Source organism: Prionailurus bengalensis, chromosome B1 (genome assembly GCF_016509475.1).
Source record: "Prionailurus bengalensis isolate Pbe53 chromosome B1, Fcat_Pben_1.1_paternal_pri, whole genome shotgun sequence".
Classification (NCBI taxonomy): Eukaryota; Metazoa; Chordata; class Mammalia; order Carnivora; family Felidae; genus Prionailurus; species Prionailurus bengalensis.
Genome location: NC_057344.1, coordinates 58,412,007 through 58,484,095, shown reverse-complemented (window position 1 = coordinate 58,484,095; position 72,089 = coordinate 58,412,007). Strand labels below are relative to the sequence as shown.

The 72,089-nt window shown below is 38.1% G+C and overlaps 1 long non-coding RNA gene and 1 other non-coding gene across 2 annotated transcripts; one reads left to right on the top strand and one right to left on the bottom strand.

The window, feature by feature from the left end:
* Positions 1-35,733: 35,733 nt before the first annotated feature.
* LOC122479217 lies at positions 35,734-35,838 on the bottom strand. Its single transcript, XR_006296283.1, has one exon. It is a non-coding gene; the product is annotated as a U6 spliceosomal RNA (small nuclear RNA).
* A 14,318-nt stretch (positions 35,839-50,156) lies between these two features.
* Positions 50,157-60,792, top strand: LOC122474649. The gene is made up of 5 exons (XR_006294970.1): positions 50,157-50,447; positions 50,798-50,981; positions 54,465-54,649; positions 54,751-54,877; positions 60,523-60,792. It is a non-coding gene; the product is annotated as an uncharacterized LOC122474649 (long non-coding RNA).
* Positions 60,793-72,089: the final 11,297 nt, after the last annotated feature.

Genomic DNA, 72,089 nt, shown 5'->3' with positions numbered 1-72,089 from the left:
GAATATTCATTTGTAGCTCCTTCCAATATTTTTCTTTCTAATTTTTAAAGAATGCTCTCTGTCTTGTCCAGCTCTGCTGCCATAGCAAAACACCGTGACTGGGTGGCTTAAACAATGGAAATTCGTTTTCTCACAGTTCTGGTGGCTCCAAGTGCAAAATCAAAGTACCGGGATGGCTGGTTCTGGTGAGAGCTTTCTTCCTGCCTTATAGATAGCTGCCTTCTTGTTTTGTCCTCTTAAGGTGGTGAAGGGGGTGGGGGAGAGAGAACTCTCTGGTGTCCCTTCTCACAAGGGCACTAATCTCATCATAAGGGCCCACCTTCATGACCTCATCCAACCCTAATTACCTTCCAAAGGCCCTGTTTCCAAATACTATCACACTGGGGATTAGGGTTTCAACTTAGGAATCTGGGGGGGAGGCACAATTCAGTCCATAGCCCTCACTTATCTCCAAAAAGAAAATATGAAAAAACATTCCTCACAGGTTGGGAGAACAATTGAACTTGCACTCATGTCCAAGCCTGAATGTACCTCTCTATTATATTATAGCCCTCTGCTCCTGGGATTGGGTTTGTGCCTCTTTCTCCCTCATAGACCGTGAACTCCTTGAAGGCAGAGAGTTTGGCTCACTTGTAGTTTCTATACAGTAACAGAGTAATCCATAAACATGGTTTAATCAAAGAATAGATAAGTCATCTCAGTCTTAAATATGCCCTCAATGGTTTGATCACCATGGTTTTGTCAGTGCCCATTTGGTTGAACTTCAGCTTCTTTTCACGTTCTTATCCCCATTTCCATATTGCTGGCTATCTTCTGTTCTTTATGTGACAGGCAACACAGAAAGCTGGACCTTTTACATTGTTTAGCACAATTCTTTCTGTAGCTGCTTTGCCGGATTAGCAGTGACAGGTTATTAGCATTTTTAGTATTCCTCTGTGCACTTCAGGGGATGGAGTAAAGGCCAAGTTCACTTTTGTCATGTATACTCACCTTACATTTGGTCACTTTTTCCCAAATATAAGGATAGCAAATTTTTTTTTTCATTTCAGAATTAACAGAATCTGTGATAATGAATCTGTGGTGTTTTTTCTTTTCTCATAAGCATAATTATATAGAGATCATTTCATTGAAAAACCCCACAAATAAATTCCAAAGTTGTCAAAACAGCCCCCACCAAAATTCAGATTTGAACCAAACCAAAACATATCACACACACACACACACACACACACACACACACACACACCACACTAATAGATGAAGTTGTCATTAATTATACACTTTGATATATTTGGCATTGTCATAATTGGTAAATTTTTGAGGTTAAAAAGATAGAAATCCTGGTCTCTGAGTGAAGACCGGAGGAAATAAAATAGAAAGCCAAGTAACGAATTACATTAAAAATGAAAGGGCTGTGAATCCAGACATCAAATATGACCAAGTGTGAGCTATTTTATTTCCTTGAGTGTTGCAGACGCATGAAGCATCTCTGATTTCTCGAGAGTCAATATGAAAAGTCAGTCAAGTAGCTGGAGTTCTATTTCTTTGATGGGAAATTAGGCCAGGCTAGAGAGCACATCAGAGCAACTTTCGCATTTTTTTGAGGTAACAATTGAAAGGGCATGTCTCTCATTAGTATTAGTCACGAACAGCTCAACAAGCCTAGAATATGACAGAAAAGATAGGGCATTGGAGCAGATTTAATACTCTAGCATTACAGGACCTTGACTGTGAGGGCACAAAGGGAGTTGCCGAGGCATAACCCCACTCTCTGCAGGTTGGCAAGCACTGCATGTTTTGTTTGGCTTTCTTTCTTTCTTTCTTTCTTTCTTTCTTTCTTTCTTTCTTTCGTTCTTTCTTTGAAGCAATGTAGCCTCTGAATTTCATTTTTTTTTTAATGCTGCAATGGTCTCAACCAGCCATCAAATAATAGCATTTTTTTTTTTAGTGATTCCATTGATTTTTCTTGGCTTTAGAAAAATTGAGAGAACAACCCCATTATTCTTACATTTTCATTTCATCAGTTTACATAACATTTATTAAAACATTAGTTATGACAATGTCTAGTGACACATACAATTTTGTGAATAGATGGAATCGGTAAGCAGTTGTGGGTGAAAGGAAAAGTCGAGGATGCAGGGGAGGGGCATTAATGTAGCATAGGTTGTCAGTATTGTTTACAAAAGAAAATTAATCCTCAGGTATTTAAGTATGTGGGTAGAATAGAAGATAGTTAAGAGGGATCTTTTTGTAAATGGAATTTTAAAAGCATTTAATTATTTACCTTTAATGTATATAATATCCACACAGGCTGTATATGTGCTCAACTGTGGGCTAAATTGTTACAGACATTATTGTAAAACAGTTTTCTCAAAAGTTTGGCTCTATTTTGTGTCAGGGTTTTGTCTGCCCTTAACTGAGCAGTCACGTCTTCTTGCACTTAACGCACGGCTGCTGTATTTAGCATTTTTGTACAGATGTCTCAGCCGACTTCCCAGTCTCCTTTTTGATTTGTCTAGGGCATGATTCAGAATCTTCCATCAAAGACAGCTCTAGCCAAGTTCATTTTTATGATCCTGTTTTGTGAAGCACACTTGATTTTTTCATACTTCAACAGATTTAAAACATGATAAAGAGTTCTAAGGGCAGTGATAATCTATGGACTCATGCAGATCTGTCAAGGTATCGAGGGGAAGCAATTGCTTCTTTGGTGAGAACGATGACATCGACTGTACCTTAAAGTCTATGAACAGCATTATAATGGCAACTTGACATTTATCAAAATATTTCAGCTTTGTTCTTGGCTTTGTTTGTGCTCAGCCATCTTAAAAGTTAGACATTTACAACAGAATTCAATAGTAGCACTTTTAACAAATGGTGATATTTACTATTTAACCTGGAAAATTCATGGCTACTGGCTGGATGACACTTTGAACTTTGTATAGGACAAATAGCAGATAGACTTCGTAGATGCAAAATGGGCAACATTCAGAATTTCTGCAGGAAGAAACACGAGAAACCCAGAGGTTATAATTTCAGAATTACCAGCTGGGTCTATACCATGTCAACATGCTCAGATGAAAAAGAAGAGAAGCATTTGTTCATCAGTGCACAGCAACAGATGCTTCTTCATGTTGCCTAATTTTTGTTTCTGGTTTTGAGAAAGAATTTCCAACGAAAAGCCACCAATTTATGCATTGCTACTGACTTTCACACATTCCTGCAGGCCTATAAAAACATAAAACATCCTTTAGGGAGAGGGTAGGGGATTATCTAGGCAATAAGCTAGATGTTTGAGTATACAAGAGAGATGAGATAAGAATAAAGTCTGGGGGGAACTTGCATTCTAGTGAGATAGACAAACATTCCCCCAAATACATGGAAAATATGTATGAGAGATGGAGGAGTACCTACCTGAACGAGGATGGAAAGGAATCTTTCACAGAGGAGGTAACCTCTGGACTTTAAAGATAATTAAGTTGCTGACAGGCAGACAGAGGTCCCAAGATGGTAAAGCATGCAGCCCAAATACCTATGCCTCTTGGAACTGTGTAATAATGTAATGTAATGTAGTGTAATGTAATATAATATAATATAATATAATATAATATAATATAAGCCACCTCTTGTAAAGTGGAAAAAGCTTAAAACTTTTTTTAAAATGTTTATTTTTCAGAGACAGAGAGAGACAGAGTGTTAGTGGGGCAAGGGCAGAGAGAGAGGGAGACACATAATCCGAAGTGGGCTCCAGGCTCTGAGCTATCAGCACAGAGCCTGACGTGGGGGTCAAATTCATGAACCGTGAGATCGTGACCTGAGCCGAAGTCAGACGCTTAACCAGCTGAGCCACCCAGGTGCTCCAATAACTTAGAACTTTTAAATCACTTCTCTTCAGTTACCTTTGCTAGTTATAAGATAAATACACAGAAAACTTGTTTTTAACTAGAAATCTATTAAGAACATTTTGATGAGAGACATTAGTAAGACAATACTAGCCATGAAGGCAAAATAAGTATTTATGAGAGCTGTAAAGAGGTTCCAGGTAATTGAAAGCCATTATGTGTTTTATTGCAAGACACTGAATGTGTGTGTGTGTGTGTGTGTGTGTGTGTGTGTGTGTGTGTGTGATTTGGAGAGAGAGCTAAGTAGCAATGTGAAGGATACTTTCACATTGGGCAGGAATTAGAAGAGTCTGGAAGCAGAGACATCTATGTAGAAACTCAAATAGTGTAGATAAAGAAGATAAGTGTGTGAACTACAGTACTGCCAAAGGAAAGAGAGAATAAAAAATTAAACTGAGTTATTTCACAGGTGGAATTGACCAAATATTTATTCATTTATTGACCAAACATTTAATATTAAAATAATATTTATTAAACACAGTATTTTTAAAGCATTGTTCCTTGAGGAATGGAAAGATGATTATTTTTTAGGGGCTTACATTCTAGTAGGGAAATCAGATATTATACTGTATTAATTAGAATTCTCCATAGAAACAGAACCAATAGGATATGTGTGTGTGTGTGTGTGTGTGTGTATAGTGTATGTATAGTGTGTGTATAGTGTATATATAGTGTATATATATATATATATATATAGTGTTTATGGTCTATTTCTTTTGGTGTATACACATAATCTATCAATAGAGGGAGATTTACAGAATTGGCTCACAAAACTACATGGACTGGCAAGTCTGAAATCTGCAGGGTAGGTCAGCAAGCTGGAGACCTGGGGACACTTGATGTTGTACTCTTGAGTTGGAAGGCCTCAGTCTTATAAGACCTCAACTGATGGATGAGGCCAACCTACATTATTATGGTGGGTAATCTTCTTTACTCAAAGTCTACTGATTTCTTTTTTCTCTTCTCTTCTCTTCTCTTCTCTTCTCTTCTCTTCTCTTTTTTCTTTTCTTTTCTCTTCCTTTCTTTTTCTTTCTAAGTAGGTGTCACATCTAGCACAGACCCCAACGTGGGGCTTGAAGTCACAACACTGAGATCAAAACCTGAGCTGAGATCAAGAGTCAGATGCTTAACCGACTGAGCCACTCAGGTGCCTCTCAAAGTCTACTGACAAGAGCTTAGACTCAACTGAAAAATACCATCACAGTAACATCTGGACTGATGTGTGAACCCAACATTGGGTACCAGGGCCTAGCCAAGTTGACACATAAAATTAACCGTCACATATACAAACAGCTGAAAGAAACGTGTGTAGATAAGAAATTGTATTGGAGTTGAGTTTCGAAGAGAGATTTGAGGGAGAATATTTGAAATGGAAGGCAAAGCATTAAAAGAAAGTCAGGAAGTAAGGAAAAGCAGGATGAGGGTAGAAAATTATGGTTTCCTTTGATTGGTGTGAAGGGCAACAAGAAGAGAGGGATGGGAATTAAAAGTGGAAGCGGAATCCTAGTGTTCTATGAAGACTGGCCTAAGTAGTTTGACTTCATTCTGCAGGCAGAAGGAACCCAGTTGAGTTTTGTGCTCAAAGGATTGATTTTCTTTATACTACTATTGAGTTTGATCTGATAGCAAACTCATATCAGGGCCATCATGGAGTTATTTGGTTTCTGTGGGGCAGTTGTTCTTCCTTCCTGGTCCCTGTGGGGCTGTCTTGTGTACTAATTGTAGACTTATTCACTTGGAAGATGTCTGTGAACAAGACTAAAACCATAATTTAGAGCTTCAAGATGATTCAAGATCATTATTGTTGGAAAATCACTTGCAATTATTTTATAAAAAGATATTACCTGTTACAAAAAGAGTGCATACATGAAGAAAGAACATATAGGTAAGATGTAGTTCTTCCAAAATGACTAGATTTGGAAATAAATTCCATTATCCTGCCTGAGTTCTTTCTTTAAACCCTTGGTGAACTCGTTGATAAAATTTTTATGTAACATTGATTAAATGCTTCGCTGAAAAGAGCAGATCATTTTCTTTTATGTCAATGATTCTTTATTTAAAAAAAATTACAGTTGCTGATTAAACAATTTGAGTTAAGGTCTTTAGTTATAATTCACTCAGTTAAAGTGTTTCTTGTATTGCTTAAGAAGTTGGCAGAGTTCTCCTCTTTTTTTTTAAAGGTTTATTTATTTATTTTTTGAGAGAGAGAGAGAGAGAGAGAGAGAGAGAGAGAGAGAGAGAGAGAGAAAGCAGGGAAGGGGCAGAGAGAATCCTAAGCAGGCTCTGTGCTCTCAGCACAGCGCTGGATACAGGGCTCAAACTCACAAATTGTGAGATCATAACCTGAGCTGAATTCAAGAGTCAGATGCTTAACTATGTCACCAGGCACCCCGAGTTTTCCTCTTTTTGTGTTTATAATTTATTTCATGTGTTTTCAGGACACTGAGTTGTGGTACATTTTCTATTATGCTGAATCATGGATTAACTTAAAGACAGAAGTTTGATTATATTTCTCTAGGGTAAAATACAGGCTTTAGAAAATATTGTGTATGTGTTATTGGGCTGTTAATGGTGAAGGCCTTGCCTCTTCCCACTTATTTGCAGTTCTTTCTTTTGGGGATCATATTAGAAAGACATTCCATCTAACTAATATGCTATTCTTTAGGAGGCTTCTTTAATCTTGTTTTTTTAAAGAGTAATGAGTAGCTTATACTAAACTGCTTTCTAAAAACCTAAAGTATTGCATACCCCTAGTAGTCTTCCTGGGAGCATGGTGTTAAAAGTGTGAACTCTGGAGTCAGACTGTCTGGGTTAAAATCTGGCCCTGTTACCAGTGGTGTGCCCCTGGGTAAGCTACTTAACCATTCTATCTATGTTACTACATCTGTAAAATGAGGAAATTAGTAACATATTTAATGAGGTTATTGTGAATATTGGCAGACTTAATTACAGGCAAAGTATTAAAACAGAGCCTGACACGTTGTACACACTCCATAAGTGTCAGCTCTTATCATTTTAGATGAAAACTGCTGAGGACACACATCAGAGTTGTTCTGAAGAATCTAGTGCCATTAATAAATATTGAATGGCTATCTTTGGCATATATGGAATTTTACTACTCTGGAAAAACCACTATACCTAGGCAAAGTTGTTGGTGGATGAAGCTATAATTTCCTCTTTCCTGGGCCCTCTCTTTCTTTTACATATCTAGTCTAAGCCTAGAAGGATTCATTCAAAAAAACAGTGTATGGTCAGTTTTAAAATGATGGAGAGGACAGAATTTCACAGTTGTTCAGATATAATCCATTCAATGACTTATAGATAGGTAGGAAGAGTTGTGAATAGTTAGAATTTTTGCCATGCTATGATGGAGATTATGTTTGTTTGTTTGTTTCTCTGTAGGCAAATATTCCTAAGAGCATACTGATCTTTAAAAACTGATTGACTGAGGAGCATCTGGGTGGCTCAGTCAGTTACATGTCTGATTCTTGGTTTCCACTCAAGTCATGATCTCATGATTTGTGAGAACGAGCCCTGGTTGGGTTCTATGATATGGGCTCCAAGTGTGGAGCCTGCTTGCCATTCTCTCTCTCTCTCTCTCTCTCTCTCTCTCTCTCTGTCTGTCTCTCTTTCTCTCTCTCTCTATCAAAATAAATAAATAAATTTAAACAAACTGATTGAAGGATATTTAATTATTGATAAGTAAAATCACTCTTGCAAACAGCTTTTGAGTTTTATGGCCAGACAGATAACTTATCAGGGATATTGTACATCATGGGCTATAAAAATTCTGTAAGTCTATTAACATTCACAACACTTGTGTGACAATTTGCTTTATTGTAATGCTGATATTCTAGAAAATCCTATATGCTATGATAGCCAGAATAGACAGCAGTTATGCTTCATGAGAAAAATTCAAGTTTTAAAAGTGACTAATAAAAATTTAACTGATTCAGCATAACTAGTTTTTTTTTTATGTCTTATAGAGCTAGAAAAGCAAAGAGAAGGAAACAAATTGGTAGCTCCTATCCCTTAGAGCCAGGATAGATACAGAAAAGCAAAGGAGAATATTCTATTTAATTGGTTTCCTTTTATATACTCTGTTGGTATTTCGCAAATCCCATTTTATTTTTATTGACATCTTAGCTCCTCTGTTCATGTGCCCCACAGCTAGTGGTTTTTTTAAGCATTCTCAATACTCTGGCTCTATTTCCTTTTCCTTTGTCTTTAAATAACTGCTGGGTTCTATTCTCTTTCCACTTGTATCCCCCACAGATGATTCTTTAATTTCCTCTCTGTTCAAAACTCCTTTGCCTGGATGACTCCAAATTTGTCACATATAATCTTGATGATTCCCCGAATGACATTTTCATAAACTTTTCAACCTGTAGTACTATGTATGACCATAAATAAGTAAGTAAATAAATGTATGTGAGGCCAGTTTTGACATGAAGGATAAACATAAAGATTCTTCCCTGAGCAGTTAAGTGGTGTATAAATTTGACCAGTGAGTCATGATGAGAATTACAGAAGTTAACAATAGGTAATAAAACCTTATGAGAAAGCACCTTGTTATTCCACAGCTTTGATAATATTGTGGGTCAAATCATCTCTCTCAATAACAGAAAAAAATGTCATGACTGTATCTCCTTAATGTAGTCCACATAATTATGTATCATCATTTTTCAGCAGATATTTGAATGTCTACTTTTTGTATAATATACCAATATTATGAGTGGGTTATTTTGTTATTGAATTTACAAAATTTGTTTCTTTTCATGACTCAGAGAATACTTTTTGGCTTATCTTTTTACAGCTTTTAAAATTTTATTTTATTTTATTATTTTTTTAATATGAAATTTATCATCACTTTGGTTTCCATTGAACCAATGTTCATCCCAACAGGTGCCCTCCTCAATGCCCATCACCAACCCTCCTCTCCCTCCCACCCCCCATCAACCCTCAGTTTGTTCTCAGATTTTAAAAGTCTCCTATGGTTTGGATCCCTCCCTCTCTAACCTCTTTTTTTTTTTTCCTTCCCCTCCCCAATGGTCTTCTGTTAAGTTTCTCAGGATCCACATAAGAATGAAAACATATGGTATCTGTCTTTCTCTGTATGGCTTATTTCACTTAGCATAACACTCTCCAGTTCTATCTTAAATTTTATTTTAGAGAAAAAGAGAGAGAGAAGGGGAGATGGGCAGAGAGAGAGAGAGAGATAGAGAGAGAGAGAGGGAGAGGGGAGAGAGATTGTAAGCAGGCTCCATTGTCAGCATGAAGCCCAACATGGGGTTTGATCCCACAACTCTGGGATCATAATATGAACTGAAATTAAGGGTTGGATGCCCAACGGACTGAGGCTCTCAGGTGCCCCTTTTTTGGCTTATCTTTATAGCAGTTTAAAATGGTAAGATATTCAATAATAAAGCAAAATATGAGAACCCACAGCTATTCAAGAAACATTTATAAAGCACCTACTGTGTGTCCAATTTAGCAGCAGGCATGTAAGGAGGCAGGATGTATAAATCAGTCCCAGACTTCAGCAATCTATGTCCTAGAGAAGGGACTGGGTGGGGAGGGGGAGAAGAGATAAACCAACATTGATTGAGCAATGTGCAAGATCCCTCACAAGTGTTCTTATTTAATCTTAATGACAATATTGCAATATACATGTTACCTTTATTAGTATGGACTATTAGTATTACCTTTATTTTAGAGAGAGAAAACTGACTCTCAGAGCAGTCCCATGGTCACAAGGCCAGTATACACCACAGCGAGGATTTGAATTCAGGTCTGTCCTCCTTAGAGTTTGTGCTCTGTCTCTGTACTCTGGCCATTAATAGGAAGAAAAAAGTACCATGGAAGTAATTGACTATGGGAGTTCATAGTAGTATGACTTCATGAAGCAGGAAGTGAAGCTGCTAATCTATTGGGTGAAGCTGGTAATTTATCAAATTGGAGATCAGACTTTCCCTTACCATCCTTGAAACAGTAAAACAGACCAAAAAACCCAGAAAAATTATCTACACTTGATTGAAGCAGAACTTTTCAGACTGTGCTTGATTTCTATTTTCTCTACAGCCTGACTCTTCAGATGTGTTCCATCTAATATCAACAGCTCTTACAAGTGCAAAGACAAGTGGTTGCCTTTTTATAGGCATGACTCATGGGAGAAGACCGATGGTGAGATAGAAGCTAAGTTTGAAATGAAAACGCGTCTCATAGCTCAATATAGAGCTCAATGTAGAGAGATAATAATAGTGACCTAAAACAGGCCTGGAGATACACATTAATATATATAAGTGTTTGTCTACTCTAAATTTACTTGTCTTTCACTTTCTGCTTCTATTACTAATCTGAGAAGAGTATTTGTGTGTGAGTGTGTGTGTGTGTGTGTGTGTGTGTGTGCGCGCGCATGCATGTGTGTGTGAGTTTGTGTGTTGAATTCTTCACTATCCAAGAAAAAATTATTTTCCCTGAGAGTATTTTAAGTTTGGTACAGTTAGAAGATGTACCAGATGCATGAAAAAAACGAACCGAACCGAGACTAATTTGCAGTAGGTTGGAGTTGGTATGAGCTGTGCTTGGTTGCCTACATTAAGTTTTGAGTCCTTGTGCACTTCAGTCACAGATAATTCCTAGGCTGCACAATCTGACAGTCATTTTACATTGGGCAAATTAAAGGTTTTTGTCTCAACACAGTGGTTGGCCAACCACAACTGCCTGTATTTGTAGGTGGAGTTTTGTTGGGACATAGCTATACCCATTTGTTGACATATTCTCTCTGGCTACTCTCATGCTACAATGGTAATTGATTAGTAAGACCTTATGGTTGGGAAAGTAAAAAAATTTTACTACCTGAACCTTCAAGAAAAAGTATGCTGACCCCTGTTGGGAGCACCCAACCTTCATTTATATTTGCTTGGACTCAGTACTGAAGTAAGTTGTGTTGCAGTAGAGCTTTCCAAAACCCATGTTGCATTAATGATCCTTTACTTTAATCATATATCTATATCTATATCTATATCTATATCTATATCTATATCTATATCTATATCTATATCTATATATGTCTATACATCTATATCTATCTCTATGTCTATATATATATTTAACGTTTATTTAATTTTGAGAAAGAGAGAGACAGAGCATGAACGGGAGAGAGGCAGAGAGAGAGGGAGACACAGAATCCGAAGCAGGATCCAGGCTCTGAGCTGTCAGCACAGAGCCCAACGCGGGGCTTGAATTCACAAACCGTGAGATCAGGACTGGAGCCAAAGTCGGATGCTCATCCAACAGAGCCACCCAGGTGCCCCGCCTTAATCATATTTTAAAATAAGTCAAAGTCCTTTGGATATAGAAAAATAGGAGTGGAATATTCATACTTTTTGGATTTTGTCTTGCCCCAAATTCTCATCCATAGACTTCCAAATATACATTCTCTTTCACAGAAGCTCAACTTAGTATTGAAATCTGAAATCTTTAAAGAAGATGCAAGACACAAAAAGTGTGATATCTGGCAACAAGGGATGGGGTCAGAATTTAGTCTGTGGTTTTTAAATTAATACTCTGTGAAGTCTTCATGTCCCTTTCTTATCTCAATGTACAGCTTGAAGATGTGCATCATTCACTATAATTCATCCTGCTATATTTCACTTTTCCAATTTCCTGAATTTAACACTCTCATCACCATTATTTGCAAAGTGCAGCGAATAAAAACCCTGTTGAAGATGGTTGGGAATTTCAATAAGCTCAAGTTTTGACTTCTTGGCATCTGAGTAATAGATAATTCCCACGGTGATGTAAAAGGCAATGAACACCACCAATGCTTTTAAATTTCTAGTGGTAGAAGCCTGCACAAAACCATGTATTTGCTGCATATAAACAGGGGACACTTTGGGGTGGTTTTCAGAGAAAAATCATTTCTAAATTCTCTGTGCCTTTAAGTTTTATTGATACTTCACAATACAATTGCTAAAAAACTTTTTACAAAACTGGAGAAATTTCTTGTCTGGTAATATTAGTATTATAATGACAAGAAGAGCATAGAAACGTTCTAAAATCTGTTTTAAGGTGAAAACTCATGCCAGCAGGAAATAAACCACAAACAATCTGGAGAATTTAATGAGAGCAAGCACCCAGTTTTAATTACAGCATTACAATTATGCAGATATAATAATTACATTACCTTGATGTATATTTTCACGAGGAATCCATAAAATAAATTCAAAGGCAAGCAGATTGCTATCACTAATAGTATCATTTCTCCTTAGAAATAATACAATTGCTGCATATTGTTTTGTAAAAAAGAGATTAATGGTACCATCCCAACTCATAATACAACATTTAAATATTTTCTGTTTCTTATTTAAGATGGTTTTCCTTACGGTTTTTTGCCACAGGGTTAGAGAAAAGTAAACCCATCAAGATACTAGATTAGCTTGGTTAATTTCAGTATCTCTAGTTTTCTCTAGATGGCAGTCAAGACACAGCATTTTTAAAACTGCTCTTGTTGAAAGCTGCATTAAGAATGCTCTAATGTTTTCACAGCAAGATTTTTGTTTGTTTGTTTGTCATAGTCCTCAGATAATGGTGTTCAGAGCATTAAACTCAGGAATTGGACAGACCTGAGATACAGTAGGTTGAATATGGAGAAGGATACACATCTTAAGGCTGTATATTGAGGCAAGAAGGAAAGGGGTATGATGAATCTATAGAGAATCAAGGGAAAACGCATGAGTTAAAATTTGATCCCATCCATGTTGCCAAGTATCACATTTTTTTTTGTGGATTGCATCCCCTTTGAAGATTTCAGATTTAAAAACTGAGGCCAGTTGAGAAACTGAGACCATTCTCTTCTGTGAAAGAGAATGCATATCCAGAAAGTGTGAATATTCTGTTCTTAGTCTTCTGTATCCAAAGGACTTTGTCTTATTTTAAAATATGATTAAAGCAAAGTATCATTGATGCATCACTGGTTTTGTAAAGCTCTAGTATAACCTAACTTATTTTAGGATTGAGTCCAGGTAAACGTAGATGAAGTTTGTACTGGTGCTCCTCAATGGCAAAAGTGATCAGTGTTAGGAGAAAGCATCTTTAACTTGCCCACTTTAGATGATTGCAAATCCTGAGGAAAACTGATCACGGAGGATAAATTCTGCTTACAACAAAATTTTTTTACTGCCTACTAGTGACAGGGACTTAGGTAGGCATTGGTCCCTATTTCAATGGCTTTCTGAATGTACACTCTAGTAAGACAGATAAACCCAGAGTCAAATGGGGGCACCTAGTTTTCGTTTCATGCTTCCAGTATAGGATGGAGAAGAATTGAGATGACATAATTAGATTTTCCACCAGGATCTTTGTTCAGGACTGGGATTTAATCAAAGAATAATGAAAACATCCACAAAATTATATTCACTAATTGTATATCCAATTGAACTGTATGCTTTAACTTTATATTCATTACATGAAGCCAGCAAGGTGGGCATTAACATCTTTATGGATAATTAAACTCAGAGAAGTAAAATGGCTTTCCCAGGGGCACATGCAGAAGAACCATTCTTCCACTTGGAATTTCTAGAACTCTGAGGCTTATGCTATTCCCACCACACCATGCTGCCCCTTCTTTGGAGCTGCCCTGTGTGTGCATTCAGATGGACTCATTCATGCAGGGATAATGTGTATAGGCTTTCCCAGGTTGATCTGTATTTGGGAAGGCTCTGGAGCGCTCAGTACTTAATTTAAAGGACTTTCTGTCTGATGACACAATATCATGGACTAATAAGGGAGATGTTTAAAATATTTCAAGAATATTTTAAATCAAGTGCTATCTTTTCTTGTCCTTTAAATCAAGTGCTACAGTGATTCCTATTCTTCTGGTCCTGATGTGACTTAAAATGTAGCACAAAGGAAAAAGAAAAAAATGCCTTTTGCACTTGTAGGCTTGTGAACTTTGGTGTCTGAAAGTGAGTGTGAGGTTATGGTGACAATAATTGGGGATATGGAGTAGTATTTCTGCACTTTCTGTGATCGTAAAGACAAGATCATTCTACTCAGAAGCAGCCCCATGGTAAATCTCTTGATCATCCCCAGGGCTCAGTTTGAGCGATGTGGTGGGAATAAACATTTTTCTGAGAATGTGTGGATTAGTTTCTCAGGGATGGGGTACCAAAGTATCACAAACTGAGTGGCCTAAAATAACAGAAATTTATTGTGTCACAGTTCTGGAGGCTAGAATCTGAAATCAAAGTGTTGGCAGGACCTTACTCCCTCTGCAACCCACAAGAGAGTCTTTTCTTGCCTCTTTCTAGCTTCTGGAAAAAGTTTCTGGTGTTTGCCAGCATTCTTTGACATTCCTTAGCTTGCAGCTGAGTAACTTCAGTCTCTGTCTCCATCTTCCCGTGGCATTCTTCCTTTGTATCCCTGTGTCTTCACGTGACTGTCTTCTTATAAGGACACTAAACTGGTTAGGGACCCACCCTATTCTAGTATAACCTCAACCAATTCTATCTGTAATCACCCTATTGCCAAATAAGGTCATATTCTGAGGTACCAGCAGGTTGAAACTTCAACATGTCTTTTTTGGGGAGACACAGTTCATGCCATAACTATGTGTTAAGTAAAAAGCACATTGTAGTACTAACTCTGTCACTAACTAGCTATGCAACTAGCATTGACATCTCCCTGGACTTTAGTTTCTCATCTTTAAAATGTAGGCATTAAAATATTTGACCTCTAAGGTCCTATTCTATTAGTTGATAATGGGAACATGGCCTCTGCTTGTGTACCTCTGGCCCATGGACATTTCTATTAAGACAGGATATGGCTCCCCAGGCTTGGCATGGTGAAATTCCCTTCCTATCTTTGATCCTGATCTCCTTCTTCAGTCAGTTGCTAGGCTTTGGGAATACTCAGGATCTGATATTCTATTAATTTTGCTTCTATGCAGAGCTTTCTGGCTCTGCAGCATGCCACGATGTAACAAAGAAAATGATGTAAGGAAGGATAGTCAGGTATATAACCAAGATCCAATAGAGATAAAGGGAAAAACAAAGAAAATGACCAATGCTCCAATAGGTTAACAGTGATAGACTGCAACTCAACTACTGGCTGAAGGAATCAAGTAAAGTTATTGTCTAGGTATTAAATCCAGACTATATCATGTGACCATGTTTTTCCAGTGGCTTATTTCAATACAGTGAAACAGATGTGTTTATGACCAATCATCTAAATAGCATGTTCAGAGCTAATTAAGGTCATACATGAAATTGCCAGTGGCCTTAGTTCAATATAGATCATTTCCTTTAGAAGTGTTATGATTTTTTTTTCTCAACATCTGGTATTCCCTGTCTGGATCAATGCATCCTACCTGCCCACAGTGCCCATCCAGTCCCTTCTATGGTCACAGTCACTTCTTCTGCTTATGAGCGGTCACTCAGAAGGGATGTTAGGGGCTCTCTTTCTGCTCTCTAGTTAATTACTGTGTTATGCATCTGAGCTTAAGAGTAATAACATGTGAGGTGTCACCACCAACACTGTCACTCAAGAGAGGGACCCAGTCTGAACAGGTTTCTGGTGGCCAGAGCGTCTCTGTTTCCCTGGGTCTCATGCCTGGGATTGAACCCAGCCCTATACCCTGGCCAGCTGAACTGTTAATAAAATACCTGAATACAAATGAACAATAAATAGTTAGTTGCTTTTTTTTTGCCAGCAATATCTTGTTAGAAGGCTTCCTGTAGAAGGAATGTTATAGTCATAGATGTGAGACAGGAGAATGGTGACATGCATATCACATATTTGCCAACTTGCTAATTTAGATGGAAAGAGGAGATAGTCTCATTGTATTCTGTGCTGGTCAGACCACATCTGGACGCTGTGTCTTCTAGTGTTATTGATAAAACAGAGATGGGGAATCAGAATATTGAATCACCAGAAAATTATTGCCTATCAAAAATGATTATGGGGGATATTTAAACTGAAGAAGGAAAGACTGAAGGGAAGCAAGGAAACAATGCTTGGAGTCACGAAGACAAAAGCAGATTTGTGCTATGTAGCTTTAGAAATGGAATGTTCTGATGCAGCCACTTTAATGCCATTACATTTTCTTCAGCTGTCACTTTTCATGAGTCCATTCTAATTTTGCATGAATTAAACTGTCTAACTGAGAAGGATTTTTAAGTGACCAATTTTCTGAGCCCATATTTTTATTGTCTTCAAATTTCCTTTAATTTGACACATTTATTTTCAAAACCTGGCTTAGGTTTCTCTTTTATACTTGTTTTCATGAATTTAAATTGTTAGGAAATTTCCTTGTTATCATGATACGATTAAAAAATCAATAGAATTCTAGTGTGTTAGTGACCAGTGTGCTTTTATTTCCACAAATAATTATGTATTTGAAATATATGATTCCACAAATTGTAAAGAGCATTCAACAGCAAGTATTCATCATTTTTTTAAAAAAAAGTTTTATTGATATATAGTACATACATTTAAATTGTAAATTTCAAGGGTTTTTAATATTTTCACAGCACAGCATCTTAGTATTCACAGTACATATCATACTATATCACATTAGTCAACTTTCATCACAATCTAAATTTTAGAGCATTTTATTTAACTCCAGAAGGAATCTTCTGACCACTAGCAGTCACTCCCAATTTCTCCCAAAGCCCCCAGCCCTTGACAACTGCTAATCTACTGCCTGTCTCTATAGATTTGCATACTCTAAATACTACATGTAAATGGAACATACACTATGTGGTCTTTTATGACTGGCTTCCTTCATTTAACAAAACGATTTAAAGATTTATCACGTTGTAGCATGTATCAATTATTTCATTCCTTCTTATTGCTGAATAATATTTCGTTACATGGATGCATTGTATTTTATTTACCCATCATCAGGTGATGGGAATTTGGGTTGTTTTCACATTTTTAAAAATTTACATCCAAATTAGGTATCATCTAGTGCAACAATGATTTCATGAGTAGATTCCTTAATGCCCCTTACCCATTTAGCCCATCCTCCCTCCCTCACCCCCTTCCAATAACCCTGTTTGTTCTCCATATTTATGAGTCTCTTATGCTTTGTCCCCCTCACTGTTTTTTATATTATTTTTCCCTCCCCTTATGTTCATCTGTTTTGTCTCTTAAAGTACTCATTTGAGTGAAGTCATATGATTTTTGTCTTTCTCTGACTCATTAATTTCGCTTAGCATAATACCCTCCAGTTCCATCCACGTAGTTGCAAATGGCAAGATTTCATTCTTTTGATTGCTGAGTAATACTCAATTGTGTATATATATATATATATATATATATATATATACACACACACACAAATTGTGTATATATATATATATATATACACACACACACACCACATTTTCTTTATCTATTCATCCATCGATGGACATTTTGGGCTTTTCCATACTTTGGCTATTGTTGATAGTGCTGCTATAAACATGGGGGTGCATGTGTCCCTTCGAAATAGCACACCTGTATCCCGTGGATAAATACCTAGTAGTGCAATTGCTGGGTCATAGGGTACTTCCATTTTTAGTTTTTTGAGAAACCTCCATACTGTTTTCCAGAGTGGCTGCACCAGCTTGCATTCCCACCAACAATGCAAAAGAGATCCTCTTTCTCCACATTCTCACCAACATCGGTTGTTGCCTGAGTTGTTAATGTTAGCCATTCTGACGGGTGTAAGGTGGTATCTCATGGTGGTGTTGATTTGTATTTCCCTGATGATGAGTGATGTTGAGCATTTTTTCATGTGTCGGTTAGCCATCTGGATGTCTTCTTTGAAGAATCGTCTATTCATGTCTTTTGCCCATTTCCTCACTGGATTATTTGTTTTGGGGGTTGATTTTGATAAGTTCTTACAGATTCAGGATACTAATCCTTTATCTGATATGTCATTTGCAAATATCTTCTCCCATTCTGTCGGTTGCCTTTTAGTTTTGCTGATTGTTTCCTTCGCTGTGCAGAAGCTTTTTATTTTGATGAGATCCCAGTAGTTCATTTTTGCTTTTGTTTCCCAGCCTCCGGAGATGTGTTGAGGAAGAAGTTTCTGCGGCCAAGATCAAAGAGGTTTTTGCCTGCTTTCTCCTCGAGGATTTTGATGGCTTTCTGTCTTACATTTAGGTCTTTCATCCATTTTGAGTTTATTTTTGTATATGGTGTAAGAAAATGGTCCAGGTTCATTCTTCTGCATGTCGCTGTCCAGTTTTTCCAGCACCACTTGCTGACGAGACTGTCTTTATTCCATTGGATATTCTTTCCTGCTTTGTCAAAGATTAGTTGGCCATATGTTTGTGGGTCCATTTCTGGGTTCTCTATTCTGTTCCATTGATCTGAGCATCTGTTCTTGTGCCAGTACCATATTGTCTTGATGACTACAGTTTTGAAGTATAACTTGAAGTCCAAGATTGTGATGGCTCGTGCTTTGGTTTTCTTTTTCAAGATTGCTTTGGCTATTCGGGGTTTTCCTGGTTCCATAAAAATTTTAGGATTGTCTGTTCTAGCTCTGTGAAGAATGCTGGTGTTATTTTCATTAGGGATTGCATTGAGTATGTAGATTGTTTTGGGTAGCAACGACATTTTAACAATATTTGTTCTTCCTATCCAGGAGCATGGATTCTTTTTCCATTTTTTTGTTTCTTCTTCAGTTTCTTTCATAAGTTTTCTATAGTTTTAAGTATATAGATTTTTCACCTCTTTGGTTAGATTTATTCCTAGGTATTTTATGGTTTTTGGTGCAATTGTAAATGGGATCGATTCCTTGATTTCTCTTTCTATCACTTCATTGTTGGTGTATATGAATGCAACCTATATCTGTGTGTTGATTTTATATCCTGCAACTTTGCTGAATTCATGAATCAGTTCTAGAAGTTTTTGGTAGAATCTTTTGGGTTTTCCACGTAGAGTATCATGTCATCTTCGAAGAGTGAAAGTTTGATCTCCTGCTGGCAAATTTGGATGCCTTTTATTTCTTTGTGTTGCCTGATTGCAGAGGCTAAGACTTCCAATACCATGTTGAATAACAGTGGTGGGAGTGGACATCCCTGTCTTGTTCCTGACCTTAGGGGGAAAGCTCTCAGTTTTTCCCCATTGAGGATATTAGGGTTGGGTCGTTCATATATGGCTTTTCTGATCTCGAGGTATGATCCTTCTATCCCTACTTTCTTGAGGGTTTTATCAAGAAAGAATACTGTATTTTGTCAAATGCTTTCTCTGCATCTATTGAGAGGATCATATGGTTCTTGTCCTTTCTTTTATTGATGTGATGAATCACATAGATTATTTTGCAGATATTGAACCAACCCTGCATCCTAGGCATAAATCCCACTTGGTTGTGGTGAATAATTTTTTTAATGTAATGTTGGAGCTGGTTGGCTAATATCTTGTTGAGGATTTTCACATCCATGTTCATCAGGGAAATTGGTCTATAGTTTTCCTTTTTAGTGGGGTCTCTGGTTTTGGAATCAAAGTAATGCTGGCTTCATAGAAAGAGTTTGGAAGTTTTACTTCCATTTCTATTTTTTGGAACAGCTTCAAGAGAATAGGTGTTCACTCTTCCTTAAATGTTTGGTAGAATTCCCCTGGAAAGCCATTTGGCCCTGGACTCTTGTTTTTTGGCAGATTTTTGATTACTAATTCGATTTCTTCATTGGTTATGGGTGTGTTCAAATTTTCTATTTCTTCCTGTTTCAGTTTTGGTAGTGTATATGTTTCTAGGAATTTGTCCATTTCTTCCAGATTGCCCATTTTATTGGCATATAATTGCTCACAATATTCTCTTATTATTGTTTTTATTTCTTCTGTGTTGGTTGTGATCTCTCCTCTTTCATTCTTGATTTTATTTATTTGGGTCCTTTCCTTTTTCTTTTTGATCAAACTGGCTAGTGGTCTATCAATTTTATTAATCCTTCCAAAGAACCAGCTTCTGGTTTCATTGATCTATTCTACTGTGTTTTTTTTTTTTTTTGGTTTTGATAGCATTAATTTCTGCTCTAATCTTATTATTTCTTGTATTCTGCTGTTTTGGGTTTTATTTGATGTCCCTTTACTAGCTCTTTAAGGTGTAAGATTAGGTTGTGTATCTGAGATCTCTCTTCCTTCTTTAAGAAGGCCTGAATTGCTATATACTGTTCTCCTATGACCCCTTTGCTGCATCCCAGAAGTTTTGGGTTGTGGTGTTATTTTCATTGGCTTCCAGGTGATTTTTAATTTCCTGTTTAACTTCTTGGTTAGCCCATTCATTCTTTAGTAGGATGGACTTTAGTCTCCAGGTATTTGTTACCTTTCCAAATTTATTCTTGTGGTTGATTTCGAGTTTCATAGCATTGTGGTCTGAAAATATGCATGGTATGATCTCAATCTTTTTGCACTTGCTGAGGGCTGATTTGTGTCCCAGTATGTGGTCTGTTCTGGAGAACGTTCCATGTGCAGTGGAGAGGAATGTATATTCTGCTGCTTTAGAATGAAATGTTCTGAATATATCTGTTAAGTGTATCTGTTAAGTATATCTGGTCCAGTGTGTCATTCAAAGCCATTGTTTCCTTGTTGATTTTTTGATTAGATGATCTGTCCATTACTGTGAGTGGGGTGTTGAAGTCTCCTACTATTATGGTATTACTATCAATGAGTTTCTTTATGTTTGTGATTAATTGATTTATATATTTGGGTGCTCCACATTTGGCGCATAAATGTTTACAATTGTTAGGTCTTCCAGGTGGATAGACCCCCTTGATTATGATATAATGCCCTTCTGCATCTCTTGATACAGTCTTTATTTTAAAGTCTAGATTGTCTGATTTAAGTGTGGCTACTCCAGCTTTCTTTTGTTGGCCATTAGCATGATAGATGGTTCTCCATCCCCTTATTTTCAATCTGAAGGTGTCTTTACATCTAAAGTGGGTCTCTTGTAAACAGCATATAGTTGGATCTTGTTTTCTCATCCATTCTTTTACCCTATGTCTTTTGATTGGAGCATTTAGTCCATTGACATTTAGAGTGAGTACTGAAAGATAGGAATTTATTTGCCATTATGTTGCTTATAGCGTTGAAGTTTCTGGTGGTGTTCTCTGGTCCTTTCTAGTGTTTGTTGCTTTTGGTCTTTATTTATTTGTTTTTGTTTTTTTTTCATCTTTTCTTTCTCTGGTTTAGTGGTCACAAACTCCTTTAATTTTTGTTTGTCTGGGAAACTTTTTATCTCTCCTTCTAATTTGAAGCATATCCAGCCTTGTGGATAAAGAATTCTTGGCTGCATATTTTTCTGATTCAGCACCTTGGATATATTCTGCCACTCCTTTCTGTCCTGCCAGTTTCTGTGGATAGGTCTGCTACAAACCTGATCTGTCTTCCCTTGTAGATTAAGGACTTTTTTTCCCCCTTGCTGCTTTCCTGATTCTCTCCTTGCCTGAGTATTTTGTGAATTTGACCATGGTATTCCTTGTTGATGTTAGGTTTTTGTTGAATCTGGAGTCCTCTCTGGTTCCTGGATTTTGATGTCTGTGTCTTTCCCCAGGTTACGAGAGTTTTCTGCTATGATTTGCTCACAAAACCCTTCTACCGCTATTTCTCTCTCTTCCTCTTCTGGGACCCCTATGATTCTGATGTTGTTCCTTTTTAATGAGTCACTGATTTCTGTAATTCTTAAATCGTGCTTTTTTGCCTTAATCTCCCTCTTTTGTTCTGCTTCATTATTCTCCATAAGTTTGTCCTCTATATTGCTGATTCTTTGCTCTGCCTCATCCATCCTTGCTTTTGCTGCATCCATCCGTGATTGCAGCTCAGTTATATAGCATTTTTTATTTCATCCTGACTAGTTTTTACTTCTCTTATCTCTGAAGAATGGGATTCTAATCTATTTTCGACTCCAGCTAGTATTCTTATTATCATGATTCTAAATTCTGGTTCAGACATCTTGCTTGTATTCATGTTGGTTAAGTCCCTGGCTGTCGTTTCTTCTTGCTATTTCTTTTGGGATGAATTTTTTGTTTCATCATTTTGACAGGAGAAAAGGAATTAATGAGTCAGAAAAATTAAAATTAAAAAAATATTAAAATTAAAAAATTAAAAACACACACACAAATTGAATAAATGATGCTAGATCCTAGGTGTTTGGTCTGGGTGTTGAAAGTGGCTTGAAAGATTAGAGGAAAAAGGGGAAAGAAGAAAACAAAATGAAATCATTTGAAAATTTGAAAAAAAATGAATACACTGAAGTAGACTAAACTGAAATGATGGAAGTAAACTAGAATTTGAAAAAAATTTACACAAATTAAAAATATAGTAGAGGGGCACCTGGGTGGCTCAGTTAAGTGTCCGACTACGGCTCAGGTTATGATCTCGTGGTTTGTGAGTTCGAGCCCTGCATCGAGCTCTGTGCTGACAGCTTGGAGCCTGAAGTCTGCTTCAGATTCTATGTCTCCCTCTCTCTCTGGCCCTCCCCCTCCCGAGCTCTGTCTCTCTCTCTTTCAAAAATAAATAAATATTTAAAAAAATTAAAAAATATATAATAGAAAAAATTAACAAAAAATATGTTTAACATAAATTAAAAATAAAAATGAAAATTTTCTTTTTCTTTATTCAAGACAAACAAAAGAAACAAGAGAAATGGAAAAAAAGGAAATCTTTTGAAAATTTGAAAAAATGAATACACTGAAGTAGACTAAAATAAAATGATAGAAATAAAATAGAATTTGAAAAATGTACACAAAAGTAAAAAATATAGTAAAAAAAATTAAAGAAAAATAGTTTTAACAAAAACTGAAAATAAAAATGAATTTTTCTCCTTCAAGAAAAAGAAAAGAAATGAAAAAGAGAAAAAAAGAAAAAAGAAAGAAAATTGAATAGGTGAACCTGCTAACAGACTGAAATACAACTGAAATTACTTTATTTTCCCCTAGAAGTCCAACTATGAAACGCATTATAGTCCATATACTAAGCAGGCAGTGAGACTTGTGTTCTTGAAGAACGAGGTTGGCCCAGTTGGGCGGGGCTTAGTGTAATGGTTCTCTTCTCCACTAGATGGCACTGCTAGCCTACTGGGGTGGATTGTTGTGGCACTTATAGGTGCATATGCGTATGCATGGGAGCAGTGAAAATGGTGTCACCCAGCTATCCAGTCTCTAGTATTGGATCTCTGTTCTCCCTGACCAGCAATTGTGCACCCATCCTTTGTATTCAGCTTTTGTCCACTCCCTGGTTTTACACTGTCTGTGACCAAGTCCCAGGTAGTACCTCTCTCTCAAGTTTTGTCTCAGATGTGGCTGTTTTCCCCAGCCCCTTACTTCTGAGGGACTGAGGCTTTGACCTTTTCTGCCCCTCTGCGGAGGGTCTCACTGAGCAATGGCTGAATGCTGGCTGCACCCAGGAATGTTCGTGGGACCACACTGCTGCCAAAGCCTAGAGGCTGTGGCCAGGTGCCAGCCCTCCCCAGAAAAAGTTTGTGAGATAGTGTAGCAGCAGTGTTTCAGGGATTATGGAAAATCACAACACACATGTGGGCCAGGCTTCACCCTTAATGACCTTTTTCTAGCACCAGTGAATGTAGCCGTTCTTTGGGGTCTGCTCAGCCCAGGTTGCCTCCAAGCCTGTACCAAATGTCCTTCCAGCAGTGGAACTGCTTCTCCCCGTGTGGCCTGAGAACCTCCAGGACCCCGCTCTGCTCCTGGGGATTCTCCATTCCCACCAGAGCACCGCCAGGTATCGAGCTGCAGAGTTTCAGACTGCGCTCCCCCTGTTTACAGTCTTTTTTGTTTTTTTTTCAACGTTTATTTATTTTTGGGACAGAGAGAGACAGAGCATGAACGGGGGGAGGGGCAGAGAGAGAGGGAGACACAGAATCGGAAACAGGCTCCAGGCTCTGAGCCATCAGCCCAGAGCCTGACGCGGGGCTCGAACTCACAGACCGCGAGATCGTGACCTGGCTGAAGTCGGACGCTTAACCGACTGCGCCACCCAGGCGCCCCCCCCTGTTTACAGTCTTAATGGAATTTAAACCCTCTCCTTTCTCCCTTTTTAGTTCAGTCCCTGTGGCTTTTTCTAATTTTCCACTTTCTCTCCAGCTGCTTTTGGGGAGGGGTGCTTTTCCCATATTCTCCCCACTGTCTCCGTCCTCTCTCCACATGCAAAAGCACCTCCCTGTCTCCATGGCTTCTCTCTCCCCAAGTTCACCTCTCCGCGCTGTGTACCTGCTGAATTCTATGGTTCAGGTCATGCAGATTGTCATGTTAATCCTCAGATTAGTTTTCTAGGTGTGCAGGATGGTTTAGTGTTGGTCTGGCTGTATTTCATGGACACGAAATACACAAAAAACTTCCATGCTGTTCACCATCTTGGCTCCCTTGCCACAAAGTGGTTGTTTTCACTTTTTAGCTGTTATGAACAATGCAGTTGTGAACACTCAGGTCTAATTTTTTGTGTGGCGGAATGTTTTCATTTCTCTTGGGTATATGTGTAGTGGTGGAATCACTGTTTCCTAGGGAAACTGTGTATTTAACACATGGAGAAACTGTCAAATTGTTTTCCAAAGTAGCTGCACCATCTTACAATTCAGCAGCAATGTATCAGGGCTCCAATTTCTGTAATCTTCATGTATGCTTGTTGTTTTTTATCTTTTGGACTATAGCCATTCTAATGGGTTTTCATTAGCATTGTTTTCATTAGCATTTCCCTAATGACTAGTGCTGTTTAGCTTTTTTTTTTTTTTTTAATGCCTACTGGCCATTTTCAAAAGCTCTGTTCAGAGCTTTTGCCCATTTTTAAATTAGGTTTTCTGTTTGCTATTGAGGTGTAAGTGTTCTTTCTATTTTTTGGACATAAGTCCCTTGTAAGACAGGTTTTGCAAATATTTTCTCTCATTCTGTGGGTTGTCTTTTAACTTTCTTGGTTGTATTGTTTGTAGCACAAAAAGTTTTAAATTTTAAACAAATTTTATTAACTTTCTATTTTTTATGTTATTATTTTTGAAGTTTTTAATTTTAATTTCAGTATAGTTAACACACAGTTTCAGGTTACAATGTAGTGATTCAACAATTCTGTAGATTACTCAGTGATCAATATGATAAATTTACTCTTAATCCTGATTACCTATCTCCCCCCTCTCACCCACCTCACCTCTGGTAACCATCAGTTTGTTCTCTATAGTTAAGAGTCTAGGGGTGCCTGCGTGTCTCAGTTGGTTAAGCATCCAACTCTTGGTTTTGGTCCGGGTCGTGATCTTACGGTTCATGACTTCGAGCCCTGCATCTATTTCTTGGCTTTTCTCTCTCTCTTTTTTTTCTCTTGTTCATTTGTCTTGTTTCTTAAATTCCATATATTAGTGAGATCATATAGTATCTATCTTTCTTTGACTTATTTCACTTAGCATTATACTCTCTAGATCCATCCATATTGTTGCAAGTGGCAAGATTTCATTCTTTCTATGGCTGAATAATATTCCATATATATATATACATATATATACTTATATATATGTATATATATATAAAATATTCCTTCTATATTCATCTTTAGATCGGTACTTGGGCTGCTTTCATACTTCAGCTATTGTAAATAATGCTGCAATAAACATAGGGGTGCTTGTATCCCTTTGATTTAGTGTTTTCATATTCTTTGAGCAAATACCCAGTACAGCAATTATTGGATCATAAGGTAGTTCTATTTTTAATTTTCTGGGGAAACTCCATACTGTTTTCTACAGTGGCTGCACTGTTTTGCATTCCCACCAACAATGCATGAGGTAGAGTTCCTTTTTCTCCACATCCTCACCAACACTTATTTTTGATTTCAGCCATTTTGACAGGTGTGAGGTGATATCTCATAGTTTTGATTTGGATTTCCCTGATGATGAGTGATATTGAACATCTTTTCATATGTCTGTTGGCCATCTGTGTGTCTTTGAAGAGATGTCTGTTCATGTCTTCTGCCCATTTTTTACCTGGATTATTTGTTTTTGGGGTATTGAGTTGTATCAATTCTTTATATAATTTGGATACTACCCTTTATCAAATATGTCATTTGTAAATATCTTCTTTCATTCAGTAGGTTGCCTTTTAGTTTTGTTGACTATTTCCTTCACTGTGCAGAAGCTATTTTGATGTAGTCCCAGTAGTTTATATTTGCTTTTATTTCCCTTGCCTCAGGAGACATATCTAGAAAAATGTTGCTGTGGCCAATGTCAGAGATATTACTGCCTGCACTCTCTTCTATGAGTTTTCTGGTTTTAGCCTTTAGGTCTTTATCCATTTTGAGTTTAACTTTATGTTTATACTTTTGCATGTTGCTGTCTAGTTTTCCCAACAGCATTTGTGGAAGAGACTATCTTTTTCCCACTGCATATCCTTGCCTCTTCTGTTAGAGATTAATTGGTCATATAAATATGGGTTTGTTTCTGGGTTCTTTATCCTGTTCTATTGATCTATTTTTGTGCCATGCCATACTATTTTGATTACTATAACCACAACTTTATCGTATAAATTGAAATCTGGGATTGTGATATGATTTGTTCTTATTTTTCAAGATTGTTTAGGCTATTCAGGGTCTTTTTTGGTTTCATACAAATTTTAGGATTATTTATTCTAGTTCTGTTAAAAATGCTACTGGTATTTTGTTAGGGATTGCCTTGAATCTGTAGATTGCCTTGTGTAGTATGGACATTTTTAACAATATTTGATTTTCTGTCCATAATCATAGAATATCTTTCCATTTGCTTGTGTCATCTTCAGTTTTTTTCATCAGTGTTTTATAGTTTTCAGAGTACAGTTCTTCCACCTTCTCAGTTAAGTTTATTCCTAGGCATTTTATTATTTGGGGGGAAATTGTAAATGGGATTTCTCTCTTAATTTCTCTTTCTTGTTGCTTCATTATTAATATATAGAAATGCAATGGATTTCTGCATGTTGATTTTGCATCCTGTGACCTTACTGAATTTATGAATCAGTTCTAGTAATTTTTTTGGAGCCTTTGGGGTTTTCTATATATATTATCATGTAATATGCAAATAGTGACAGTTTTACTTCTTCTTTATCAATATGAATGCCTTTTGTTCCTTTTTGTTGTCTTATTGCTGTGGAAGGACTTCCAGTATTATGTTAACTAACAGTGGTGAGAGTAGACATCCTTGTCATTTTTCTTATCATAGAGGAAAAGTTCTCAGCTTTTCACCATTGAGTATGATGTTAGCTGGGAATTTTTCACGTATGACCTTTATTATGAAGAGGTATATTCCCTCTAAACCTACTTTGTTGAGTGCTTTTTTTTTTTTATCATGAATGGATGTTGTACTTGGTCAAATGCTTTTTATGTATCCATTGAAAAGATCATATGGTTCTTATCCTTTCTCTTATTGATGTGATATATCACATTTGTTGACTTGTGAATATTGAACTACTTGTGTCCCAGGAATAAATCACACTTGATTGTGGTGAATGATTTTTTTAATGTACTGTTGGATTTGGTTTGCTATTTCGTTGGGGATTTTTGCATTAATTTAATCAGAGATATGGGCCCGTAGTTCTCTTTTTTTTGTAGTGTCTTTATCTGGCTTTGCCATCAGAGTAATGGAGTCCTCATAGAATGAATTAGGAAGTTTTCTTTCTTCTTATATTTTTTGGATTAGTTTGAGAAGAATCTGTATTAACTCTTCTCTAAACGTTTGGTGAAATTCACCTGTGAAGCCATCTAGTCCTGGACTTTTATTTGTTGGAAGGTTTTTGATTAGTGATTCCATTTCATTACTGATAACTGGTGTGTTCAAATTTTTCATTTCTTCCTGATTCAATTTTGGAAGGTTATCTGTTTCTAGAAATTTCTCCTTTTCTTCTAGGTTATCCAATTTGTTGGCATATAATTTTTCATAATATTCTCTTATAATTCTTTGTATTTCTGTGTTGTTGTTTGTTATTTCTCCTCTTTCATTTCTGATTTTATTTATTTGAGTCTTTTTTTTTTTGGTGAGTCTGGCTAAAGGTTTATCAATTTTGTTGATGTTTTCACAGAACCAGCTCCTGGTTTCATTGATCTATTTTTTTTTTTAATTTCTATTTTGTTTATTTCTGTTCTGATCTTTATTATTTCCCCCCTTCTAGATTTGGGTTTTATTTGCTTCTTTTTCTAGCTCCTTTAGGTGTAAGGTTAGGTTGTTTATAAAAGTTTTAAATTCAGAGGTACCTGGGTTGCTCAGTTGGTTCAGTGTCCAACTCTTGATTTCAGCTTAGGTTATGATCCTGGGGTCATGGGATTGAGCCCTGCATCAGGCTCCATGCTGCCATCCTAATCCACCCAAGATTCTCTCCCTCCCTCTTCCCTTATCCCTTGATCATGCTCTCTCTCTCTCTTTCTCTCTCTAAAAAAAAAGTTTTAAATTTTGATGAAGTCTGATTGATTTATATGTTTCTCTTGCCACTGTGCTTTGCCTAAGAAGCCAAGAAATTATGTGTAAGTCAAGATCACAAAGACTTACTCCTATGCTTTATCTTAAGAGTTTAATAGATTTGGCTCTTACTTTTACAGTTGTGATCCATTTGAGTTAATGTTTGTGTATGATGATATAGGAATCCATTTTCATTTACTGACATGTGGATATTCAGTTGCCTCAAAAAAGTTGTCTCTTTTTGTGGAAAAGATTATTCTTTCCCTATTGAATTGTCTTGGCTCCCTTATGAAAAATCATTTGACACAATTGTTTTTTTATTTTTCTGTATTACCTTAAAATTTTCCTCATGTGTATACTGTTTTCATGATTTTGATATACTATTTTGTATTCTGTTTTTTCCCCAAAGTTTATTTGTTTTGAGAGAGAGTGAGCAAGCACGGGGGAAGGACAGAAAGAGAGGGAGAGAGAGAATTCCAAGCACGGTCCATGCTGTCAGCACAGAGCCCCACTTGGGGCTTGAACTCCTGAACCGTGAGATCATGACCTGAGGTGAGATCAAGAGTTGGATGTTTAACAACTGAGCTACCCAGGCACCCCTTTGTTCTGTTTTTTAATTTAACAAAACATCAAAATTTTCCAGATTTCTACAGAGAATTTAAATATGTATTCCATCATGTTGTGGTATTATATTTTACCAAACTATTTCAATATATTTGGATGCTTCGATTGCCACATTATATTGAAAATAAAATAAATAGAAGTTTGGTTGGTTGAGTTGGGAAGAAATATTTTGAAGATCAGCACCTTTTGACTCAGATATACAGGAAAAATATTTTCTTTCATCAAAATAATATTTTCTTCCATCCCTATATTTTTAAAAATTAAGGTAGCAGTGTGAAAATATCAAATCATATTAAGGAACGAGATACGAAAACCTCAAATGCTAAGCATTTTGACAAAGATAGTTAATTCACATTGAGGAAGTTTCTTACAAGTTTCTTTTTTTTTCTTCCAAGTTTTCATTTAAATTCCAGTTATAGGTTTCTTTGTGAAGAGTAACACAAAGTTTGAAGAAGAAATTAAATAACAATGAGTGCTTTCCTTTGGGGAACTTCACAGGTTGGGTTAGAAGTTCTGTGAAAAATAAGAACAGCAAGCAAGAAATTCCAAACTGATAATACTGGTGTCATGTTTCAGGTGATGAAAATAAATTGCCACCTTTGATACTGAGAAGAGAAACATCAAATTACTGCAAATTAACATCATTTTTATTTTTATTTCTACAATTTAAAAAACAAAGCATGAGTTAGAGTTTTTGATATCTGTTCCCCCTAGGGGCTCTCATCAAGGAGTGGAAAGGGTTGTTTTTGTTTTTTTTTTTTTTTTTTTTTTTTTTTTTCCTTGAACATTCTCTAGAAAGCTGGTAATAAGGCACTGGGTCCAGGAAAGGTGAGATTAGCAGATGTCTTTCATTTTACCTTCATATCAGTGAAACAATGCACTACATTGAAAGAATGGAAAACATCAAGACCGTAATTGATGGGCCATTGATAGCCAATTTAGAAGAGTGATTTTGAATTGACATCAGCTCCATACCATCTACTACAGATTATAAAATGTTATCAGATAACCTTTGACAACACTAACTGTTAGTTGCAGATAAAACATCCTGAAACATTTTAGGATGTTTTATCTGCAGTGAGAAAGAAAAAGTGCGGGCAGTTGGGTTAGATGAGCATAAATGTGCACATTTTGGAATGGAATTGCTCTGTATTATTATCTAATTTGGTATCTAAATCATCACGGTCAGGTAAAAGAAGAAATTCAGTTATGGGGAGAAAATGGTTGCAATATGGGTTTGAAAATCTCTCTATCTCTACCATCTCCATCTCTATTTAATGCTTTATCTCTATTTCATTTCATGAGAAGTGAAGCTTGAAGTTGTCCTAGATCTTATTTGAGATGCCTGCGGGGAGATGGGAGCCCCACAGAAGGAGCTGGAGATGGACTCCTAGATTTGTAGGGGGTTACAGAAACATGAACAGAGGAGGGTGCATGATCCACATCAAGGGGAGTACAGAAGTGGAAGAATTTCTGAAGAACCCATAAAAGAAAGAGTAGACTATAGACACCTGTCAGGTCCAGAAACACAAAGGAAACTTTCGACATTATTGGTTAGGTAAGAAATCTCCTTTTTCTGGGAAATCAGGACTTCTGGAAGGCCCAGGATGGATGATTCATTTCTGAGCAGTTTGACAGTTATAGCATCCAGCTCAAAGATGGCTTTTCCATTCACATATCTGGTGCCTTGGTGCTCCTTGCCTCTTTTTTCATATAGTATCTCAGCCTCCAGAACCTTTTGCATGTGGCCTGGCCTGCTTACATCCAGTGGTTTCAGGATAGCAGCTTGGGATTCCAGAACACCCTTGTAGAAGCTGGTTGTCTTCCTGCAGGCTGAGCCTGAAACCAGAGTCACATCATCCCTCATGCTCCCTATTGGTGAAAGCAGCCAAGGTCCAGTGTAGATACAAGGAGAGGGAAGATATAATCCACTTGTCTATGGAAGGAGAATCAAAGGCTTTGCGGCATTCTTTCATCCTTCATATAGCACAGTCTTCACTTTTTCAGTTTCTGGAGCCTTCTGAGAATCTAATAAAGGTTATGGGAAAATGTACTCTCACTGCGTTGCGTATGCAGTTTTGATGGAAACACTCTGAAGACTTGAATGTCTGAAATAAAGCTGCTTGATGAGTGGAATTATAGAAATAGCATTATAATCATTAGCTCGATGTCAGGTCCATTGGTGTGTTCACTAAATCCCTATCTCCTTGGCCCCTTTCTTTCTTGTTTAAGCATCCTTGATTTCCCTCTCCCCCCACCCTTAACCTTCTCTTCCATTCCCCTTGAGGTTTGTCTCTGAAAGACTCTTGGTTGTAGTTCAGCAGTTCTAATTTCACAAGGATCATTTCTCTCAGGGTAGTAATAAACCTATGAAGTATGACTGGGTCAATATTTCTCCAAATGAGTTCTTTTGTCCATAATTTATACTCAGCAGCCGACATTCTGTGACTAGAAAGACAGAAAGGAAATAATCTCCTGGGACAGTATTTTAACTGACAACTGACTTCCTTCTCCTACCCAAACTATCTACCAGGATTTTGTTTTTTTATCAGCCACAGTAAATATAAAGGTTATTTCTCAATTTTGTTCTGTAAACATATGATTGCTGCATCCTGTAGGAATTGAAATTAGGCATCCCAGGCTTGGGAATTTTTTTTAGAAAACAATAAAAGGCTTCTCGGGCTTTGTCTTTTTATGAGGATGCTTTGTATCCTGCTCACATGCCTTGTAATGTAATCTCAAGACACAGCTGTTGTTTCAGAGAGTTCATTCATGTCAGCAGCAATTAAAAAGTCCTTTGTTTTCCAAACATGCTTCCCTGGCTTGCCTTGAAGTGCTTTGCAAACAATGATTCCTGCAGCTTGAGGAAAGGGAGCTTTATTGTGTGTGGCAGAAAGGGTGTGCCACGTTCATTTTCAGTCTTGTTCCATGATTTACAGCAGGTACACCTGTGCATCTTCCTGACAATGAAGTTTTAAATATAGAAAACCCTCAGTCATCACTTTGCCACTTTAAGATATGACCTCTTGTAGCAATGAGTTAGAGCATGCTTAGTAGATGGGATGAAAATCAAGCCATGGTCTTGGAATTGCTATGTTACTCTGTTTTTCTTTTTCTTTTTTCCTTTCTTTCTTTTATGTGTGTGTGTGTGTGTGTGTGTGTGTGTGTGTGTGTATATATATATATATATATATATATATGACACATTATATGAGTGGGTGCATCCTTGGGATTTGAGCCTTAATAGCCTGTTTTTTTCTTCTTAGGTGAGGTGTGCACTCCAGGACAATATCTCAAGGGTTCTCTGTGTATGCTTTGTGTTTCACGTTATAGGCACCTGGAGAGACATGTGATAGAACTTCAGAACATTGAAAGGTAGATTCTTTTCCAGTCAGTCCCATTATCCTCTCTCAAGAGTAAATGAGTTTATTCCTTTGAGAGGATTGGAGAACGTATGCATATCATTATCTTATCTAACTCTTCCATCTGTGGAGTGGGGACTCCTATGTATTAGGATAAATGCCTGCTATGAACATTAACAAATATTAGTATCATTGATACATCTGAATATCTTTAGGATTGCTACACATGTACTATTTCTCAGTTTGTGTGTGTGTGTGTGTGTGTGTGTGTGTGTGTGTGTGTGTTAAGGTGGTGGTGTTGGTGGTTAGGGAGCTAGTCCATGTAACAAATCCTATCTGTTGAGTTTCTAGACTTCTTTTTGCTTTGGGGAGGGGAGAGTAGGGATGGCTGGGTAGAACAGAACTAAGAGAACTGCTAATTGATAAAAAGCTAAAGCCACATTGTTGCACAGCCAAGGGATTTATTGCCCCTTCACTTTTTAAATAGAATGAGCCTCCGGCATCTAAAATGATATACTAGTTTACCTACTTAACAATGAGTTTTATATTGCAAATATCAAAAACCACTATAGACTCCATAGTCTGGGGGAACACATAAAGGTAAAACAGGACAAAATATTTCCAATTCAAATTCCATAAGTCTACAGATTCTATAAAGTCTGATGACATTAGAGTAAAAAGCATCAGACATATATTAGAGTGGATTTTTAAAAAGTGAAGTTTTAAATGTCTTGCAAGCCAGTTGGTGCACATACATCTTGGCTTCATTACAGCCATATGATTTACACGCTCAGACTTCCCTTAGCTGGAAGGCTGCCCCAGCAATAGCATACCCTTTCTCACCATGTCTGGGACTCCCGAGGAAAGGCAGCTGGAGCAGCACAAGGTGTGGTATCTTGGTCTGTCTCTATTACAAAACATTTTTCTTAGTATGCCTTTATGAAAATAAAGATCAACATAATGCTGGTTTGTGGAGTTAGAGTCATCTTAAGTCACTAGTGAAACCTTACTTTTCATAAAAAGGGGAAGCAACGGCAGAGAGATTAAGTGATTGCCCAGGTGAGCCCAGGTCTTTTTATGATAGGAAAAGATAGGATAAAATAGGCAGAGAGGGAAAGGATAGGACCTGAGGTCTCTGTGTGGGGAAAAACACATATTTTGGAACAATGCTGGCTGTTGGCCTGGAAGGGACCCTCAAGGAGCTCTTACAAACTGTCAATTGGGTATATTACAACCGAGATCAAGAGGAGAGTAAGGAACAAGAAAGGAGGCTTTCGAAAAAATTTGAGACCTTAGTTACAGCCTTACCTACTATTCAGACCAGACTTCCCGAGGTCCTGACACCAAGTGCCATTTATGTGGCCATTCAGGGCACTGGAAGTGACAATGTCTTCAGAAGGGACAACTGAAGTTGAAACCCATAAGCCATGCCCCTTTTGTGGAGACAATCACTAGAAATCGGAATGCCCTCAGTGACCTTAATCTGGGAGCGCTCAGATTACCAACATCCTTGAAAGGGCCTGGGGCTCTTTACGGTGGCTCTTCTAAACAACTATCTATGGGAAACCCAGAGCCTCACCTCTGGTAACTCTGGATATAGGAGGAAAACCAGTTGATTTCCTTCCTGACACCTGAGTCACCGTTTCTGTTCTCCTTTCCACTCCAGGCCAACCATCCAAACACAACATGATGATTAGAGTCACTGGAAAACCCATGACCACGTTTTTCCTCAGCCACTGGGGTGTGTATGGGGAGACTTGATATTTCTCACATTCTTTTTTGATAATGCCAGAGATCCACACTCTTGCTAGGAAGGGATATTATGATTGAATTAGGGACTCTAGTGCTACTAGCTGCAGGACAGAAAAACAATTGCCTAAATTTACGGTAATCTGGATATCGAAGATCAATCTTTCCTTGAGGTAAAATGAAATACTTATCATGGAGTTGTTATACTTATCTTCCAAATAAGGATGGAAGAGGGAGAAAAAAAAAAACTATAGTTAATAAGTATATATAACCAGACATGTAGGGATTTTTTGGATGGCTACAATGCATCTTCCCTTCCTAATGGTGTGGCCTTCTCCCTAGGTAGCATTGCATTTGGAATATTAATGCTTGCTGGTCTAAAACTCTTTGTATGTCATTTGTAGAAGCCGTTGCATATGCCAGAGAAATAAGATATCCAAGAAAAATTCTGCTAGCCCAGATGTTCCCATTTTATCGACCTCTGGATTGACCTTTGAACCTGTCCTGACTGCCATTCCCCTTCCCCCGCTTTCAGCAGGAAGCAGTTAAGATCATTATCCTGGTTCCTAGCAGGAGTTAGAAGTCATACGTTCAGAGGGGGGAGTATGATAGGAGAAGATAGGATTCAGTAGGCAGAGAGGGAAAGATTAAGACCTGAGATCCCTGGGTGGGGAAAAACACCTATTTTGGAACAATGCTGGGAGTGTCAGATGACAGCAAACCCCGGTAGGCATAAGGTTCCTCTTAAGAATGTAACAGATCCCACCTAAACTCCCCCTCAGGTTTCCCTCAGGAATTTGACAAAAGACCTCAGTATGGCCATAGACCACCTCTCATACAATGAAAATGAGCCAATCGGGAATGCACAACCCAGCACCTAGAGCTATCAAGCCAATAAAGGCAGAACCTGAGGAACAAGGGGGAAAGGAAGGGGGAGGGCTGACCAGAACCTTATAAAACAAGGACTCTTGCCTATAGTCTTCAGGCATTCACTTTCGAATTCCCCTCTCTGTAAAGAGAGCTTTCCTATATTCTTCCTTTCTGATCTTATATTCTAATAAGCTTTTGCCTGCTGCTCATTTTGTGTCCACCTCTTCATTCTTCAAAGCGTCTGAGGTGATGAATCCTAGGTATTGAGGTAAAAAAAAATCCTGCAACATTTTGACTTAGTTTATCTTGAATATCAAATCAGAAAACTTGACGTGCCTATACTAGGTGCTGTAGACTGAGAGTTTTGTGTCTCCCCCCACCCCCCGCCCCAAGTTTATACCCTTAAACCTAACCCCCAATGTGATGGTCTTTGGAGGTGGGGCCCTTGGGGGTGATTAATTCATGAGGGTGGAGCCTTCATGAGTGGGATTAGTGTCCTCACATAAGAGACCCCAGAGAGCTTCCTCACCCCTTCTGCCGTGTGAGGACACAGAAAAGATGGACAGAAAAAAAGTGTATTCTCACCTGGCACTGAATCTGCCAGCACTTTGACCTTGGATTTTTAGCATCCAGAACAGTGAGAAATAAATGTTTGTGTTGTTTAAGCCACCCAGTTTGTGATAGTTTGTTATATTAATATATTTATTAGTGTAATGTATTTAGAATTGTGCAATCATCATCATATTTTAGAAGACTTCAGTATAGGCATACCTCATGTTATTGTGCTGCACTTTGTTGAGCTTTGCAGATATCATATTAAAAATTTTTTTTCTTTTTTAATATGGAACACTTCAAGAATTTGCATGTCATCCTTGCACAGGGGCCATGCTAATCTTCTCTGTATCGTTCCAATGAAAACATTTTTTTAGTGTTTACTTATTTTTTGAGAGAGAGACAGAAACAGACAGACATAGCACGAGTGGGGGCCGAGAGACAAAGGGGAACACAGAATCTGAAGCAGGCTCCAGGCTCTAAGCTGTCAGCACAGAGCCTGACGCAGGGCTCGAACTCACGAGCCATGAGATCATGACCTGAGCTGAAGTCAGATGCTTAACTGACTGAACCACCCAGGCACCTGGATGTCATATTTTTTAAAATGTTTATTTATTTTGAGAGAGACAGCATGAGGGGAGGCGCAGAAAGAGAGGAAGAGAGAGAATCCTAGGCAGGCTCCATGCTGTCAGCACAGAGCCCTCCTTGGGGCTCAATCTCATGAACTGTGAGATAATGACCTGACCTGAAACCAAGAGTAAGACACTTATCCAACTGAACCACCAAGGTGCCCCAATATCCTGTTTTTTGCAAATGAAAGGTTTGTCGTGTCCCTGCATTGATTAAGTCTATTGGTGCCATTTTTCCAACAGCATTTTCTTCCTATCTCTGTCACGCTTTGGCAATTCATGTAATATTTCAAACTTTTTCATTACTATTGTATTTGTTATGGTGGTTTGTGATCAGGAATCTTTGATGTGACTATTATAGTTATTTGGGGACACCATGAACCACACCCATTTAAGACCACGAACTTAACTGATAAATGTTCTGTGGGTTCTGACTGCTCCAGTGACCATTGTTCCTCTATCTCCCTCCCTCTCCTTAGGCCTTCTTACTCCTTGAGACATGACACTATTTAAATTAGGCCAATTAATAACCCCATAATGGTCTCTTTTTTTTAATACATTAAAAATTTTTTTAACATGTATTTATTTTTGAGAGACAGAGTGAGTGGGGGAGGGGCATAGAGATGGTCTCTTTTTTTTTAATACATTAAAAAAATTTTTTTAACATGTATTTATTTTTGAGAGACAGAATGAGTGGGGGAGGGGCACAGAGACGGTCTCTTTTTTTTTAATACATTAAAAAAATTTTTTTAACATGTATTTACTTTTGAGAGACAGAGAGAGAGACAGAGTGAGCGGGGGAAGGGCAGAGACAGAAGGAAACACAGAATCCGAAGCCGGCTCCAGGACCTGAGCAAGCTGTCAGCGCAGAGCCTGATGCACGGCTTGAACCCACAAACCATGAGATCATGACCTGGGCTGAAGTCGGACACTTAACCAATTGAGCCACCCAGGTGCCCCTTGTCTCTTAGTGTTCAAATGAAATGAAGAGTCAGTTGGTGTGGCAAACTCCACGTCTTATTTTAAGAAATTTTTGCAGCCATTTTGACCTTCGGCAGCCATCCACATTGAAGCAAGACTCTCCACCAGCGAAAAGATTGTGACTCGCTGAAAGCTCAGATGCTGGTTAGCATTTTTTTAGCTATAAAATGTTTTTCAATGAATGTATTTACATTTTTTTTTTGACATAGTGCACTTGCACACTTAGACTACAATATACTATAAACATCACTTTTATATGCACTGGGAAATGAAAAAAAATCACTTGAATTGCTTTATTGTGATATTTACTTTATTGTAGTGTTCTAGAACAAAACCCATGGTATCTCTGCAGTATGCCTGTTCTCCAAAAAGAAGACCTGTCTGCATTAGCACTTGTTCTCTGTTCACCTGCAACCAACACCACCTCCCAGCTTTAGACAACCACTATTCTACTCTCTGTCTCTATGGATTTATCTATTCTATGAGGTCAATACAATATGTGGTCTTTTGTGCCTGGCTTCTTTCACTTGGGATGATGATTCAAGGTTCATCCTGTTGTAGCATGTATCAGAACTTTACACTTTTTTATTGCTCAATAATATTCCATTGGGTAGATATGCCACATTCGTTTAGCCATTCATCAGTTGATGGCCATTTAGGTTGTTGACACTTGTTGGCTATTATGAATAATGCTGCTGTGAACATTGAGAGCAAAGTCTTAGTGTGCATTTTTCTTTTTCATAGGTGCATACCTAGAAGTGGAATTGTTGGGTCCTATGGTTACTGTATGCTTATTATTTTGAGGCCAAACTGTTTTCTACTAGTTTGCTTTTAAAACAAAGTCCAGCTGGTTTGTTAACAACCACTGTGAACAAGGGCAACTTTTGACCAATTAAAAATACATATGACTACATATGCACAAATCTGCAAATGGTAGTATACAGCTAAAACTATGAAAAGGCACAGAAATTTCTCAGGGCTAAAAGTGACTATATAAAGCAAAAATCATGGTTTTCACATCACAAATAATCTGCCCGGTTTACATTTAAACCAGCTAACGTATAAAAGGCTTTTGATCAGCAAATCTACAAATATGGCCAAGTTAACGCCATTGCAGGACTCTTCCATTCTGCATTTCTAGACATAAAAAATAACAACAGGTTTTTGATAAGGATGTTAGGTTATTAAAAAAAATTTAAGATAGAAAAATCAGCAAGAGGGAAGAATGCCATTAAAAGGAAGAATTTATTTTAATATTTAGGTTCTCTGAACACCAATTTCAAGAAGACTTTGGCATCAGTGTTTTGCATTTACTGGAGAAAACATTTGTCTGGAGCAGTGCTTATAGGGCGCTGTGTAAACAAACCAGAATGAAACAATTAGATTTTTCTATTTGCATTTCTGTTAAGGCATTTGCCAGCCATTTTTCTTACCTTATACCATGTATAATGGCAGTAATGCCAAGACTGTGTGTGTTTTTTTTTAATGTTTATTTTTGAGAGAGAGAGAGAGAGAGTGAAAGTGGGGGAGGGCAGAGAGAGAGAGGGAGACACAAAATTCAAAAGCAGCCTCCTGCCTCTGAGCTGTCAGCACAGAGCCCAACACAGGGCTCAAACTCATGAACTGTGAGGCCATAACTTGAGCTGAAGTCTGATGCTTAGCCAACTGAGCAACCCAGGCTCCCCCCCAAGACCCGTGTTTTATTCCAGGCTCCACCACAACCTGTGGGACATTACTCTTCATCTTGGAACCCACCTTCATCGGTAGAATAGGAATTATTACCCACCCATTCACTTCAAGGTTTGGGTGGTTACATGAGAACAAATGAGATAGTACAGAGCACACAGCACTTTATAAACTGTCAAACTCTAAAAGATAAGGCATTTATATAGGCCAAAAGAGCTGTGTACTCATAGTCAGTGTTCAAAGGGATATTTAAAATGCTGAGAGCGGTGGTATTTATTTTTATTTCCATATATACCTATGATGGATGACCAGTGTAATGTAAAGCACTTAAAAATACATTTCTAAGCTAATAGGCACAAATAAAAATACTGGGGAGAATTGAAAAATTTCCTTAGATACTACATTAAACACAACAATGTTTTTCTTGGCATATCTTAGAAAAAGCATGGAACACAGAAATTACAAGAAATGGAATTTATATTTTGCACAATTTTAGATTGCTTTGTTCTTTTTAAAATAGCATTTATTTTTTGAAAATTTATTTTACAGAGAGAGACAGAGCATGAGCAGGGGAGAGAGGCAGAGGGAGAGAGAGAGAATCTTAAGCAGGCTCCATGCTCAGTGAAGGGCCTGGTGCGGGGCTTGATCCCATGACCCTGGGATCATGACCTGAGCCAAAATCAAGAGTCAGGTGCTCACCTGACTGAACCACCCAGGTGCCCTTAATTTTCTCTTTTCTTTCATTTCCCACGAACAACTGAAGTTTATCATATTCCTAACTCTGCTTCTTGGAGCTGTTTTATATTTTTGCAGCAAAAGTAGATGTCAAGGCATCTGGGACGGATCATTTGTGTGGCTGTTTTAAACAAAATATAGGTAACACATCTCCTTTGGTAACTTCTTGTGCCACCAGTACCAAAATAAACTGTTTTCTTAAAACAGTTTTTACAAGTTCCATTTTAAGGAAAAGGGAATGTGACATTATGGGCTACCACTGAACAACAATTAGCAAGTTCAAAGCGATGCTGGGAATATGGCCCTGTGGTGTCTTTTTCACTTCTACTTACTTATCAATTTTCTTATATTTTCATTAGCATTTGGGATTAAACATCTTTCTAAAGTAAACATTTACCCTAAAAACATTATGTTAACAACACAAAAAATGGTGATATGCTTTTCTTTGATGGGAGATCATAGACAGAACATAAGGCAAATAATAGGAAATTTATGGAAGAATATATCAAGTAAGAGTAAATAATTAGCATCTTGTTGAGAACATTGAGCTTTTCTACTGCCTAATTTTATGAATAGCAGCTGCTCTGCCACGTGATACCCAAGCATCAATATCTTAACACACACACAGCAAGTTTTTTGTTATTTTTTTCCTCACGCAGGAAAAAAAGACAGGGAATTCAGCAGGTACTATTTCTGGAGAAAAATGACTTGCATTATGAACATCTTCAATTATTTGCCTCGCTTCATATAACTTCCTCTTTCCTCCCTCCAAGTTCTCATTATTCAAAAATCATTTACCACTAAATTTTAGAAAAATAGTTTCTCCTAAAGCAGAAGTGAAGTGAAGCTGGGCTTGAGTCAATAAACAATTATGAGGCTCTCAAATCATCAAAAAGATGCCACCTATGACATATGACCTGTTCTGGTCTCAAGGCGCACGGCCCCAGTTTATGGAGAGTGTAGATGGGGTTGTATTTTCTCTTATCTGGAACTGATGGTCCCTGTCACCTCAACTTCAGAGAGAGTTTTTCTTTGGAAGAACCAAAACGTATTAGCATTTGGAGGATATCTTGAAGATACACATGAACATCTTTTTCGAAGAAACAGTCTGAAGTTGCTAATCATATTTTGGTGAACAGAGCCTAACATTGCTGGCTTTCAAGCCACAGGAACATGGACCATTGTTTTATTTGTGGTTTGGTTGTCATCAGTGACTGCATAGGAGGCTCCAAAGCCTCAGTCCTCAGTTCAGACTTGCTTGCTTATGAGCAGTGTGACTGTCAAATCATTGGATTTGTTGAAGCCTTGCTTTCTTCATTTATGAAGTATAAGTATACACATTGTGGTTTCCTTTTAAAAATTTTAAAGATTTAAAAAATTGGTGTATAGTATGTGGCACATATTGTGTGTAGCAGACACTGCCGGGTTTCCCTGCTCTTTCCTAGCCTAAAGGATCCTAAGGTTATTTGGGTAACAGTGTGCCTGCGCTGGGGGATTAGTCATGAATGTTAATGCCACTGTGGCAATCTCGTTTTCCATCACCACAACTGGTTTGTCGGCATGAAATCCGGTTCTGGCTGATGACATGTAAGGGGAAGACTTCTGAGGCTTCAAGGGGAGACTATCCACCCGGAAAGGATAGAGGGGTGAGAGGAAACGTTCTCTCTGGTGTTGGAATTTGTTCTGGAATTTGTTTTGTCATAGCTAACTGGTTGTGGCAAAACTGAGTTTTGCCTAGACTGAGGATGCAAAGAAAAACCTAGACTGAGGATTTTTCGTTGCCTAGAAAAACCTAGAATGAGGATGCAATCCCATAGTGTCATCATGGAGCAACTATGGGACTGCCTTGTCCAGCCTTTTATTACTAAACAAGAAATAGCCTGTATTTCAACTACTCTGAATCAGATTTTCTATTATTTGTAGCCCAAAGTATCCAGTTCAAGAAGTTGACTGTTAATGATAGGTATTAATCGGTATATTCATGTATACATGTATGTATGAATCAGTATAATATAGATATTGATCAGTAGATCTTAAACTGATATTTAGGAAACTCTTTTCATTGAATTAATAGAAAATAATCCCCAAACTTAATTCCAACTGTAATTCTATAATACCTTTTTTTCTTTTAGAAATTGAGAAATTTAAAAACCTTTTATATATATATATATATATATATATATATATATATATATATTTTTTTTTTTTTTCCTTTCACAGAAGGTCTAATAGTCAAATTTAGCTGATGGTAATCAGTTTTATTTTAAAACAAAGCAGACAGGCATATAACCATACACTGGAACTGTATGGAACTCAGTCAGTATTTTAGAGCCGAAGTTTAGGTCATCTTTCTGCCTCTAAATAAAGGGCACATCAAAACCATCTCAAGAACTGGGGTTTTAGAATCTTAAAAAAAGCTACAAAATCGCACAATTTCTGGCTAACTCTAGGTTAGGCTCATGTTGTACATTAAGTGGTGGTTTTAATAATTATGGATGTAGGAGGATAGATTCACCCCGGATCACCCATGGATAACAACTGATCTTTTAATTTTATAATTTACATGAAAGAAGGTAGTTCTTGTTTCCCCTTTTAATCACGCAGGTAACATTCACTATACAGAAGCCTAATTTCTGCTGCATTTTCATGTTTGCTCTAGAGATCTTTCTTTTGTTCTGTTTATATCTGACAGAGCACAAAGCTGAGGGAAATATAAAATTTCTGAACATACCAATCCTAGAAATCTGAAATCTTTTTGGGTTTTACTAGACTCCGTGTATCAATCAGGAATGTGGATTTTCCTTCGTCATTGTCTCAAAAGCTGCAGAGGCTTTCTATCATGTTCTTTAAAAAAAATTAGTGAGGGGCGCCTGGGTGGCTCAGTCGGTTAAGCGTCGGACTTCAACTCAGGTCATGATCACGCGGTCCGTGAGTTCGAGCCCCGCGTCGGGCTCTGGGCTGATGGCTCAGAGCCTGGAGCCTGCTTCGGATTCTGTGTCTCCCTCTCTCTCTGCCCCTCCCCTGTTCATGCTCTGTCTCTCTCTGTCTCAAAAATTAATAAATGTTAAAAAAAATTAAAAAAAAAATTAGTGAGAAATGGAACACAGGCAATTAATATATTTTATATGTGTATAAATTATATATAAATATATAAATATAAATTATATATGTAAATTATATGTGTAATTTTGTATAATAATACAAAATATTTGTAATATATTAGTATTGTTTTTAAGTACCAGAAACTCTAGCAGTTGATTGAATTTGTTCAATAGGTGGCACAATGGAGACAAGGGGATGAGGGGGATGGGCTAAATGGGCATTAAGGAGGGCACTTGTGATTATATGTATATGTATTATATGTATGTACATATGTATATGTACATATATATGTATATATATACATATATGTATGTATATGTATTATATGTAAGAGATGAATCACTAAATCCTACTCCTGAAACCAATAGTGTGCTATATGTTAACTAACTAGAATTTAAATAAAAATTTAAGCGTCCAACTTCAGCTCAGGTCATGATTTCATAGTCTATGAGTTTGAGCCCCGAGTCGGGCTCTGTGCTGACAGCTCAGAGACTGGAGCCAGTTTCAGATTCTGTGTCTCCCTCTCTCTCTGCCCCTCCCCCACTCAAGCTCTGTCTTTCAAAAATAAATAAATGTGGAAAGTAAAAATGTGGAAAGTAAAAATTTGAAATCAACAAAAAAGTAAAATGTATGAATCTATTTTATGAAGTAAAGACTACAGTCATCATTAGTCATTCAATAAATAATTATTGCATAACTCCTATTTCACGTTGCTCTACATTCAAATCTGTAGGAGCCTTGGAGGTTCTAGGTCCTGGTTAATAGTAAAGATGCTCCAGAAGCCCCTGTTCCCCTGGCTGTACTTTTGTTCCTCTGAATTATATTACTACGTGTGCATTAATGTGTGGTTAGGAAAAGCAGTCCCAGATGATGGCCTCTGTGAAGGCATGAGTGTAGCTCACACTGACCTCACAGTAAGTGTGTTAGGCATGTGGAGTATGAGATGCTGGGATGAGAGGTATAGACCAGCAGTGTGTATGGTTTGGGTTGTTAGGGGGGCATCAGACAATTTAATCACTTCCTTTTAATGGCCCAAATTGTCATGGTCTCTGTTAATTATTAATTTATTTTAAGCTTCTGATGAACAATCTTACTTTGGTCAACATGTTTTTGACATAAAAACTGAGGGCTAAAATGTAAGTAATTTGGGGGCGCCTGGGTGGCTCGGTTGGTTAAGTGTCCAACTCTTGGTTTCAGCTCAGGACATGATCTCACAGTTTGTGGGGTCGAGCCACAAATGGGTTTCCAAGATTACTAAAGAAAAAACATTGTGAACTGTTACTTTGTCCATGAACTGCCACGGGGAGTAAGGATACAACTGTGTTCGAATGTAACTGGTTTCTTTTGTAATCTTGTGCATTTTATGTTAATGAATTAAAAAATGTGATTTTGAGAAGGGCCCAGGAGACTTCCCCAGACTGCCTGACAGGTCTATAAGCCAAGAAAGTTTAAGAGCTGCTGAAAGGAAATAGAGCATTTTGTGCAACAGTGGCAAAAGGAATATGGTAATTAAGATAATATGGTAATTAAGATAATAAAAGCAGCAAGAGCTACGATAGTTTGGGTTTAGTGCCGATCGGTCCTATCTTTCCCCAGTGGGTGGGGGTGAGGCTGGAGCTGGGACAGCCTGGCTGAAGTCTGCTGTCATGGGAGGCTCCACTCATCCTCACGAAGGAGGGTGGGCACAGCACCACATGATTCTGGGAGCAACCCTCTTGGAGCTGTTGGATTTAGTCATGGCTAAAAGTGGTCATATTTAAAAAAAAAAGAAGCAAATGCTAATGTTTGTCACATTGAGGCTTGCAAGCTGTCACAATTGTTTTTCCTCTGACCAAATTTACCCAAACATTGGGAATATCAACATATTTTTATTAAATGCTTTTATTTGTAAAAGAAGACATTTCCTTATGTCAATCCTGTGATACATTTTCACTTTAAGTCTACAAATTGGAAAACAGGCCCAGAGATTAGTATGTCTTGGGTAACCTTACGTAGTTCAAAGTAGCTCTAATAATTGGTTTCTAACTTGCTCTGTTCCCTTTTCCTCTCTCTCTCTCCTCCAGCATTAATGCAGGGTCAGACTTACGGTCATATTTTTAGAGCTACCATAATATTCTTCCAAGGAACTTCTAAAGCTTTCCAGACTGTTATGAGTTAAGGCAGTTTTCCTCCAAGTGAGAAAATTGCAAATAATGAAAATCTGCTCAAAAGTTATTTAAAATCAAAATAAGATGTTAGTTTTACTTAATGAAAATAGTCATGAAGTGCTATCATTTGCAATGTACTATTAAAGACTGTTGAGCTTTAACTCTTAGCAGGTTAACAATGGAGAAACTTTGCCTTTCTTTTATGTTTCAGGACGAGAATGGGGAAGGAGACTGGGTTAGCATGGCTGAAACATCCTTGCGGGTTCTAATGTTGCCATTTGACTATTTTCAGTTCTGTCCCTCCCTAGACTTTAAAGGCAGGGGAAAAAGTCTCTGATTTGGAAATCTGAATTGAATTTCATTTTGCAGCTGCTCAACGTGAAAACCTTAGAATCTTCCCTGAATTTTCTTTCTCTTGCACCCCACGTCCGATTTGTCAGCTGATCCTGTCCTCTTTACCTTCAAAATATATCTATGCTCCAAATTTCTCACCACTTCCTCTGAGAACATCTATCCTGTCCCTGTCTCTCACCTGGAGGACCTTCAAACTACTGGCCTTCAAGCTGGACTTCTGTTTCCTCCCTTGTTCCATTTAGACTGTTTTAAATGCCTTGGACAGGATGTAAGTCAGGTTGAGTTACTCCTCCATTCAGAGCTCTCCAGTGGCTTCCCATCTCGCTCAGAGACCACCTCATCATGGAAGTCCTTATCACAGCCTACCAGCTCCTGTAGTCTGCCCTGTTGGCTCTCAGCCTCAGCTCCTACTACTTGCCTCTACTCTCTCTGCTCCGCCTACTGTACCTTTATGTCCAAAGCCTGGATTAGTAGCTGGCACATAGTAGGTGCTGAATCAATTTGGATAAATAAATGGTAATAACCCAGATACATTCTGGGCTCATGTTGTCTTCTGAAATCGAAAGCAAAATTGGCTTCCATCTTCCATTTTCTGTTTAGCACCTAATACCTCTTGTGAGTTCTGGGAAACTTAACATTTCTTTTTAATTTCTCTTGGCTCTGAATGGCTATTCCTCTGAATTGCCCACTCCCATTCTGTGTTGCGCTTTCCCATTTTCTATTCCCTACTGGCCTGGTGGGTATGGTTCAGATTGTCTCTCCCTGAATTTCTGTGTGTAACTGCCTTTGTTGGAGATTTGGGATAGTGGAGGCTATGACAACACATAAAAAATTAAGTTACAGAACAACACCTAAATTAAAAATGTTAAGTATCTGTTTTCTTAAAAGTCATTATTTTCTGCCCTGGGAAGTTATGGTTTCATGTGCTCAAGCTTCAGTGTCCCCGACATTTCCTTGGTCCTACATTTTTCTCTTTGCCAAGGTATGGCTTTCTATCTTAGAGCATCTGACTATCATGACATGCTTTCATTAGGGAGCCAAAATCCATCCTGTGGAATTTTTACCCATTTATGGATAAAATTAGTTTTCTTTTTTTTTTTTTTTTTTTTAAATTTTTTTTTTTTTTCAACGTTTATTTATTTTTGGGACAGAGAGAGGCAGAGCATGAACGGGGGAGGGGCAGAGAGAGAGGGAGACACAGAATCGGAAGCAGGCTCCAGGCTCTGAGCCATCAGCCCAGAGCCCGATGCGGGGCTCGAACTCACAGACCGCGAGATCATGACCTGGCTGAAGTCGGACGCTCAACCGACTGCGCCACCCAGGCGCCCCTAAAATTACTTTTCTTAATCTGTGGGGTCCATTTAGAACAAATAGCATCCCCTTTGCAGTGGTACCTGTCTTCTAGGGCTCTATGAAAGTGTTTAAATTCTGTATGTATTTGACTACAAATAGTTTTCTTAAAAGTACAAACATTCTTCATATGGGAAGTTGTATTCATTTTGGAAAAACAATATACTTGATATGGCTTAGGCTTCACATTTAAGCTCATTGGGTACATAATAGGCTGCAGTTTTTGATAACATAGATTTGTAACAATACTCCTATAACTGATCTCTAGATACAGTAAAAACTTTGAATAGGTTTTGATAGTCCAATAGGCATTTTATAAAATATAAAAATATTACATGTGATATGTGAATTTATGGTTTATTGCTAAAACCTACACAGAAACTACATGAAACACCACATTTTGTTGGAAGAAACTTTTTTGTTTTGTTTTGTTTAGAGAGAAAGAGAGAGAGAGAGAGAGCAAGCACGATCTGGGGAGGGTCACAGGGAGAGAAAAAAAATCTCAGGCAGGCTCCATGCTCAGCACAGAGCCCAACAGGGGGCTTGATCTCATGACCCTGGGATCAGGACCTGAACCAAAATCAAGAGTCAGGTGCATAACCAGTTGAGCCACCCAAGAGCCCCGTAAGAAACTTCTTATGAGACTTCATGTGCAGTTTACCCAGAGCCTACACAAGACTAGCCTACTCTTGTAGGACCAGCTATTCATTTATGCATTTCTTGTAGAGAAACTTAAGTAAAACAATGTAGGCAGCTTCCCTCCAGTTCTTGGCATTAAGCAATACTGATGATTAATGAACTACAGTGGTAATTGGCTCTTGGTTACAGATGCCTCGGACATTCAAGAAATGAGACTATAATGGATGGAAATATCTCAGTAGTTCAACTAGTGCTTATTCATTGAGGGATTAAGGTGACCTGACATGCTAGGATAAGCCTGGTTATATAAAATTGCATATGCTGTTTTTAGCTCTCCTTTGCATGGCAGCAATTTTTTTTCATTAAACAAAAATCTTAGAGCTAGGAAGTATGCCAAAGAGAGAACACTATGAAATAAGTGCTATCAAAAATTCTTGAAACCCACCTGTTAGTCAACCTCAGAGAAATAGTTCTTCATTATGGGAGCAATGTTGCCTAATACTCTGCTGCTATGTGAATTGGGCTGCGATGTTACGTTCTGTCAGTCTTTAGCCTTGTAGAGGTCTGTGTTCACGAGAAAACCCAGGAGAGCGCGGTAGTGGAGTCCTGGGTCCTCTAAAGAAGCATCAAGTCAAGAATCACTGTTCATGACCATTTTACAGATACATCAAATGCCCGGTAGACAAAGCATGCCTTTTTCCTTGTTAAATTTTGCCAGCTTTGTACTTGGATTTTCCTCCTTCAGATTTCAAGGTCCCTATATATTCAGATTTCTCATTTTGGTCTTAAACTTTGCCAGTATCTGACCAAATCATGTCCACCCACCTGCTTTTGCCTCAAGGACTAGTTTTCCACAAGTCTCTACTCTCTTTCTGGCTTCTAACCAGAGACTGCAAATCTGTGTAGTCTGGGGATATGGTGGTAAGCAAGAGAGCACTCTCTGCACATGAACCGGTGGGAGAAAGGTTTGCAAGTATGAATATCTGGATTGTTTTTGGAAGAAGAGGATATAGTTTAGCATGGCACGAGGTGTGTGGATGCATACCATGCAGTGGCCTCTAAATGGTAAGCTGTGCCATATTTAGGGGCTTTAGTGCCACTTGAAAGAACTTGGTAATATTTCTCAGCTGAAGTTTTCAAGTAGGACAGTGAGACATGATCAGATCTTCATGTGTTTTGGAAGATAGCCCTTGTGTTGGTGCAAAGGACTTAAGGGAGAGGGAGGAGCTTGGAAGAGGCACTGGATGTGCCTTTTCATTAGTTCACTGCCAAGATCACAAGGTCTTAAATTAGGAAGAGGGCATAAGATGGATGGGAAGAAGATCTGAAGAGCTATTTCTGTGGTCGAATAGGCTGGCATGACACATAACAGAGGTAAGAGAAAAGGTGAAGAGCTGAAGCTAGCCCAGAGTGTTCTAGCTTGTAGAACCAGGAACAATGATGGGTGAGGTGTGCAGGACACGTGGAGTTACAGAAAATTGTTGAGGTTTGGAAGTATTGAGTTTGAAGGAATATTAAGTCATTTTCCTGCTAATTAATTTTTGACTAGCAGGTAGGATTTAGGGATGTGGCCAAGATGAAAGATAGAGGAGACGATCATCTTACTAGGAAATGTCTTCTCCAATATAAGCAAATGGTCACCCCTTGGGAAGGCAAGTCCAAGTTTTGTTTACTTATGTGTTCTCAGCCTCTCGCACAGTGATTGGCATGAACATTACACTGAATAAATGTTGAGTGAAATGTTGTGTCATTTTTACCATTCCCCTGCTCTTATTTTTTTTTCCAGTTCTCTACCAAATGCTTCAAAGAAAAAAAAATGTTAACCTTAAATATTTGACCGTTATTTTTCTCTACCTACGTTGGAAGATACATTTGCACGTTGGAGGCAGAAAAGATTGGAAACTATTTCCAACATGGTTAAGAGTATTCTAGATTTCTTATTTTCAGTCTTTCTAAAGCTAGCTTTGTTTTTCTTCATATTATGATTAATCACTTCTGCAAAGGCTTGGAGTTTATCACAGGTCCTTCAACTAAATTAATTTTATTGTTTGGCTGAATGCTATAGCAACACATTGAAAAAAGAAATATTTAGTTATGTAATATTAGGAAAAGATTGGTTTTCAACAAAACATGTAGCCCTTCTAAAATAGAGTCATGCTTAAGATAGTAAACTAGGTTACATATAGAAGCAGTTCTTTATTAGTAGAGTATTTAAGGAAAGATTTTTTAATTTATAATTTTTGTTTGATAATTAAAAGTTTGACTTAATCATCAGTTTTAGCCTAATTGTTATGTAGCCCAAAGTGACTAATTTCAAGGTTTATAGTGGTGATGAGAAGGGGTGCAGGGAAGGTTTAAGAATTTTTGTTGCTTCTTGACTCCATTCTGTTACTTGCACATTATCTTTCTGTGTTTTTAGCAATTCCCAATGATTTTTTTTTCCTGAAAAAGTATTTTTTATCTCTAAAATCAGCTTTTAAGAGCTTTGACTATAAAAATAACTTTGGAAATGGCATGTGGTATACTGTGGTGAGGAATAATTGTAATAGTAATTACCAACCACTTGTAAACTCCTTGAACAAAGGAACCGAGTCTTTGTATGTGTGTGTTGATGTGTATGTGTGTTGCAGCATTTATGTCCAATAGAGGATATTTGTGTAATATATATGTACTATATACATGCTGAGTGTAGGGGAGAAAATAGGTGGCCATTGAATAGTGATTGTATGCAGCCTATCTTCAGAAGCAAATACTACATTTCATTGGTTTCAGGAAGCATCTTATTTCTTAATATAGCTCTTGAACCAACGACTTTCAAAGCTGTTCAGGAGGATACCATTGGTAAAGCTTGTTTTCTATCATTTCAGTCTGAGAATAACATGGTATATTCAAACTGGCAGACCAAAGTTAGAGATCGTCTATTAACTATTCTTTGTTCCCCTGGTGAGCAAGTCAAAGATGCAGAAGACTCTCAATGTCTTTTCCTTTCACATTTTCTTTTCTGTTCTAAGCCAAATGTCACACAATAGGGAAATCTGAGCATTGATAGTCTCTCTTCTGAAGCATAAGCTGCACCAGTATTTTTTTTTTTTTTTCCTTCAGGAATACCAGTCAGGGTTGTTACATTCCCTGGGGGCTCTGACCACCACAGGATCCATGCCTATGTAAGCAAGGAAGGCAACCTCCTCTTGGGAGTCATATGCCATGAGGCCCAGTAACTCCATGCATTCTAAATGTGTCAGAGCACGAAGATGTCAGATTCAGCAGGGAGCTGTCCCTTGTCACTCCTTCTCATTTCTCTGCTCTTCATCCCTGTGGCTGCCTTGGAGGAAAACATAAAACCTTCCAGACTGTTTCTAATTGCATAATCCCAGGTGGGCAAAAACTGCTCCTTCTCTCCAACTAATGATCAGTTTATGATCTAAGGGAGGTGGATTGAAGGTCCTGGTTATTTTTTCCTTATTGGTGTCAGCACAGATGCTGTGCTCATTCTGGTAGGTGTCCGGAGAGGTCTCTCCCTAAGGCACATGACAGAAACAGACTTGGACTGTTTTCTGAGGACCAATCCAGGAAGTTTTTCTTTCTTCCCAGACCTTCAAGTACTGCACCAAGATTACCTATGGAGTCTTTCAAAAGGAAAATAACTCTTTTGAACAGAGTGAGCTCCATTTCTCCACTGTATTTCCTCCCCTCAAGTGAATTCTGTGCCCTCCTTCACTGCCAGGCCCCTGGACCTGCTGCCACTCTGTGTCCTGCCCCTGCCCAGGCCCTCTTCCTGGTTCAGGCACAGAATGCCAACCTGACTCCCAGCATGGAAACAAATTAGTTTCTGATGGAAAGGGATTTGACTCAGAAGGAGAGAAAATGCTTTGAGGACACTCCAGCAAAGGAAGCCTCTTTACCACCAGGTAAGACTTTGGTGGGTCGATTGGGTGGCTCATTTGGTTAAGCATCTGACTCTCGGTTTTGGGTCAGGCCATGATCTCATGGTTTTTTGAGTTCAAGCCCCACATCAGGCTCTGTGCTGACAGTGTGGAGCCTGCTTGGGATTCTCTCTCTCTCTCTCTCTCTCTCTCTCTCTCTCTCTCTCTCTTTCTCTGCCCCTCCCCTACTCACGCTGTCTCTGTGTCTCTCAAAACAAATAAAAAAGCTTAAAATAATTAATAAAAGACTTTTGCTACACACCTTTGTCATCCTCATGAGGAAATCTCACAAATGCTGGCATGGTTCCTCTTGCCTCTTGTCTAAGCCTCTGCTTCTGAGAGAACTAGGGCCTCTGATCCTGACATGGCACATTCTGTCACCTGGAGATGAGGAAGGGCATGGAAAGATAAACCCATGAAAAGTCCTGCTAGGTGTTCCTGGCTGGGGGCTCCTCCCCTGCAAAGAGCAACCCAGGGATGATCTCCTTGTTTCCACCACACGGAGACCAGCTCCCAGAGGGAGAAGCCACCTAAGAGGGTATAGAAAGGCCAGAGGCCAAATGATGCCTTAACTCAGAACTTCCTTTTATTTTCTCTGTACTTTGAAATAATCCACTCCCTTCTGCAGTGCCCTAGTTGTGTCCTTGGAGCCCTTTCTACCTTGACTACTCTTAGAACTTCTCTTTCTCCTTGGAGGTGGATGAGGTGAGAGAAAAAGAAGCATCTACCTATTTCTGGAAGTCACTCATTCCAGTCAATGCAATTCAAATGATTCCATGTTTCCCTGTTTGGGTGCATACACCAGCCTTTGACATAGGCCTGGCCCCCTCCTTCTTTTGGGGTTTCATGACCTCAGCTGATAACACCTCAAGCCCTTCCCTGGGCTCTTGGTTCCTGGGTGGGTCTTATGTGTCAGGATTCCCTGGGAGAAGCTGCGTGCTCCTGGGCACGCTCCTACATTCTGGTCTCAGATGTGGTGCTGCCTTGAAGCTGGAGAAGGAGTTCAAAGCACTGGCTTTCCATGGGCAGGAGATGGGATGGGTGGACCACAACTGTATTTCCTTTCGCACAGCCTAATTTCTCTGCAGTAATTCACAGTGACTTATTCTTGCCTCTGCGCCATCAGTCAAGCTGTTCTTCCTTCCTGGAATCCTTTTTAGATTTTCAGATTTGATTAATCTCTCAAGGCTTTTGTCATTTTACCTTCAAAGGACTATGGTCTCTTTTGGAAATTTAGTGGTTTACTTCATACTATCTTCTACTTGTGTTCAGTGAGACACCCTTGAGCTTTATTCTAATTCTACCTTCCTATTCCGCACCCCCCCCCCCACCTCATATTGGTCAAAGTTATTTTGAGGTATTTGCAGAGTTACAATGAATACATCTGGCCAACACTTCCGATCTTTTCAACCTGTAATCTAAATGTCATTTGGGACCCAGGCTACTTTTTAGGGATCTGATTACAATGAATCAAACCTACTTCCCTAGCCAGTGATAGTCTAGAACTCTTCCTACAATTGCTGAATGTCTGGGATCACGTCCTCATTACCTAGATAAGGCTGCTTTGTTTCTTCTGCTTCTTACTCTGGTCTAGAGCAAGGGTTGGCCAACTATGACCATGACCTGCAGGTTGAATCTGGCCTACTGACTATCTTTGTAATCCCACTTTAATTAAGAGTGGATGTTACATTTTTATATGGTTGAAAAAATGAGAAGTACAATATTTCGTGAAACATGGAAATTATATGCAATTCAAGTGTCAGTGTTCAAAAATAAAGTTTTATTAGGACAGATACGAGCCATACCTATTCATTCACATATTGTTTATGGCATGATACAAGGGCAGAGTTGTTGTGTTGCTGTGACACAGACCATATGACCCGCAAAGCTTGAAGTACTTGTTATTTGGCCCTGTTAGAAGAAAGTTTGCTGATCTCTGGTGCAGGGGCAAAGACCAGTCTTTCAGTATTCCCACAGAGATTCACTCCCATCCAGGCTTTAATAATTTCAGTAATTATTATGATTATGATTCAGAGAGAAGTTACACTGCCGACACATTCCTTTTCTTTTTTCTTGGATCCACACTCCATTCTTTCTTTTCGCTTTTCTACCTGACCCTCTCCCTGTCTAGAGTATCTGGCAAATTTGTCTCTCTATCTAACAAAGCTCAGTTTCACCTAAAATGTTATCTCTTGGAATCTAACCAGTATTCTCAGAGCACATTTACCTCCAATGAGGAAACCTTTCCACCTGTTAATAGAATTGCATTTCTCATCTTACTATATAGTTTTTCGTGATCTTAAACAATAAGCATGGTCTCTAATTTTTGTTTGAAGATTTATTAAAATATTTGTGAAGCAATATAACTGATAACTAGAGTCAAAAAGTGGAATCTATATGTTAAGTTTGCCGAGAAGCATGGAGCATGGTAAGGCATAGGAGGTGAGGGATGTTGAGAGCTTAAAGAGATTCCTGATTCACTCAAGGTGCCACAACTAGTGAATGGTGGTAGTTGTTCACCTAAGACCAAGACTCACGTTTCCTGACCCCCATTATGCCACACTAGCTCTCCACATTTCTTTTAACTTTCCTCCTAGCAAAGAATAATGAAAACAAGTACACAAATAAGCAAACTCAAAATGTTACGTATTTAATCAAGTGGAGCCACATGGTCCAATGTAATAATCCTGATGTGATGCTAATGGTAGAAAATTATGCAGGAGAGAATTACAGGTGAATTACTTGAGATAGCCATAGCATTCCTGTGCATGCAGACAGGTAGACAGAGTGTCCCTTCTGAGATTCCCTTGTTAAATATCACAGCACCAAAGATAATTGGCTGTGCTGGACTGCAAAAGCAATAATTATTCTATCTCCTAGGATATTCTGCTTTTTCTGTTTTCCCACCTCATCACTAATTTAAGGTAACTTGATGGCATTTAAGTAGGAGAAAAGAATTTGTATGTAAATGAGGGAAAGGGCAAAAATTGGCTATTAAAGTCCTTTGGATTCTAGAAAGCTTCAAGTTTGATTAAGAAACCATGACTTTACAAAAGCGTTTAAAATATCTGAAGAATTTTTTCCTATTAAATTATTTTATTTTGAGAATAATGGGATTTTTATTCTAGAGTAAAATGAATCCTGCAGCAGCTTTGTAATAAAAAAGCAACAAGGTGAAAAGTGTCTGACAACTTTGCCTACTTGAATTATACATAGCCTTATATCATCATATTATATTAGGGGGTAGAGACATTTCTGCCAATTTGTTCTTTTTTAAAATCTGACTTTTGAAATGATATACACATATGTGATGTGTGTGTGTCTGTACATGTGGCGATAGAAATAAAACATTATAGTGTTATAAAGTAGCAAAATTATGATCAACTTCACATAGATACTTTGGAGCTTTAAAATCATGTAAACAAATTACATGGTTAAAATAATTCATGTTAACGCTTATTATTGAAGGTGGTCACCAATAATCTCTAAGAAGATGTGAGGTACCTTATAGTTGTAAACAATTGTAGTATCAGATCTTTTCAAAAAGAACACAGCAGAGACATCAGTTCAACGTTGGAGAAATAGGAAAGATTTCATGCCATCAAATCAGGGAGGCTTTGAAACATCGCTGACGTCCTAATCTCCTTTTTCAGGTAGGAAGGGGAGAGGAGGTGGGGGAGAGCAGACTGAATGAGAGCTTAAGTTGATCAGTAGTTACAAACACTTGATACTGTGCTTATACATTCTGTTTTAGGTTTTTAAACATCTAAGAATACCAGGTAAATTTATCAGTACTTATCTGGCAAAGAAGAGAGAGGGAGAGTATGTATGTGCATGGAGAGAATAAACTCTGCATAAGTTTTCCAGCATTGCATGGCAAGGTGAGGGACATTTAATAAAATTAAAAGGGAATAAAACTTAACTCTTCTAACTACTATTTATAATGCTGCTATTGTTAACCAACTTTGACCTTGATTAAAGAGATTGTTAGGTGTCCTCTTATTGGAAAAAATACACTTCTGAATTTGTTCGCTGAAGGTTTTACTTTGTAAATCAGAGGGATATACGATAGATACGCTCATTGAAATCCTTTTGCTTTATTCAATACATTGTATCAATTTTGTATAGATGTCAACTTCTTAGATGTGTGTATATCATCAATTTTCACTGAGTTTTTGGCGTTATGTTACAGGTTTTGTGATTATAATGTTACCCTATTCTCCAGAACATGAACGTGAATCTCAAGAGTAGTTATTAGCTAAATAAGATTTTGAACAAAATTAAAGAGCATGGCACATTACTTTGAGTTATGAAGGGTGTTACTTGATATCTTTGTAATATCAGAAAGAGTGGTAGGAAATACAACAGGGGTTCTTAACTTGTGTGTGTGTGTGTGTGTGTGTGTGTGTGTGTGTGTGTATGTTATGGGCAGGATAGTAGGCAGAACAGTAGTCTCTTAAAGATATCCATATCCTAATGCCTAGAACCTGTGACTATATTACTTTACATGGCAAAGGGGACTTTCCAGATGTGATTATGATTATCCTGGATTACCTGGGTGGGCCTAATGTTAATGACAAGTTTCCTTGTAAGTGAAAGAAGGAGACTGGGTGGTCAGAGAAAGAGCCACCATGATGGAAGCAGGGACTGGAGAGATGTAATTGCAGGCTGGGTGCAATGAGACAAGACGTGTGTTCCTCTCTAGAGCTGGAAAAGATGAGAAAACAGATCCCCCTGGCAGCATCCAGAAAGGGCACACTCTGCTGACACTTTGGTTTTAGCTTCATGACCCTCCATTTTTGACTTATGCCCTCCAGATCTATAAAATAATAAACCCGTGTTGTTTTAAGCCTCTAAATTTGTGGTAATTTGTAACAGCAGCAAATGGGACACTTTGGGCAGTCTGGTGAAACCTGTAAATCCCTTTTTAGGATAATATTTTATTTTATTTATTTTTTTAAAGATTTTTTTAAATGTTTATTTATTAAAATTTTTTTTAAATATATATATTTTTTTATTTTTGAGGGAGAGACAGAACACAAGCAGGAGATGGGCAGAGGGAGAAAGAGACACCGCATACAAAGCAGGCTCCAGGTTCTGAGCTGTCAGCACGGAGCCCGACATGGGGCTCCAACTCACGAACCGTGAGATCATGACCTGAGCCGAAGCCAGTTGCTTAACTGACTGAGCCACCCAGGTGCCCCAAATGGTTATTTATTTTTGAGAGGGGCGGGGTAGGAGCAGAGAGAGGGAGACACAGTATCTGAAGCAGGCTCCAGGCTCTAAGCTGTCAGCACAGACCCCAACGCGAGGCTCCAACTCACCAACCACGAGATCATGACCTGAGCTGAAGTTGAATGATTAACCAACTGAGCGAGCCAGGTGCCCCAGGATAATATTTTAAAATGCATAAAATAAAACATGTAGGATTAAAAAGGAAACCAATTGTATTAAAATGCTTTTGCCATAGAATTAAACAAGTTTGTGATATAATAATATATGTGCTTCGATATTCATGTATTAATTGACCAGATAAACAATTTAAAATATAGACAAGTTAAAGTTCAATGTTATCTTTTAAATATTTGTCAGTGTGAAGGCTAACTACTCGTGGACCATGACCTCTTTATGTTCCACAAGCTGTGCTGTCCTATGGAGGATTAGGAATTGAAATTTGATCTACCTAGATATGAAAAACGTCACCATATAAGTTTTCATCTTTTTCCACACTTGGTCAACAAACAAGTACAGATGCAGAACACTGGAAAACATAGTCATTGTCTGGGTATCTATGCAAATACTAGATTTCGCTATTAACTGAGTAACTCTGAGATAAAGAATTATCCAGTAGTTTGGCCAGCTATGTTGCGTGAGCATCTTTATTATTTTTTTAAGTTTTTTGTTTAAATTCCAGCTAGCTAACGTATATATAGTGTAATATTAGTTTCAGGTGTACAATATAGTGATTCAACACTTCCATCCAATACCCGGTGCTCATCACAGCAAGGGCACAAGCATCTTTAAACAGGAAAGTTGGGTGCAGTCTGGAAGTGGTTTAATAACTATCATGATATCAAATTAGGCATGAGCATAAATAATATTTTGAGATATCTGTGACTGCCATAGTGTGATATGAAAATATCTCCGTTATTTGTGACAAAATGACAGGCATCACTGATACTTCTTTCCTACATTTAAAATTGAATGCATTACTAAATTTCACCTAAAGTCATTTAAAATAATAAAGATGTATTTTTTAGAATCCAAGTTCATGGACTCTCTCATTGTATCTATGGGTCCCAGGTTAAGAACCCCTAGAATGGAAGCAGAACAATGAGTGGTTATGTAGGAAGGAGCGATTCGTTTTCTTCCTTTTCACTCTAATTTTGAGGGGAAGGATTATCTTTTTTATGAATGTAGATCACATTATAATACAGGAAACACACAGGGCACATGACAGGTCTGTTTTACAATGATCTGCCAGCTCCTGAGGGTGCACCTTAGAGTGGATATGGTTAAGTAGTCCAAGTTCTCTTCTTACTTGCCTTCTTTTTCTTCCTTAATCAAAATGTCTCTTCTCTTGGGGAGACAGGTAACTTTTTATTTATGCTTTGATAATGAGAAAATCACATTCTATGTCATAAGAAAGAAATTAAGTGGGAGGTGAAGAATGGAGATTAGGTAGATACTTAGATCAGATCGCTTATGCAATGATATTTATTAACACATAATATGGAAATTAAGGAGGAAATGCTATTAAGGTGTCTATATTATCATTTACTCAAGGGAAGTTATATAATCTATTTTTGCATGAACGTCCTGATACCACAAACCAGTCCAACATCTGTTACTTACAGAACAGACATCTTGTCCTATCAGGGAGTGGATTGTATGGTCCAAGAGATCTTCTACAGCTTTAATTGTTTCATCTACCTTAGAGAGTACAGTGAGTGCTCTCCAAACACTCAGATGGGTCTCCACTGATTCAAAGAGTGAAGTTCCCAGTGTTTAAAATTCAGAGAAACAAAAATGGACTCACTGCCCACAATCCTTTGTAGATTTAACATTGCTCATTTTTCATTAGGGAAACCCTCTTCTCTGTATGAAATTAGTGCTCTTATTTAACTTGCTGTCATGAAGACAAATTGAGCTAGTCAAAAGGGTAGTAAAACAGACCTCTGTTCAGATGTAGTCAGTAAAAAGTCCAGCTATGTTGGCATTTTGCAGGGTGTGCATTAAAGTAAGAGAAATGATAACTTGCGGAAGAGCAAACCAGGCAAAACAGCCATCCAAGTTCAAGAGAAAGTTGAATCTGGAAGCAAGGTCTGAGCTTTTTCAAGATGACAAGTAAAACTGCACCTGGAGTCTGTGACCATGGTGGGTTTGATTCTATCACTTAGCCATGTGGGACCGAGGTGAATCTCACAAGGTTTTTTAAAAGGACCCAAGGTGTATTATGCCAAGTGGGAGTAGATAATAAATCAATAGCTAGATGCTGCTGTTTATAATGGAAGTTGTTAGTCATAGCAGAGACTTTGGATTAGTTTTCGGTGTAAAAAAAGCCATCAGAAATAGCTGACTGATACTTTTAAAACCTGAGGTGAAGAATGTCTTGTTTGATTAAAGACTGAAGGGCAGAATTAATATTCATCATTGTGTGAATGTTCCATTTTAAACAACTGATTTTTTGTAGATAATCTTAGATTTAATGTATTTTGATATTTTTTTCCTGCCTCACTGACCAGCCGCCTTCATTTGTTGTTGTGTATATGCATTTGTACATGTGTGTGGTAGTGTGTGTAAAGAAAATGTGGACTTGTGAATGTGAATTTCAAGTTAAGCAGGGCTATTAGGTATATAATGGACATATTGATCAGTTCGGAGGGTTTTACAGTTATCTACTAGGGTTCTTGGAGTCCATGGAGCTAAGCACAGAGTTCAGGCTGGATCCTGAAACATGCATAACTCAAAGCCTAAACATTCCTTGAAGTTCATAAACACTATTTATGACTATTATCATAGCACTCCAATAGTTACAAGGACCCTTGGAAATTCACCAGTATGTACAAGTGGGCTGGCTATTACCCTGTAGGTTTTAGACATGATGCCAGATTCATGAACAGGGGAGCAGGGGTTAGGAAGTAAAACACCTGTGATCAGGCCCTAAGAAGCAGAGGAGAGAGAAGGTAGTGATTTCTTTTTTTTTATTTTTAAAGAAATTTGTAAAGTTTATTTATTTTGAGAGAGAGCAAGTGAGTGGACAAGCAGGGGAAGGACAGAGAGAAGGAGAGAGAATCCCAAGCAGGCTCTGCACTGTCAGCACACAGCCTGATGCGGGGCTCGAGCTCATGAACTGTGAGATCATGACCTGAGCCAAGATCAAGAGCTGGACATTAACCAACGGCCCCATCCAGGTGTTGGTGATTTCTATGTCATACGTTACTTGGTTAAAAAAAAGAAGAAATCAGTGCCTTTCATTTTGACATGACTGACTAGGCAGTGTTAACAGGAGTGCCTCAAGCTGATTATGTCAAAATGTCCATCTTTGTCCTTTTTGCTGTTTTCTGGACGTCAGTTATTTCTTTGATCTTCTGGATGAGGAATCAAATCTTTTATCCATCTTTCATCTCGTTGTTTAATCATTTAATATTCAGGAGATAAATAGTGAACATCTGCCATGTGCACCTTCTAAGCATTATGGATACATGATGAACACAAGATCTCCTGCCTGCACAGAGTCTGATTTAAAGTTGGGGATGTACATATACAATTTCTTCTCATTTAACCCAAGAGACTCTGGCTGGAGGCCTTGTTTTTAAAGAAGGGAACTAACATTTACTGTATTTTGACTAGAAGCCTTTATATTCATTATACAATACTTAATCCTTGAAAGAGTCCCATAATGGGATGGAGTCCCCTCAGCACATCTACCAGTAGCCAGTAGCTCTGAATCGATTTTTAGACAGACTGAGGGTTGAATCTTACTTCACTGCTTTCTAAATGGATCTTGGTCAAACTACTTAACCTTTCTGAATACCAGTCTCCCCAATCTAATAAATTAGTGAAATTAATAATCTACTTCACAGGGTGAAAATGAAATGAAATAAAGTAATTTAAAATATTGAGCCTACTGTCAGAACTCAATAAATGTTTCCTCTCTTACATTCTTCCTATTTTACATTAAAATTAAGGCAACTGTCCATCTTTCACACATGGCCCTCTCAGGGATAGAGCTCCCACAGCACATGTATCATTGGCAACACTGGAAAGTATCCAGTGGAAATAAAGGCTTATGATCAATGGTCAGGTCTTGTCTTCATCCTATCAGTGCTCCAGGGACACACAACTCCTGCTACGCTGGGCATGAAATGATTTAACTGTTATGTTCTGTGCTACTGTTAACAGGGGATGTTTAATAGTGTAACATGGGCAGCATCATCGCTCTGTGGGAACAGGAAGTTCATTCTAACTCACTTTCTAAAAAAAAAAAAAGTTTAATTTTCTTCTTCTCTTCCCTTTTTGACAGCAGGAAGATGTTGATTTCACCAATGAAATAGCTAATAAGAGCACAAAAGCAGACATCTCAAAAGCATTCCAGACTCCAAAGAAAAAGAGAATGTTCAGAAGAGGCTTCCAACCTGCTGGAATAAATCCCTTTGAACCTAAGAGAGGAAGAGTTCATATAAGCCACACTAAAAGTCAGAATTTATTGTTTATCAGCATGTTTAATAAAATTTATTTTGAAAAGTGTATTAAGCAGTACAATAAAATAATACCTATCTGTATTAAAAAATCAGGCTAAAAGACTATAGATTTAGCCTGTTTCATACTGTTGCTGGTCCTGCCAATATACACTTTTATTCACTGCTTTTAGATCCTTGAGATGACCTTTATCATCTAAAATAATATGCTTACGCTTTTATTTATTGTTTCAACAGCTATAGATGGTGTCTCTTAACACTCTGCCTTATAAATGGGAATTTAACCTTTGTAATTCTTATTTTTATATCTTTTTTCCCCTCTTGTTAAAGTCAACCTCATACACAAAAAGGCAGAGGAGGAGGTCATCAGGCAAAGAAGTCAGGAACAAAGGTTTAAAGAAAATACGACTTTTTAGAACAGGTGTGTTTTCTCTGGCTTTTACTTCTTTCATTGTCTACCTCAGAGCCCTCAAACTTTGCTGTGTGTGTATAAGAATTAGCTGGAGTGTTTCTTCAATATGTAATTTCTAGCATTAAAACTGTAGATATTCTGGGTTGGTATCTTTGGAGCAGGTATGGAAACCATCATATTTACCAAGCACCACAGGCAATTTTGAAGCAGGTTGCTCTCAGAGCATGCTGTGCAAAATATCAGATTTTCCTTCCCCTTGGTGATGAATAACTTTTGGCCCAAGAGAGCAGGAGATGCCATTCCAAATGTGAGCATGTGCATTCTAAACCTAGTGGAATGGCCACTTTTTGTTGAGATCATACACAACCATAGGGCTCTGGAGTTGTTGGAAATAACTGGAACTCAGTGGATGGAATCTAGGGAATATATCTGTAGTGATGAATATTATCCACCACCATGCACAAATTTATGCCTTGGGCTGATAGATAGCACTATGTCGTCCTGCACCCTGAAGGAGATCTTTCAGTGAGAACCAATGGCCTTAGGAAGTGGCTCACCTGGTCTTTGTGGTGGTAACTGGAGTGCTCCCCAAGAAGACCGCTGACCTGATCGGTTTACTGAAGTCTAAAAAAGAAATTGAGGATATTTACCCTTCAACAGAAGAGATGTTGGAGCTAGTACACAGTATTCCAGTGGCATAACTCCAGGATACTAGGAGAGATGCCACTGGAATTCCCCTTTAACTGTGATGCTATGGCAGATATCTTAGAGGCCCATCCATCTCTACTTTTGGATGGGTCAGGGCATACGATAAGGAACCTCACTTCTTTTGCATCTAACTCCAGGGACAAATTACAGAGCATAACATATCTTTGCTGCTGCGCAGCATAGCCAAAAACAGTGAGGGTGCAGTCAGGAAAGCAGAGCCACTGTTAAGTGCTCTGAATTCAGGGGTCTTCCACAACAGCACAGATGTGGACGAAGCGAAGATCCAGAAGAGGGCGCTAGAGGATCAGATAAAGAATATTAGCCAGCCTTCCTTAAGTCCCGGTGTGGGTGGGGGGAAATAAATAGGAGAAGCCCTGTCTGAAGATTCCACAGGCAAGAGGTCTTGGCTCTGATCCTTCTGTGCCGGAGAGATGGGGACTGTCGATCAGATATGAGGCCCTCGGAGAGAGAGCAGTACTGGAGCCGCTTTAAATCCTGTTCAAGAGGACTCTGAAACAGGGGGTGGACTCCTGAATTTACAGAGAGAGAAGACCAAACGTGCCTGCCGGAGAAAAGTTTATTGCTGCTGTTTCTGTAAGTGTAGACAGTTGTTCTCAGGCTAAACTGAAGTACCACATGCCAGCCAAGGAAAGGAATCAGGTTTATTCCCCGCCCCTGCCCTCCCCAGTGAGGGGTCACCACAGACACCTGCCTCTAGAAACCAGCACCAGATGGCACTTGTTCTGCCTCTTACCTTTCTTTCCTCTGCTCCAAACCCAGAGGGACGCAAGTCAGAGTTGGAAAACCAGCTGGGAGAAGAGGTAGTGAGGGAGGGAAATAGAAAAGAGGTTGAATATAGTTCCATTATAGCCTCCTGAGCTTGTTGAACCCAGGAGGGGCAAGATGCTTTAACTTTAAGTAAAAGTTCAGACTTTTAGAAAATTGCACTAGGCTGGATACATTTATTACTATTCTTATGCTTGAAATTGAACGGAAGTCCTCTTATTCTCTAATAGTGATTGAAGACGCTATGGACTTTATCAGTGATTTCTTACAGGGATAGGGAAAGAACTAGTCTCACAGTGTAAGCTTAAATGGCATAGGGCAAAGAATAAAGTTATTTCCTGATTGAGTCCTAAGGGTCTCGAATGTTCAGCTTAGCAGTTAACTGCCTTGGTTAAAAAAAAATCAAGCAACACATAGTAGGTAAACCAGCTTATCTTGACTTTATTTACTTTAAAGGCAGTAAGAAGAAAGGACTTTCTGAGTTTTGGGAAGATTTTGCTGAAGTAAGCAAATACGGCTATGTGTAATTTTAGGAGTATCAGATAATACAAATTGAGTCTTGTTGCAGAAGAAAAACTTGTTCAATGGCACGGGGCTACTGACTGCCATGCCTTCAGTCACCGCTTTGTAGTTTTCAGAAAGTGCCTTTGCCTCCTTTGAGACTTTCCTAGCAGAACAGCTAAGCCTATGACAGGAAACTTCTACTGCTTTGGGGATTTCAAAGACTGTATTGTTTTGCTGTCTGCATCTTTCCCAGCCTGTAAAATTCTTGCAGCTGAGATGAAATGTCTCTTTTTCTACCCAAAAATGTAGAAAATGAAATCACAGGGTAATGTCATCATTTTGAATTATTTAAACCCCAATCTCCTTTTGCCTGAATTTATAAACTTCTGTATGCTAGTGAACTATTTAATATAGAGTTGAAATGATATGGCTTATTCAAAATAGGATAAAAAATCTTAGACATAAAAGTAGGAACAGAAATAAACTGGAATATGATTTAAAAATAATCCTGATGTCTACCCTCGGAAGTAATCGTAATTCTTTTTCTAACCCTAACCCTAACTCTCCAAAGAATCTCTGGGAAAGGATTGGTTCTTGTTACTATAAACATTTTAGTTAACCTTTACGTTTTTGAATGCAAAGAAATTCTGAGAATGAAGCATTTTGGTGAACTAAAATTGTTTTGCTAGTGCTTATAAGCATTGGTTTTTATTCTTGCACTAAATATAATCTCTCCAGGAGTGAATCAAAAGTGACCACGTGAGAAAAATCCTGGAAAGCTGGTTTACCTGTGCTCGCTGTCCCATGTGAGGTGGGCACTCTTAGGGTTAAAATACTAGTAAAGCTTCTTGTGGTATCTACAGTATGCAGGTCTACCCTTAATTCCAGACAAAGGAATTTACTAGGTTTTCATCCAGGAATATGACCCTAAATTGCCCTATTCTAGCCCTTTAAAAATGCCCATTTGAAAGAAGTGTCCATAAGAAAAGACCATCTCAGGGAAATAATTGACATCGACTCCTCAGCAGGCTTTAAGTTGTGCCCTTGAGTTGGATTCTATGGCTGAAAAGCAATGTACTTGGCCATCAGCTTTGCCCTTTCCAGACACCCTCCCTGTGCTGCAACGTAATGGGATTTTCTCAGTTTTTATGGAGGTCGCAACAAGAAAGAGGCATAAGAAATTTGCTCCTTCATTTACTCTGACACCGTCTATTACATTATTTAATGTGACCTATATAAATCCTCATATGAGACATTCTTTTAGAATTTGGTTCCAAGAAAAAAAAAAAACTTGTCTCCCCTGAGAAACTCATTGCTAAATACCTTTCTTTCTGATATAGGAACTTACTATGATTTATCTGGTTACATTTTATTTTCATGGTTCTGAAATACAACTGCAGCTTATTAACCTTTTGAACCCATGTTTTGTATGTTTCAGATTACTTTTGAGAAGGGGTAGAAGTTAACAAACAAATACATAATCCTCTGTGATTTGCCTTTTTTTCCCACTCTGAGAAAACTCTTTTAGGAATGTTTTAATTACCAACTTATTTTAAAATTATAGCATCAAAAAAATCCTTCTTTTAACATGGAGATAACATTAACTATTTCATGATGCTATGGTGTGGACCATAAGAGATAACATATCTAAAGCAGTTAAAACAGAACCTGACCTCCCCACCTAAACAAAATAGTTGAATATATCTCCATTAATTCTCCGATGGCACAGAACAGTGCACCTTGCCCAAAGAGCACTTTTTAAAAATGTATCCAGTTTTGTTATTATGTATAGTTATTTATCAAAAGTCAAGCCTTCATTATACAATAAGTATACATCTTCACAGTAAAAATTATGATCGATTTATTAACTGATTTAAAAAACATATTCCCCAACTCATTCATTTAAAAAAATTTTTTTAATGTTTATTTATTTTTAAGAGACAGAGCATGAGCGGGGCAGGGGGGCGGGGCAGAGAGAGAGCGTGAAAGAGAAAGAGAGAGAGAGTGAGAGAGACAGAATCTGAAGCAGGCTCCAGGCTCTGAGCTGTCAGCGCAGAGCCAAATGCAGGTCTCAAACACACCAACCAGAGATCATGACCTGAAGTCAGACACTTAACTGACTGAGCCACCCAGGCGCCCCTCATTCATTTTGTAAATACTGCTTTTGTCCATTTCAAAGGAGCAATTAACAATATCTAGTCATTGTTTTTCTGATACAAAGTTCTTTTCATGATCAGTTGCATTTTTGTCAGCATTTTGAAAGCAATGCTTGCTTTGGTTTCCAACTTCTTTTATTCCACAGTACTCCACCTTTCTCTTAAAAGAATTTCAAAGGACATAGAATACAGCTATCTGAATTGTACAGTGGAACACATTTAACCATCATCAAGTTATTGCTTAAATAGTTTCTAAGGCAACTATTTTCTGCATAAGTAATTTAAATTACAATAGGTTTTTGAAATATCAGAATGAAAACTTCCATAGTTAAACTTGTCCTTTATAAAAGTAATAATTGTTATTTTTTAAATCTGTTGATGAAATATATAATTCCTAGAAAAAATGTACCTGAAGAAAGATAAATTTTGTTTTTAAGGAAAATTTAAAACCATGTGGGTTTAATATCTGCCTCGCATAAATACCTAGACTGGTTTAGTAGTGTATTCTTAAGCTTATACTTCCGTAAGTTAAAATTGCTTCATTGTACTGCTCCTTCGTGGAGTTTTTGAGTTCTTAGAAGCTTAATGACCCTATGTATCAACCAAGAAACAGGTAATATTTGTTACAATATCTAAGGTATTTAGGATCTTACCCCTAGGCTCATATAATATTTAGGCTATCACCAAATACAACCAGGAGTCAAAACAATGATGAAAAATTGAGAAAACAATGAACAGTTTTCTTTCCTGGCCGCCTTTCAATCTGTCCTTCCTCCTTTCTTGCAAAATGAAAGCCTCTGGATTAGTTTGTTGGAGAGTGCGTGAGTTGGGGAGGGGCAGAGAGACAGAAGGGAGAGACAGAGAGAATCTCAAGCAAGCTCCATTCCCAGTGCAAGCCCCATGCAGGGATCAATCTCAGGTACCGTGAGATCATGGCCTGAGCTGAAATCAAGAGTTGGAGGCTTAACTGACTGAGCCACCGAGGTGCCCCCACACCATTTTTTGAAGGTTGTGAGAACCGAGGAGTAGGGAGGTTTACAGCATTCCCAATACTTGTCAATACAAAACAAGACAGGACAGAACAACAATTACAGCTACAACAACAACAACAACAACAACAAATCAACCTGTGCAATTACAGTTGACCCTTGAACAACATGGGGATTGGGGTACCGACCACCCCACACAGTGGAAAATCTGCCTATAACTTTGATTCCCCCCAAAAATCTAACTACTAATAGCCTCTTGTTGACCAGAAGCCAGACCAATAGCATAAACAGTCAACTAACACAGATTTTGTGTTCTATATATTATATACTGTATTCTTACAATAAAGTAAACTAAGGAAAAGAAAATGTTATTAAGAAAACCATAAGGAAGAGAAAATACATTTACAGTCCTGTACTGTATTTATTGAAGAGAATCCACTTATAGGTGGACTGACACAATTTAAAACCCACGTTGCTCAAAGATCAACTGTAAATTTGTAAGTGAGGTACTTCAACACGAGAGGGCTCTGCTTCCCTAGAGAGAAACCGTCATAGACATCTCAGTAGTTCTATTGTCTTTATTTCATGTTGCCAAGATTCATATTTCTCTTGTGCCTTCTTTATCATGATTCCTGCCCCAAATGGTAAAAGTTCAGAAAGAAGAGGGGCGCCCGGGTGGCTCAGTCAGTTAAGTGTCTGACTTCAGCTCAGGTCATGATCTCGCAGTTTGTGGGTTCAAGCCCCGCGTCGGGCTCTGTGCTGACAGCTCAGAGCCTGGAGCCTGCTTTGGATTCTGTGTCTCCTTCTCTCTCTGCCCCTCCCCCACTTGTGCTCTCTCTGTCTCAAAAATAAATAAATGTAAAAAAAATTAAGAAAAAAAAGTTAAGAAAGAAGATTAACATTTCATCCCTTAGGCTGCTTTTTGCCATGACTTTTCATGATTAAGACCTGAAGAAATGAAATATCCTTAATTTTTAACTTAGAAAAAAGTAAGGAAAGTATTTGCTGGGTGCTTAATAGTGGTGACCTATTGAAGAAATGTGGCTGGCGGCATGAGCAGGAGAAGGTGAACTAGCCTGATGAAAGAGAAAAAGGGAAGAACATCATACAAGTTTGGAAGGTGAGTCAGGGAATTTCCAGGCAATAGGAAAGCTTTTAGTTCGGGGTAGCTGAGGGAGCCCCCCAACCCTTGGGAAGTGGTCTGCATTCTTCAAGAGTTGTGGAGCCTATAGGGCTGACTGGGGCCACCAGAGTGCTGGCCGTGGTGTCCACGGTGTCCCACAGAGTGCCCCCTTGTGTCATTCTCCTTGAAAGCTTTCACCCCGGCCTCCTTGGGGACTTTTTTTTTCTTAAAGGGAACATACTCACATTTTTTTTTTCAACGTTTATTTATTTTTCAGACAGAGAGAGACAGAGCATGAACGGGGGAGGGGCAGAGAGAGAGGGAGACACAGAATCGGAAACAGGCTCCAGGCTCTGAGCCATCAGCCCAGAGCCTGACGCGGGGCTCGAACTCACGGACCGCGAGATCGTGACCTGGCTGAAGTCGGACGCTTAACCAACTGTGCCACCCAGGCGCCCCCATACTCACATTTTAAAATGGAATTCATTTTTGATATTATAATTCAGTGTATTGAAATTTAGAGTCATCTTTGTTAGAAAATCTTAAAACAGTTGTTACTGTTACTGTCATTGAGCAAAGCCATGTAAAATGTGTTTTGTTCCATGTGTCACTATGTCTCTATAAAGTGGAATGAGCCTGTAAGCTTCCAAGACTTGTGTTGATAAGGGTTTTAGTGCCTTCTGTGTATTTTTGCTTTGTCTCTTTTTCCCTCCAGTCTTTTGATACTTAAAACTTCTCATTTCTGTAAAGGAATGTTGATATCATCCAGGCTACTTAAAGCATGGTTCATGAATCTAAGGAAATGTTCAATATTTTATAGTCAGAAAAAATAGATTTTGTATCTTGACCTTTAAGTTAAGCTTTTCTTTTCAGAACTATATTACCTTGCAAAGTACACAGGGAACTGGAGCCAGCTTGTGACCTTTTGTTAACACGTAGTTTTGAGAAATGGGAAAAAGGCATTGCATAGATCAGGAATTTTATTACCAAAAAGAATTAGGAGTCAGTTGCATGTTCTGCCTTTCTTAGAAAGACAGCTAGCCATATAATTTCTGGGACAGATGCTCTCTTTTGGAGAACACTGTGAGTAATCCCTGCAATGCCACCCCAAGGCCTCTGTGTAAAGTGAGAAGCAATTAGACTGTAGAAGGTGAAGATGGGAAGGGAGGTGAGGAAATATTTGGCATGTTGCTGTCAGGAACATCCTGGAAGGTTGTTCTTACTAAAGTCAGCTTGCTTAAAATGTGGCAGACTCTAATTAATGCTAATTGAAAATCCACCTAGTGGGTTAAGAGCTCAGATGTGATTGGGTAGAGACATTAACTAGACGAGGAGAAGGTGCAGTCACATGTCCATGAGGCAGTGATGCCCAGATGGTTTGTATCAACAGCTGATCCTGTGGGTACTACCTTCAAAACATATCCAGAATCTGACTGATCTCACCATTGCCCCTGTTGTTCCTCGGAAACAAGCCACCTGGCCACTTTGATTATTGCAAAGCCCCTTGACTGGTCTCTCTGCTCCCACAACAGTTAGGGAAATCCTGTTAGCACAAAGTCAAATTATGTCCCTTCTCTGCTCAGAACCCTGCCACAGTTCCCATTACACTCAGAAACAAAACAAAACGAAACAAAACAAAACAAAACAGTCCTGCAATGACCTACACAGCCCGTGTGGTCTGGCCCTTGGTCGCTTCTTGATTTCATCTCCTGTTGCTCCTTGCAAGGGCACTTTACTTCAGTCACATTGGCTTCTCTGCTCTCCTGTGACCATGATCAACTCTTGCTTGTATCTCTTGCTGTGTGTTCGATGGCTGTGTGTTCAAATGTTCTCTTCTCAGCAAGGCCTTTCCTAATCCCCCTAAATAGAAGAGCAACACTCTTCTCCCCACACCCACCTGGCCCACTTGCCTCTTTACCATCTCCGCTTTCCTCCATAGCAGGCACCATGTGTTGACTTCTTTGTTTATATATTGTCTGGCCTTTTCGCTGTAATGTATGCCCCTTATGGACAAGAGCTTTGTTTTGTTCACTACTATTTCCTCAGCACTTCAGACATTGCACAGAGTGGGTGCCCAACAAATATTTGAGTGAATATTAAAACTCACAAAATAATTTCATTTTTAACAAATGCTTATTCAGGAATTATAATTTTTTTAAGGGTTATTTATTTTGTGTGAGAGAGAGGGTGAGCAGGGGAGGAGTAGAGAGAGAGGAGAGAGAAAGAGAAAATCCCAAGCCGACTCTGCTCTGTGAGCAGAGCCCAATGTGGGGCTTGATCTCAAGAACTGAAAGATCATGACCTAAGCTGGGATCAAGAGTCAGATGCTTAACCGACTGAGCCACCCAGGCGCCCCCGGAACTATAGTGTTTAAAGAACCTTGTTAAGTACTTGGAAGACAGAATGCTCCAAGAAGGTAAATTTCACAGGCTCTGAGTGGGCCAGAACTAAGACACAACCAGATTAACAGACTATTGGCTATTGGCATGCTTTCTCAGTGTGCTGGAAGAAGCAGACGACTTTGATGAAATGATAGGATACTGTCTATACTGTGTGGCAATCTAGCCGTCTAATGAATAACAAAAAATTGTTTTCCTTATGTAGAAGGAGACTACTTTTTAAAAAGTTTTGTCAAGATACAATTGACATGTATTCTGTGTAAATTGAAGGTATAGATCATAATGGGTTGGCTTACAAATTTTTGTGAAATGATTACCACAATAAATTTAGCTAACATCTACCATCTCATATAGAAACACACACACACACACACACACACACACACACACAAAGAAAAAAAAAGTTTCTTTTACTTGTTATGAGAACTCTAAGAATCTACCCTTTTAATTTTCAAATATATAACCCAGCAGTGTGAACTATAGTGTCTTGTGTCCTTTACATCCCCAGTACTTATTTATCTTATAACTGGAAGTATGTACCTTTTGACCACTTTTATCCAATTAATTCCCCACTCCTCAGCCCTGCCTCTTGTAACCACAAATCTGATATTTTTATATGACTGTGTTTTTTCTTTTAATATTCCATATATAAGTGAGATTATACAGTATCTGTCTTTCTCTGAACTATTTTGCATAACATAATGCCCCCAAGATTTCTCCTTGTTCTCACAAATAGCAGGATTTCCTTCTTTTTTTTATGATTGAATAATCTCTCTCTCTCTCTTTCTCACTGTATATATATGTGTGTGTATATATAAATACACACACATATATATGTATATATATACATATCACTATATATACACACACACACACACACACATATATATATATATACATACCACAATATCTTTATCCATTTATCCACTGATGGACCCTTGGGTTGTTTCCATGTCTCTGCTGTTGTAAATAATGCTGCTATGAACATGGGAGTGAATATATTTCTTCAACATAGTATTTTCATTTCCTTTGGACATATTCCCAGAAGTAGAATTGCAGATCATATGGTAGATCTATATTTACCTTTTTGAGGAAACTCCATACTATTTTCCATAATGGCTGTACAAATTTACAATCTCACCAACTGTGCACAAGGGTTCTTTTTGTTCCATATCCCTGTCAGCATTTGTTATCTTTTGTCTTTTTGATGATGGCCATTTTAACAGGTATGAGTTGATATTCCCTTAAAGTTTTAATTTGTATTTCCCAAATGATTAGTGATGTTGAGCATGTTTTCATGTATGTGTTGGCCATTTGTTTATTATCTTTAGAAAAACATCTATTCAGGTCCTTTGCCACTTTAAAAATTGGATTATTATTATTATTTTGCTATTGAGTTGTAGGAGTTCTAAATATATTTTGGATATAAACCCCTTTTCAGATTTGTGGTTTGCAAATATTTTTCCCATTCTGTAGGTTGTCTTTCTGTTTTGCTGTTTATTTTGCTGTGCAACACTTTTTAGTTTCATGTAATTCTACTTGTTTTTTATTTTGTTGCTTGTTCATTAGATGTCAGATTCAACAAATCATTACCAAGACCCGTGTCAAGGAGTTTTTTCCTATGTTTTTACCTAAGAGTTCTATGGTTTACAGGCTTACCTTTAGTTTTTAATCCACTATGAGTTAGTTTTATGAATGGTATAAGAATCTTTTACCATGTGAAAATCCACTCTTCCCAGCACTATTTATTTAAGAGACTGTCTTTTCTCCATTGAGTGTTCTTGGTACCCTTGTCAAATACTAGTTGACTGTATATGCATGAGTTCATTTCTGGGTTCTCAATTCTGTTCCATTGTCTATATGTCTGTTTTTTATGTCTGTTTTTATGCCAGTGCCACACTGTTTTGGTTACTATAGCTATATAGTATAGTTTGAAATCAGGAAATGTGATGACTCTTGCTTTGTTCTTCCTCAGGTTTGTTTCGGCTATCCAGGGTTTTTGTGGTTCCATATAAGTTTAGAATTGTTTTTTTCTACTCCTGTAAAAACCGCCATTGTAATCTTGACAGGGTTTGTTATGAATCAATAAATGGCTTTGGGTAGTATGAACATTTTAACCATATTGTTTCTTTCAATCCATGAACACAAGGTACCTGTCCATTTATTTGTGTCTTCTTTGATTTCTTTCATCAGTGGCTTGTAGTTTTCGGTGTGGAGATATTTTACCTCCTTGGTTAAATTTATCTTAAGTATTTTATTGTTTTGCTGCTATTGTAAGTGGTATCACTTTCTTTATTTCTTTTTTCAGGTAATTT